The following is a 50,677-nucleotide window of genomic DNA, read 5'->3' as shown; positions in this document are numbered from 1 at the left end:
AAGATTTTCAACTTGCCTTCGCTTTACTAGATTATACACACACATACGCGCGCGTATACAAACACTCTTCTAATTTTAATATAAATCTAAGTGTTAAATTAATTTTTATCTTATATAAGATTTATTTATCATACTTATACATTATTTCTAAGTTAACCCCTATAGATTTCCCCTAACCATAATCAAGTAGGAATATAGAGAGAAGATATAAGGGAAAATGATTATGGTGTTTTAGAAAAAAACATATTATATTTAATTTATTAATTAATTAATTTATTTAATTTGTTTAAATCTAATCAAATTAGTTAAATATGTCTTATATTAAGATTTTTTTTTTTTATATTCCAGTTAAGCGTGAATTAGGTTGGGTATATTAATATACTCCCCTCAATTCTCTTGGAAGTATGTGGGTTTGGAATGGCTACGCATTATCAAAACATTTAATTATTATTCATATGGTACATGAATAACAAAGAACGATTGAAATTTTCGTAAGATGATACTTAAAATTTTTTTAGGAACAAAGTTTATGACGCAATATGATATTTTTGACCAGAACACAGTATGATATTAACCAGATTAATTTTTTAAAAAGATTTCATTTCAATTGAAGTAATTAAAAAATATTTATTTAATTTCAAATGCATGAATATTACTTTTTATAATTAAAAGCTTTTATTCGTTCGACAATAAAATTCAAAATTATCAATAATTAAATTATTCTAATTTATTTATTTCCAGTATTAAAAATCATTATTATACTATTTTCCCTGTGTACGAATGATTATAGGGAACCATTTTTTCACGAAAAAACTGAAGCATTTTTGTTAAAGTGTGTGGTGTTTTTTTTTTAAAAAAAACACCTTGCATGCATAAGAATATGTGAACAAATTCCTTCCTTTAAAAAGTGTGACCCAAAGGCTGTCTCAAAAGCTCATAAAATTTAAGGGTTGATACAATTTTTGTTCACTTTAGACCTGCCTTTATTTTAATTTGCACCTCCCAAAATTTAATCATATGTTTTTTTTTGGGTTTTTTAAGTTTCTTCTTGTTTAAAATATTGGTCATTATAATTCAATAATAATCTGGAATATTTACCCCTTTAAAGGATAAAAAGTTATGGTTTGAAATCTAAGAGACCAAAATCAAAATAAGAGCAAATTTGAAGGATAAAAATTATATTAACCCAAAATTCAATAACTATTATTGAAGGCACATTGCAAAATTCTGAGATCATCTAAAGAATCTTAAAGCCTGATTGCAGACATATTATACAAAAGTGTCAAGTCTGACTATTATCATACGACACGCAAACGCGCTTGAAGAAATTATAAAAGTACTATAGAAATCCCTCTTGAGATCTTTTCAGGGCAAGCTCAAAGATATTTCCTCCTTGATGACCCTCTTATTCAAAATCTTGCCCCATCGCATGAATCGGTGAAAAAGGCTTTAGATGGTGATTAGTTTTGCAAATTTTGTGTGTGTTAACTTACAGTCCTCAATGCACGTTTTGCTCGGTTACGGATTGAGGAGTTTTGTTAAAAAGAAAAAAAGAAAGGCCTTAATATAAGATCTAATCATCGAGTTGATCTTGATCTTACATATAAGACTTATTTCTTATATCAAACATTTTCTTAAGTTATCCATGTTGATGCTCCTTCAACCATAATCAAATAGAAAAGGAAAGAAAATATATTAATAAAGATAATTATAGTACTTTAGGGAAAAAAACATGTGATTTCTTATAATTAACTGAATTACCTAACTTACTTAATATAATCAAATTAGTTTAAATCGATCTTATATTAAGAGATATGGCTTCTCTTGCTTTAGGCATAGCAGGACCCCCAGCGGGAGGCTCACATGACGGGTTATTAGCTTAGTGGTAGGGCATGCCTCTGATAATCACGTCATTGCACCTAGACTATGAGGCCTCTCTCACTCCATAGACAGTTTAATGTGCTTATGATCCTGAGATGTGGATCATTCAAGGCACATTGGCATGAGTATTGTTTAACCCCTTATTTTTACAAATGATCCTAGTCCAAATCGTTTCTTCGTTTCTTCTTGTTTTTTTCTTCACCTCCTTCTGTAATATTAAAAACTAAAAAGCTAGTTCTATAATCCAAAGAATATGTTTTGCGGATAGTTCTCTGATAGATGCAGGCAAGCCTGATTTATTCTGTGAATTATTCAAGCCACTTTGGTTAACGTCATTGGAATAAAAACGTTAACTTAGCCTGAATGACCTTTCAAGCTTAACTAGGGGGAAAAAAATGTTCAGCTTACTTATTTCCACTCCCTTCATCTCTTATTATAAGATCCTTTTATTAAATTGTGCAGTTTAAGAAACAGTTAAAAGCAATTGATATGTAGCAAATGCAATTTTTTTTGGAATATACCTTATATATAAACGGGTAAAATAGTAGGATAAATAAAGAAAGAGAATGTATCAAATGTATTAACCCAACTAGATGGATAGCACAGCTAGATGGAGTACTTTTGAAGTTCGAATGCCTTCATTCTTTTAACTACTTTCAAATAATTCATTAACATTTAACTAGAAGAACAAGCAGCTTTATCCCATTAGGTCAACTGGATGGATACCACAACGCTAATAAACTTTAATATCTCATTCATCATAACATCTCATTCTATAATTTCTTTAAGTGCTCTTCTTAGTTTCCTTTTACGTCCTTTCACAGAGTTAAAAGACCATCAACTCAACTCTTCTCCACCCGCACTTCAAGTGCCCTTCTTTGCACGCGAACAAAGTGAGCAAGCTAGTCTTTCCTGAACAATGATCATACAAAGTTTCAGGTGTAAGACCTCTTGAAAGTTTTTACAGGCCCCCGCCACTAGCCTGCCCACATTATTCAATATTGATTCAGTATTGAACCAGAGTCACATCAGACACACTTCAAATCAATCTTTTGCAGATATAAATTGACTTCAAACTTCAACGCAAGGCATTATACTAATGAAATAAAAGAGGGAAATTAGAAATGCAAAGCCAGAGTTTTTTTTAATTCAAAAAACTTACATTATACAGCCTCTGAAAGATGATCATGGCAAAAACAGGACGGTTTCGGGGTACATCACTCAGGTTTGTCAATGCTGCTTGATCTGAAGCATCCAACGAGGATTCAGGGTCACCTGCACTGTGAACTTGACCTTGATTTCCTTGTAGCAATTAGGAGATAGATTACAACAGATAATGGTCATTGAAAGGTGAGAAGGGACCAATGCATATTAACTTCAAAAGGAATTATAAGTCGTTCTCTGTTGGGACTGAAGAGCCATTACGTGTTAACTACTGGTATGTTGGCCAAAAAAAAGAAAAAAGAAAAAAGAAAGAAAACTGGTATATAAACATTTCAACCCTCATACGGAAACAAGGAAGAAAGCTTCTTTGCATTTGACTTCTCTTAGAAGGTTATAATGATGAATATTAGTGTTAGACCTAAACTGACTTCAACGCATCAATCAATTTAAACATGTACACTAAGAAACGCAAGACCCTTGATTTGAACCTTTTTAGTCGCCTTGGGTTAAATCAAAAATAAAACCAAATTATGCAGTAAAGCACAACTCGGGTCGTGTCTCTTGAGGAGCCTTTTATTAATTCCTAAGTTAACTAAGTGACAAAGATAAAAAGGGGGGTTGAAAAAGGATTTTTCAATTAATAAAACTAATTATGAAAATAAGAAATAAATCTAAACTATTTTTTTTGGGTATTTTTAATAAAGAAAGAATGAAAAATGCAAATTTGAATTTTAGAAAATCAGTAATGAGAATGCTTCTTGAAAACAGAATGTAGCTATCCTTGCTTAATAAAGATATAGGAGTAAAATAATTCACCAAGTTAAGAAAAACAACCCCAAACACGGTTTGGGTCAAGTAAACTCAACACTTAACTACCCTAAACGCTAGATAGTAATCAAGTTATTAAGTTACTTTTAAAAACCACTTGACGTGCAATTTAAATTGAGTTAATAAAACTTGTTTCCCTCTCAAAGAATGCTCACGGAGACACTCAATTGCAATACATCTCAATCATAAAATCTAACAACGCGCCAGATAAGATAATTTTAATGAATGCAAAGGAAATATATATGAATTCAAATCCCAAGTAATACAACTCAAATTAAATTGCAAAAATCCAATTAACAGAAATTATAACGCATAATCTCAGTCTCCAAATCAAATGAAAACATTCCTAACACAGGAAAAATCTAATGAAGTCCAAGAGAAAATTAATTGGAAAACTAAATACTCCCCTAGTTGAAGCTCCAAGCTCAAGCTACTCCTCCATCTTCAAGAAGCACAAGGAATTAGCCTCTCATGACTCTAGCAGAATCCACAATATTTTTGAAGCAATGAGAATTCATGGAGGCTTGGTGAGAAAGTGGGTGTGAAGATTATTTGTAGAAGAATACAAATAATGGGGGCCGACGGTGATGATGATAGTTATGGAAGAGATGGATGATGATAATGAAGCCTGTGGAATAGGTGGACAACGCGCCACTATGGGTGAAGTGCGTCTTTGGCCGAAGGGGGAATATGAGAATTGAATGGGTGCGCCGCTTGTGATTGCGTGAGAACTGGTGTATATGTGTGGAGCGGGGACGAGGCGTGTGAATATGAGTGTGTGTACGGTGGTATATATAGGAATGGAATGGGGGGGCGGCTGTGATATCTGCGTGAAGGAGGAGATATAATATATATCCAAATCAAATCTCAAAGATAGGCATGTGGATAATTTCTGTGTCCTCTTTTTGAATCCATAAAAATATAGATAATATCATATCTGATGCCATCCAAGCTGTGTCTCCAATTTCCTTCTTTTTGCATTTTTTTATTTCCTTCCTTTCAGCTTTCTATGATCTTTATTTCCTTATTTTTAAGGCCTGCAAAAGATAAAATGAGATGCTATCATAAAATCCAAAATCAATTATTTAAAAAGAGATAAAAATATGATAAGATCTTCTATTAAATCTCTAATTTCATGCAATTAATATTTGATTCAAAATATCTACAATCAATGCAATTTATCCCACTTTAATTGATAAATATCTCTAAAAAGATATCAAACAATATATTAAAATCAGCATTTATCAACTCCCCCACACTTGAACTTTTGCACTCCTGAGCAAAATGATCAATCACATGAAAATCAAGACTAACACCAAGAGCAATTAAAGAGTTATACAAATTCATGAAAGAATATAATAATCCAATAAATGATATCTAACAAACTAGCAAAATTCATAGTTAAAACCAATGCAAAGGATTAGTCAAGTATGTAATCAACCTTGAAAGTGAATAAATGAGAGAAAGCTCTTAAAGATAATAGTGTTTCACTCATGTCACCTCATTGGGGTAATTTTCACTCAGATCTACTTAATTCATACTCTATCATAGGCTTGTAACAACTCTATTGTCTCAATTACTACCACAATTATACAATAAATCATGAGGACTTTAAAGGGTTGTAATGATGGAATTAGGCCACATGGAAAATGACAAGAACTATGCATGCACATATGAATGATAAGCATCTTAAATACCACTAGATATTCCATAAAATCATGTTTCACAGAGCTACTTTTGCTACTTCACAGAATCCAAAGGAATGCCTTATTTCCCATACTCCTTTTTTTTTTCTTTTTACTTTTCTGTTCTTTTTCTATTTTTTTTTTGTTTTTTTTTTCATATTCAACTTTTTTTTTCACTCCTCTCTTTTTTTTTCTTTTTTTTTCTTTTTTTTTTTTTGAAATTGGCATTCAAACACATTATGAAAGATAGTAGCAACATTCTATGATATGACAAGTCATGAGTATGTTAAGATGCTTTGAGAATGCAATTGAGATGTACATGCATTGTCGCTTGTCGAAAACGAGAATAAAAAGAAAGTGAAGGCTCAAAAGGTATGCAATGGATAAAAATGATAGAGGTTTGTGTTTGGGATAATAGGGTTATAAATATGAATGCCTCAATCACTTTTATCATATAATCACAATGTAATTAGACTAAGAGTTGAAACAAGTTCTGCAGAATGAAAAATTAAGTTGATAATCACACACAAAGAAAGGAAATTAGGCCCAAAAATCTTCCAACAAGGTTTATTCTCTCATGTTCACTTACATTGGCTAATTAGACACTAAACTAATCACAAAGCATTAATCAAACTACTTCAAATTATTAGCTGTAGGAGTATCATAAATCAAAGCATTATATTCAATCATGAACAAGCATAACTCAAAATTAAACTAGTGAAAGTCTCTCTGTTTTTTTTTTTTCAAAACAGAGTAGCAATAGTCAAAGTACGGGGCATAGTGAGCAACAGAATCACCAATACTAATGGTAGAATTAGTAGGGCTCAATCAATCAAAGAATTTCAATGTGAAATAGAAAGGCTCACAAATGTAGAAAATGGAGGTCCTCCCCCACACTTAGTCAATACATTGTCCTCAATGTATTTCAAAACACACTATCCTTACCAGACTCCCATGTAAAGACTAAGTGTTGAGTGGGTAAAGTAGAGAGCTTGGAGCATTTATTAACTAACAAGAAGGGAAAAGAAAAAAAAAAAAACTAATCCTAACTACTACTACTGGAATGGCCCTCCCCCCACACTTATCTCAAACATTCATGTTCAAAACATTTCACAGGTAGACATATGCATGATATGAGAGATAGAGAGAGGAAAGGGACAACCTGGCCTCATGGAGGTTTTGTACTATCGTGGTAGAGCTTGAGAAGGTGTCCATTGACTTTGAATTCTGATCCACTAGCCTCATCAAGTAGCTCTACCGTCCCGAAGTCATGCACTTTGGTGACTTTGTATGGCCCATCCCAACGGGTTTTAAACTTTCCTGGTTTGAGTGCAAATCGGGCCTTTGAAAAGTAGTACTTGGTCACCAACTTGAAAGTGCTTTCGCAGTATCTTTTGGTCATGAATCTGCTTGGTTTTCTCTTTATATATGCGGGAACTCTCATAAGCGTCCAACCGCATCTCTTCTAGTTCCTGTAACTGCAACTTCCTTTCCAGACCAGATTCCTCTAGGTCCATATTGCACATCTTCACTGCCCAGTAGGTCTTATGCTCCAGTTCAACCGGAATATGACATGCTTTCCCATAAACAAGCCGGTATGGGGACATTCCTATCGGTGTTTTGAAGGCAGTTCTATATGCCCAGAGTGCTTCTTCCAACCTCAAGCTCCAATCCTTTCTCGAAGGCTTCACTATCTTTTCTAAGATCTGCTTGATTTCTCTGTTAGAAACTTCTGCTTGCCCATTTGTCTGTGGATGATAAGCAGTGGATGTTTTGTGGGTAACCCCAAACTTTGCAAGCAAACCATTGATAATCCGGTTGCAAAAATGGGTACCTCTGTCACTTATTATAGCCCTTGGTACCCCAAATCTACAAAAGATAGACTTAAGAAACTTGGAGACCGTTTGGCCGTCATCTTTCCTAGTAGGGATGGCTTCTACCCACCTAGATAAGTAATCTACTGCTAACAAGATGTAATTAAAACCTGCAGACGGTGGAAAGGGACCCATAAAATCAATTCCCCAAACATCAAATACCTCACAGAATAACATATGGTGCTGCGGCATTTCATGCCTTTTACCTAGCCCCCCAAACCTCTGGCATTTATCACATGCCTTACAATACAAGTAAGCATCCTTAAACAAAGTTGGCCAGTAAAATCCAGCATCTAATACTTTCCTAGAGGTCTTTTTAGCGCTAAAGTGTCCCCCACAACTCAATGAATGGCTAGCAGAAAGGATGGATTGGAATTCTATCTCTGGTACACATTTTCTAATGATCTGGTCATTGCAAATTCTCCACAGGTGTGGTTCATCCCATACATAGTACTGGGCTTCTCTCTTGAGCTTCTTCACCTGAAATGGAGACAAATAATCAGGAATCAATCCTAATACCAAATAATTAACCAAGTCAGCAAACCAGGGTTCTTTCAAACCCACAGCACATAGAGCAACATCAGGAAAATCATCACAAACTAAATTAGAATCATCTACTCCCCTTGTATCACTAGGAAGTCGACTGAGATGATCTGCAACATGATTCTCTGCTCCGGCTCGATCCTTGATCTCAATATTGAATTCTTGCATAAGTAGAGCCCAACGGAGCAGTCGAGGCTTAGACTGTGGCTTTTTAAACAAATACCGAACAGCTGCATGATCTGTGAACACTACAACCTTAGAGTTGATCAAATATGGCCTAAATTTATCCAAAGCAAACACAATGGCAAACAACTCTTTCTCAGTGGTTGTATAATTACACTGAGCAGCATCCAAAGTTTTTGATGCATAAGCAATGACCTTAGAGACCTTACCATCTCTTTGGCCAAGCATTGCTCCAACAGCACCATTAGAAGCATCACAAGACAGTTCAAAGGCAAGTTCCCAGTTAGGGGCAGTCAGAATAGGAGGGGTAATCAGTCTATGTCTCAGTTCATCAAATGCATGCTTACAGTTATCATCAAAAACAAAGTCAACATCTTTTTGAAGAAGCTTTGACAAAGGCAGAGATATTTTGCTAAAATCTTTTATGAATCTGCGGTAAAAACCAACATGCCCCAGAAAGGATCTTAAGTCCTTAAGTGAAGAAGGGTAGGGCAAGGAAGAAATAACCTCAACTTTTGCCTTGTCAACCTGAATACCATTTTTAGAAATCACATGTCCTAGCACGATGCCTTGAGTTACCATGAAATGACATTTCTCATAGTTCAAAACGAGCTTCTTCTCAATACATCGAGCTAGGATTTGATCAAGACTAGATAAGCAAGCATCAAATGACTCACCATAAACTGTAAAATCATCCATGAAAACATCCATGCAATGCTCAAGAAAATCATAAAATATAGACATCATGCAGCGTTGAAAAGTACCAGGAGCATTACAAAGACCAAAAGGCATCCTCCTATAAGCAAAAGTACCAAACGGGCAGGTGAAAGTGGTCTTCTCTTGATCCTCAGGAGCTATAGGGATTTGAAAGTATCCAGAGAACCCATCTAAGAAGCAGTAATGACTCTTTCCCGCTAATCTCTCTAACATCTGATCAATAAAAGGCAATGGGAAATGGTCCTTCCTAGTGGCTTCATTAAGCCTCCTATAATCAATGCATACCCGCCACGAATTTTGAACCCTAGTGGGGATTAACTCATCATTGTCATTTTTAACTACAGTCAACCCACTCTTCTTAGGTACTACCTGAACCGGACTAACCCACTCACTATCAGAAATAGGATATATGATCCCTGCACTCAAAAGTTTGGTGACTTCTTTTCTCACAACATCTAGGATCAATGGGTTAAGACGCCTCTGGGGCTGTCTAACAGGTTTGGAGTCCTCAGTAAGTAGTATCCTATGGGTACAAACAGTTGGACTGATCCCAGGAATATCAGCTAATGTCCACCCAATCGCCTCTCTGTTTTTCCTAAGCACACAAAGCAACTTAGTCTCTTCATCAGCGGATAAAGCATTTGAAATAATCACAGGCAAGTGTTCATCATGCTCAAGAAATGCATATTTAAGATTAGAAGGTAGAGACTTCAGTTCAAGGGTCGGGGGTTGAACAATAGAAGGGATTAACTTAGGGAGTTTAAGAGAACAAAGAGAACTCCCTTTTGTAGCCTCAACTAGGTAGCTTAGATTCAGCTCCCTTGAATCTACCTTTTGCTCATTGGCCTTCCCAAGTGTTGAGTCAACTTCAAGTTGACCTATAGCACCAACAAACTTGGGATTTTCATCCTTCACACCTGCATCACAACTAGAAACAAGATCTTGCAAGTATTTCAAAGTATGAGGAGAAATAATAGAGTGATTAGAAAGTGCAAGTGAAGTGTTCTCATAATGCCCTTTATCCTTAGGTAAAGATTGCCTTGGTTGCTGATCAAAGACATGAGTAGGGGAACTAGATGGAATTGGCCTCTCTGTTGAGCCAACATTATCACTTTCAGCTACAATCTCAGATTCCATAAAAGTATCTGCACATTCAAGAAGCAAATCCTTTCCCAAACTAAGGTCACTTGCAAAAGCAGAGTCAGTATCACAGAGAGAAAAGGTATAAACCTGTGAAGTGGAGAGGGTACTGCTAATCTCAAAATCAGAATATATCATGTCGCTATCACAAGTATCAGAAAGAGAGTATATAGAAGGAAGAGAGGAAAAATACTCATCATAAGCAGACATGGCATCATCAAGCTCAGAAGAATCATGTTCAACAGGCATAGGCAAGTAGTTATCATCATGCAAATTCAATTCAAAATCATCCCTTGCCTCTTCAATGGCTAAATCAATAGCATTAACACCTAACAAAGAGTAATCCTCATATGGGTGTTTCATGGCTTCATACATGTTAAAGCATATCTTATGATTCCCAACCTCCATGGTTATGGCACCTTCTTTCATATCGATAATGGTATTTGCTGTTCTAAGGAAGGGCCTACCTAAGATGAGAGTGGACTCACTAGCTAACTCATTAGACACATCTAGGACATAAAAATCAGCTGGGAAAACAAGGTCTTTCACTTTAACCAATATGTCCTCTAAGATACCATCAGGGTGCCTAATGGACCTATCAGCTAACTGTAACACAACACTGGTGGGTTTGACTGCTTTGATTCCTAGGGCGATGTAAACAGATTTAGGCATTACATTAATTGCGGCCCCTAAATCTAGCAGTGCAGCGGCTATGTTCACTGGTCCAATGGTACAGGGAATGGTATAGGCACCTGGATCTTGGCACTTTATGGGAAGTTGAGGCTTAAAGATAGCTGACACATTAGAGCTCAGTTGAACTCTTTCATTAGGCCTAAACTAAACTTCTCTTGTGAGTGCACAAATCCTTTAGAAACTTACAATATGCAGGCATGCTTTTAATCATGTTCAGAAAAGGCATATTTACTTCTAGCTTACTAAAGAATTCAATCATTTCCTTTTGGGTTTGATCATCATGCATTTTCTTACCTCTAAAGTAAGCATTAGGAAAGGGAATGTCAGAAATCTTTACCTCTTTACCTTTTGGCGTTAAGGCCCCTTGCATAGTTGATTCGCTTTTCTCATGTGTGGTTGGAGCTTTTTCATTGATCTCTTCTAGAAGTGGTTGACTTGCCACTTGAGATCCTGGCCCATCAGTAGACCCTGCTCCATCTTGAGTAATTTCAGGATTTTTGTCGATCAGTTCTTTCTTCTTGGTGCTTTCAGAGTGCTTCAGCTTCATAGGAGTTAACGGAGAGCTATCACATTCAATTTCCTCATCAACTTCTTCGTCATCCTCATTAGAGAATTTGACCACCCTCCCACTTCTCAGATTGATGGCATTAAGGGATTTGGGATTGATCACAGTATTTGAGGGTAGTCCACCCCCATTCTTGGCTTGCAAATCGCTCACAGTATTGGAAACTTGAGTCAGGTGAGATGTCAAAGTGTTATTCTTCATTTCTAATGCCTCAAACCTTTTACAAAGGTTTGTCAATTGAGCACTATCATTTACCTTATCTCCCTGCATCTTTTGGAGAATCGAAGCAATAGAGGAGAATTGGCTATCATTTAGGGCCTTATCTTCCCTTAATCGGTTATCCATATTATTAAGCTGGCAGACATACTCTTCAGAAGTTGACTGGTCTCATCACTCTTTGGTTGAGAAGTGAATTATCCTGGAGTGGAATAACCATTCTTGAGGTGTCTTGAAACTGGTTAGAAGGAATACCATTGCCTTGTGAAAAATGATTCTGTCCTCTAGCCTCATTATTCCTCCAACTGAATCTAGGATTGTCTCTCCACCCCTCATTGTATGTGTTGGAATATGGGTCCCATTTCTGATTGTTAGTGCGACCTTGATACATTGCAGAAACTTCCTCAATTCTGGATGGGCAAACACTGCTAAGATGCATAGGGGAAGCACAGAATTCACAACTTGGGGCTACTAGGGCTTGAGAAGTACCCATGGCATTACATTGTTTTGGGCCCCTGTCATTTTCTAGCCGCTCCAGTCTTTATCAATTTTTTCCATAAATAATTTCAATTCATCAGTTGAAGAAGAAGAAGCTACCTCCCTCACATACTGCTTGTCTCTAGTGCCATACTGTTGATCATTTGTAGCAGTTTTCTCAAATAAGTCCCAGGCACCTTGTGGAGTGAGATCGAGTATCGAACCATTAGCAGCAGCATTAATAGTTCTCTGATGAAGTGGCAAAAGACCCTCATAGAAATACTGAACCAAATTAGATTTGGAAATCTGATGATTAGGGCAACGAGCCATCATGGTGAGAAACCTAGTCCAATATTCATAAAACGATTCTCCTTCATCTTGTTGTGCACCAAAAATAGCTTTCTTAAGCTTAGAAGATCGGGATGCAGGAAAGAACTTTTCAAGAAATGCTGTCTTGAGTTGCTCCCACGTAAGTGTAGTGTAGTGCTGAGGAAGTGTTCTTAACCATTCTTTAGCTTTTCCTTCCATGGTGAAATGAAAGGTTCTCCTCAAAACTTCCTCGACATTAGCACCTTGGGGCTTCATGGTGGAACACACCATCATCATGGTCTCAATGTGTCCGTAGGGGTCATCTCCTGAAAGGCCAAAAAATTTAGGCAAAGCATTAATCAAATTTCCTTTAATTTCAAAATTGGCATTAAAATTGTAAAAACCATGAGGATCAAAATTCACAGTAGAGTTGTTTATTTCTCTAAGACTCCTCTGATCTTCACCATTATTCCTAGGTCCGTTATTTTCCTCATGACCATTATTGTCCCTATTGCCCCTATTTCCATTTCCACTATTTTCACCATCACCCCTATTCTCAGTACGATCAGCCATGTCTAAAACTTGGTTAGCTGTACTAGGAATGTGTTGTTCTAAAAGAAGTTCCCTATCACTCTTTTGACCCTTTTTCTTATTTTTCCTTTTAAGTTGTTTCAAAGGTATGTCAAACTCAGGATCGTCAAGTAGGGTTTCTTTATCTCTGGTCATACACAAAGAAATTCAGAACAGCAATGTGCGAAAATGAATGAAGATCATGCAAAAATGCAAAATGTAATGCAAGATATGCAAATAAGACAAAAAAAATGAAATAATTAAAATAAAATGAGAATTTTTTTTTTAATTTTTTTTTGAATGATATGCAAATGCAACCTAAACTAGAAAAAAAATTCAAAGAAAATATAAAGAAAAGAAAAGAAAAAAAACTGACACTTAGTTTACTAAGGAACCAATTACTTGGCTCCCCGGCAACGGCGCCACTTGATTTGAACCTTTTTAGTCGCCTTGGGTTAAATCAAAAATAAAACCAAATTATGCAGTAAAGCACAACTCGGGTCGTGTCTCTTGAGGAGCCTTTTATTAATTCCTAAGTTAACTAAGTGACAAAGAATAAAAAGGGGGGTTGAAAAAGGATTTTTCAATTAATAAAACTAATTATGAAAATAAGAAATAAATCTAAACTATTTTTTTTGGGTATTTTTAATAAAGAAAGAATGAAAAATGCAAATTTGAATTTTAGAAAATCAGTAATGAGAATGCTTCTTGAAAACAGAATGTAGCTATCCTTGCTTAATAAAAGATATAGGAGTAAAATAATTCACCAAGTTAAGAGAAACAACCCCAAACACGGTTTGGGTCAAGTAAACTCAACACTTAACTACCCTAAACGCTAGATAGTAATCAAGTTATTAAGTTACTTTTAAAAACCACTTAACGTGCAATTTAAATTGAGTTAATAAAACTTGTTTCCCTCTCAAAGAATGCTCACGGAGACACTCAATTGCAATACATCTCAATCATAAAATCTAACAACGCGCCAGATAAGATAATTTTAATGAATGCAAAGGAAATATATATGAACTCAAATCCCAAGTAATACAACTCAAATTAAATTGCAAAAATCCAATTAACAGAAATTATAACGCATAATCTCAGTCTCCAAATCAAATGAAAACATTCCTAACACAGAAAAATCTAATGAAGTCCAAGAGAAAATTAATTGGAAAACTAAATACTCCCCTAGTTGAAGCTCCAAGCTCAAGCTACTCCTCCATCTTCAAGAAGCACAAGGAAATTAGCCTCTCATGACTCTAGCAGAATCCACAATATTTTTGAAGCAATGAGAATTCATGGAGGCTTTGGTGAGAAAGTGGGTGTGAAGATTATTTGTAGAAGAATACAAATAATGGGGGCCGACGGTGATGACGATAGTTATGGAAGAGATGGATGATGATAATGAAGCCTGTGGAATAGGTGGACAACGCGCCACTATGGGTGAAGTGCGTCTTTGGCCGAAGGGGGAATATGAGAATTGAATGGGTGCGCCGCTTGTGATTGCGTGAGAACTGGTGTATATCTGTGGAGCGGGGACGAGGCGTGTGAATATGAGTGTGTGTACGGTGGTATATATAGGAATGGAATGGGGGCGGCGGCTGTGATATCTGCGTGAAGGAGGAGATATAATATATATCCAAATCAAATCTCAAAGATAGGCATGTGGATAATTTCTGTGTCCTCTTTTTGAATCCATAAAAATATAGATAATATCATATCTGATGCCATCCAAGCTGTGTCTCCAATTTCCTTCTTTTTGCATTTTTTTATTTCCTTCCTTTCAGCTTTCTATGATCTTTATTTCCTTATTTTTAAGGCCTGCAAAAGATAAAATGAGATGCTATCATAAAATCCAGAATCAATTATTTAAAAAGAGATAAAAATATGATAAGATCTTCTATTAAATCTCTAATTTCATGCAATTAATATTTGATTCAAAATATCTACAATCAATGCAATTTATCCCACTTTAATTGATAAATATTTCTAAAAAGATATCAAACAATATATTAAAATCAGCATTTATCAACCCTGCTTCTAAACTTGCCGTAATTTAGCAGTCATAGTAAATATGAGAGTTACACTGATCTCCTTAATAGTGATACGCTTAAATCAACCAAGTTATAGTATTGGTTTTCCAAAGCACATAACATAAAGGCATCTTTTTAGGTATTTGTAATTAGGATTTTCAATAAATTTATGAAAGTGAGAGTCAAGGATGTAGCGTACAGTTAGAAAAACACGTCCATGATCTTTTTTTTTTTATTGAAAAACCTAAAACGCAAATTATCTAAAGCATTGCATGTAAGCTTTGTCTTCTTCTAAATATCAACATCATATGGCAGTAAAATCCAGTTCTTTGGGAAATACAATCAATCTAGCGTCTCTTGCCAAAACAAATAAAAGGATCAGCAGCCTCGGACTCCACTATTTTTAACAACATTAGAATAGAATGAATAGGAAACCATTCACTATTATGACAATTTTCAATCCAAATGTTAAATGAAGGGTAACTTACTACATATCATGCTCCATTCAGGTGGCGATGAATTTTCATCTTGAAAAGTCTGAAGCACAGGACGATTAATGGGCTGCTGCTATTGCATCATATCTGTGAAGCAGTGAGAATGAGTCCCTATTTTTGTGAAGATCCGCCTAAAAATTCTTGCCTTTGCATCCTCTTAGATATAAATGCATCTTCATCTGATCTTCCTTCAGCCTCTAGAGCAGATACTCGCTCATCTAGAAATGTCAATTCCAGATGTAAGCCTTTCTCCACCAATAAATAGCATGAACCAAAAGCTTCTGAAACGTTGCTCCTTTTACAAACGCCCAAAATAACAGCATTGTACAAATCAAGATCAACATTTTGATGATTTTCAATACAAAATGCCAACACTTTGCATGCCTCTGATAGCTTCCCTCTGTGTATAAGAAATTGAACTAGTTCATCTATTTTAAAACGGTATCCATGCTTATAAAGCAACTCTAATACCTCAAATGCTCTGTCCTGTAGTCCACGGCAAAAAAGTAGCTGTAAACTCATGGTTGAAAATTTATATTTTGTCTAATATTTTTACCTAGCATCATGACAATAAAACTGGCAGATTCATGGATACAACCTTTTTCCAAAAGCTTTGCCAGCATAGAGTGCCAAGTCAATGTTTTGGGAACTCCTTACCATTTTCTCTAATGCCTCTTTTGCAAGAAGGGGTTTCTCCTACTGATGAAAGCCATCAATCAAAGAATCATATATCTCAACATCTGGAAGAAAATTTTGTCTCAACATCCACTTCAAAAGCTCATATGCTTCTTCATAAGATCCTTCCTTACAGTGCCCCATAATCATTGTCTTGGAGGAGGGGGGCTCTTGTGTTCCCCTTTTCATTAGCTGTCTAAACACCCTCTATGCCTTCTTAGTCTTCCCATGTTTACAAAGATACTGAAACATAGGGCTATAAGCAGCAGCAAGAGGCTTAGAGCCAAAATTACTCAACAAAATTTCCTTCTCATACAACTCATCAGATAGCTTTTCTGCCACATCATAGTTCTCTCTTTGACCCAGGCTCCGCAACAGAACGCTGTATGTGGCTGAGTCTGCACCGACCTGCAAGTTTTTCATCCTCTCAAACACCTTTAATGCCTCGTCCAAGTTTCCTGCACTGCAATGTGCATGAATTAATGCGTTGAAGGTACATGTGTCTGGACTGAATTCCCCATTCCCCATGGTTTGTTCCAAAATATCTTTTATCTTATCTGAGTTCTGGGCTTTGCAAAGTCCTTTTATCAGAGTATTGTAAGTAATTTTATTTGGCTTGAGTCCTTGACCCGTCATATCCTTAATTATAAGCAAGGCCTCATCTAATTCTTGTTTCATATTAAAGTTGTATACTCCTCTGGTCCTATTTATAGGGCAGAGAGAGAAGGTTTTTTTTGGTCCTATTTATAAGTCACTTCATTAAATTTTCAATGTGAATGTACTACTTTGTCCTTCAATTATTACAGTGTAAGTAGTTATCTTTTTTGAAAGGAGTATATATTAAATAGGGGTAAAGTTGGAAAGTTGCTATATTTTAATGGAGAGTTAATGCAGTTTAAGGTTTTCCTTGGTCTGTGTGAAACATGTTGGAAGTGCCTTATAAATAGGACCAGAGGAGTAAGTCACAACATTAGGATTCAAATGTTGAATAATGCTTCACGTGCATGTAGCTGATTTGTTTTATTATTATTTTATCAGTTGAATAAGTCAAGTTAGTTTCCAATATTCCCGAGTGTAATCCGGTTTCATATCCCCCACTTTCCCACTTTCATTGTTTTAATTATTATATTCAGTTTTTGTCATGGAGTGGACTCCAAGTCATTGTAGGCCTATATATAGGCTTCTATATTCATCAATAAATTGTAGTATTTTCAGCGCCTCTTTCCTTCTTCCAACATCAAATCCTTACTTTTCTTACTCATACCCTTCACTAAATTATGTGCCATTTTGACCTTTCCTGTTTTACACAAGCCGTCAACGAGTGTATCATATGCAATAATATCAGCATCACAATTGAAGCGTGGCATTTCATTGAAAAATCGAAACCCTTCATCAACCATGGAATTCTTACAAAACCCTCTGATCAAAATATTATATGTACATGTGTCTGGTGCAACTCCATACGTTCTGAGCATTTCATCATAAATATCGTTTGTAATATTTGTCCGACCCCGTCTAGGACATATAGACAAAAGACTGTTGAATGTGATCACAGAGGGTCAGACACCCATTGTCTCCGTAGTCTGAAAAAGGTTCATCGACTCTTCAAACAACCCAGCTTGATCATAACTCCTAATTAAGCTATTAAAGAATCGATCATCAAGCTTAACAGAACCATTGGATCTTAGCTCAGTTGAAAACAAAAAATTCCGAGCTACATAAAGGTTTCTTCCACATCCCAAAATTTCAAGCACTGAGAAGTATGATTGGTCACTGTGAGGGAAACCATATCGTGTACCCACTTGGAGAATTGACAGGCTTTGGATCAATTTGTGAGGAGGCGAAGAATATGATGCACCGTGGCCTTCGACAGAGTGGGAGAAAGTGAAGATAAGGAGGATGCCAGCTCATTTGACCAAGGTTTGTTATTGATAAGTCTAGCCATGGCTTTGGCGGTTTTCGATTTGGTGGATGATTTGGGTTTATCATCCGTGTCTATTTCGTCATCCTCGCTGGTAGTTTCGCTTTGATTCGAGCAACATTGCCTGAATTTCAAAGGGGATTACGAGAACCCACTACACTTAGGCATACAAAATGCAGGAAGGGGGGAAAAGAAATAAAAGAGAGAAAAAGAAATAAAAGGAGGGAATTTTATCACAATGCTGTGAACAGTAAAAAATAATTATCCAAATGTTACACCGCATGAATTATTTACTCACATACTACACTTTTTTGAAACTCGTTCACCTTACAATAACTTCTACTCTGACAGTCTGTTTTCTAAAATAAAAAAGTAGAACTCCTACAGGCCCGGAACGAATTCAACTTTTTTTATTTTCATTTTTGGCAAACATTACAGTTGAGTACCCTGTTTCTCCAACTTCTATTACGTCTCCATATTTTTGACTTTTGGAAAAATCTATCTTCTATCTATATATCCTATAAATGCTGTGGCTATTCTGTAATTGGTCCACATGGCTCTTATCTATTAGCTCATGTCTTTTAATTGTCTGTTTTAGCTGCTCCGTCATTGGTCCACATGGCTCATGACTATGTTTTGTTGTTGGCAATTAATTGTTAGCATTTTATTTATTGGGAGGCAACAAGGCAACAAATGAACTTTCGCTTGCTTGTATCTCTGGGTTTGCCAAGTATTGCTCATCCATCTATTGGTGCATTAATGTTTCATTAGACCGAATCGTCTCTTCTCACAAAATCAAGAAAAAATGGTTTGACTTCTACACGGTTCTTCAACTTCTTCCTTTTCATATCACATATTTCCTTATTCTGATCTATAGATGATAAGTCCCCAAACGTCTCTTCTTCATGAATCACTAAAAGATGGATCGACTTCACACTTCTTCGACTTCTATCCTTCATTTTCATATGATATATTGGCTTATTTTGATCTTTGGGGGCTAAACACGATCATCTTCAAGTTTTCTCTCCCCATTTTGCTTTTCGAGTATTCTCTTCGCTTCTTCTTTGATTTCTTTTCTTTTATATTAGACTTTATGTCTTAGGTTCAATCCTTTGATACCAGAAGTATTTTATTCTTCTCCAAATGAACACGAGAGTTCCCACATGTTGGATGATGAAACAACCCCAGTTAAGACCCATGGGGATTTGGCCTACCATGTTAAGAACAATGGCAAGACAATATATTGTTCTTAGGTTTTTTTTTTACTATTGTTTTTGCTTTCCTGATTTCAGTGAAGCTGAATTTCAGTTCATGTTAAAGGAGCCAGAGGAATGTAGGGAGACCTCCTCTCTATTTCTTTTTTGGTAATAGGGAGACCTCCTTTCTAAAGTGACGTAGGATGCTCCGGTTCTGCCACAACGATGTACATGTTTCTCTACCCAATGAAGACATACCTTTAGCATATTTGAAACTGAACATCGGTGCTAAAATTTTTTCACGAGTGGCTTACACACTGACAGAACATTGAATGGTTCAACTCCTCTGCAAGAAGACTCTGAAAATCACTCGCTTTTTTTGTTTGAATGAGGCATAGTTACTAGATTGATGTTCTATGCAAAATATTTAAATGTTGTCCGAAATAAATTTAGTGATTAATTTTGTTGATTGGAAGAAAAATACTTTAACCGATGACTTGATGTGTTTTCTGCTTATTTCTGTTTAGAGATATATCTCAAGCATTTGGGATGAAGTTGTGCTATCATCAGAACAAGGTTCCTCCTTCAAAGACAACGTGTATGAGAATTTTGTGGCTAGGGGTATGATTATCAAGCAACTGATGATCCTGACAATCATGATCCGCTCACAAAAATGAGTTTAGGTGGGTTCCTCCAACTTTGCTGTCATGAAAAAAAAATGCAGAGATTTACAAATAACAGATTGAGATGGTAATTTAGTTAATATTGAATTATTCAGGGTCAGTTTGGCTGTTTGTGAAGAAGGTAATATTTAAATTTGATTCTCATCTAAGTAGTAAATGATTTTGTAGAAACAAATTGTTTTATAAAAGATAAGTGACTTATTAGTAGAAGAGATAATAAATGCATGGGCAAAAAACAAATTATCTTATATTTTCAGCCATAAAAAAATTATATTTTACAATAAATATATTATTTAGTATTTAACGCTTTTATTTTAATGCTGTGACTTTTGGATTTAAAATTTTGATATGTTTCTTTTCATTCTATTGATCCACATCATTCCATTATTAGTGCATGAACAGTTTGTTTCGATTTTCTGTTAGTGGTTTGTGTTTTGGTTTTTGGTGTTTGGGATTGACTGCTGGTTTTTTTTCTTTGTTTTACTTTGTTGCAAAGAATTGAATGGGAGAATGCGTTGCTATGGAATTTCCTTGGCGGAATTTCCTTGGCGGCAGTAAGGTCAGGCTGCCGTGATAGGCATCTCCGCGTGTCTGTTTGAAGCCTTTCAGCACTTTTGTTTTTGATTTAGTTTCTTTGCTGATTTACTTTCAATCTTCGTTGACATTATAACGAGATTAAACGACAAAGCGAGTTCAGTTTCTTTGCTGGTTTCATGCTGACTTCAAAGCCACGTAATTGATGCCACGCAACCTGTGACGGCTTCTATACGATGCTCTGCATTCTCAGTATCTTCATTTTTACAGCTAGATTTTATATATGTTGCACATCAGCTTTGAGATCTTACATTTTGCTTCTTAGGAGGGGGGAAAAAAAACTGACACTTGGTCTGGAAGTATTCCAATGCTGGGCTGTTCTAGGCTTAGTTATTAAAAAAAAAACGGACACTTGCTCTGGCTTTGCATGGATAAGATCTTTGGTGTGCTTAACCTTATCCATTAAAAATCGTTTTGTGCTTTTATTAGATATTAAGTCTAGAAAATTTGTGGATCTTGCAATAATGGTCATTGGCTTTAAATAAGCTAAATTCTAAGGTTATTGGCTTTATTATTTTTACTGGTGGCTTTCTGTGAGAATTTATTTTCTAATACTGTCATTTTCTGCTTAAATCTTACTTGCTGTCTTGTATTCTTTGTTGCTCATTTTAGTAAGAATCTGTCTTTTGTTTTGGTTCTTTGAATACCAATACCAAATATTTTCTATATGAGGAGAATTCAGTCACATTTTATATCATTGAATGCCCATTAGATCTTGGAAGTTTTCTATGCTTGAGTCAATATTGTTTTTCTGCATTTTTGTTTCTTTCATCCCAACAAAGAAAAATTGCCCAACCTTTTTTCAGTTTACCGATATCTCAGTCTCAGATCACAGTAAGTAAACAAAAAAGTAGCACTTCAGAGTGTCGACACAATTTTACAGTAACTATCCTGCCCTTTCCAATCTAATTGGAAGCTTCTGACAGTATATGACTACGAAGCTGTGAAGGCAATGATTTGATGTCTCTGTTTTGCCAGACTTTCTTATTTGTTCCTTTAATGTATTTGGAGAAAGCCCATCTGGATTTGGACGCCTCTTAGTGAAAAAATCTGCCATTTCCGTTCTTCAAGCCTCTTATTGTGGAGGAATTTTCAATCTTTTATCAGAAAGGAGGCTATTTCCGCTGCCAGAGGATTCTTCTAGTGCTGCATTAGTTTATAAGAGATTTGTACTGTCTTTGAAGGGTAAGAGCATTGGGGCGGCTCTTCTAAGTCTTCCTATCATTGTGGAAAAATCAGCTTTTTTTCTCCCATTTTTTGGCAAATATTGTACCTTTTTGACCAAGAAACCCAAATATTGTACTTACCTACTCCTCCGGGCCTAATTATAAGACCCAATTGACTTATTTGAGAAGATTAAGGAAGTAAGTTAAGTTGGTTATTTATAATAAATAAGTGTTGTCATTTCCAAAATATCCTTGCTAATTAAGTATATTAACTAAAACTATCATTATTAGAAGGATTATCTTGGAAAAAAAATGCATAAATATAAAAGACAAAATGGATTAGGGTCTTATAATTAGAACCAAATAAAAAGTCAAATGGGATCTTATAATAAGGACAGGATGAGTATATACATATACTGCTTAATAAAAGCCCAGGACAATTGGTGAGAAGATTTGCTTTTCTAGCAAAAATGTTAACAATGGCCGAAGTGTTATGCTAGATGCAATGGGGGAAGAAACTGGAATTTTTGGTATTTGTCACGTGATAATACAACAAATGAGACAAAACAAAAACGAATGATCGTGTCAAAACTACTGCTCTGCTAGAACAAATTGGATTCTTCGATTGCCATGAATTTTTTTGGGTAGGGCCTTACATTCATTCCTGTGACTAGCATGGTAGAAAGTGGAAACCCTTGACTGTGTGGACGTGAATAACAAAAATTGCTGCCATGAATTAAACTAAAATAAAAAGAGAAAAGGGTAAATAAACGATGAGTTAGAACCATAAACATGGAGATCTACAATAATGGAAAAATCACCCCAAAAAAATACTTGCTAAAATTTAAGATGACAAATGATTCTTTGATCTTTATTAGACAATTCTAATGTGTTTTACACAAATCAATGAAAATACTAATGGTAAGACTAAGATTATGATTTTGATAGATTTTTACATGTTCAAATCATTATAAGAGTAGTAAAAACTATTAAAGGAATAGTCAGCATAATTTATTTGTCATGTTAAAATTTAATAAGTATTTTTTGTCATTATTTTCTGTATTAATTACTATGTTGCATTAACTATACAAGTTAAGAAAGATAGATGACCCATGTCCCATGGAAGAGGTTTCATACAAGAGAAATGCATTTATAGCATGATTGAAAAGGGTGCAAGTTATTCCCTGTCACTTCATTTTCAATACATTGAAAATGGTGCAAGTCTGTATAATTATACAATTTTCTGAATTATTTCACAAAGTAATTTAAAGGTCTTTTCGTTTTCATCGTTTCAAAAAGTGATTTATGGTCTTTTCATTTTTCAATGGTACAAATTTGTGTAATTATGTATAGTTCTCTAAATTATTCCACAAAGTGATTCAAGGTCTCTTTGTTTTCGTTGTTATTTGGAATCTCTTTATTTTCCCAGATATTAAAAAGGTGCGAGTCTTTGTATTTATATAGTTCTTTGAATTATTCTACAAAGTTATTTAGGGTCTTTTCATTTTTCCAGATAGATTTTTTTTCTTTTTAAGGTGAGTTTTTGTTTTTAAGAATAAATATGAAATGATGATGAAAAGTAAACAAACTATAAAAATTGAGGCCAGGTGGCACATGTTGATGGAGGATTATTTAGACGAAGTTGATTACGAATGTTTGCATTGATTATTTATATCCTATTTTCATTCATTTTACATTTTGTTTCATAATTATTCTTCAAATTTTCATCATAAATTAGACACTATAAATTTTGAGTAATGGAACAAGGCAGTGAATTACCTTGAAAGGCACTTCATCAAAACAATCACATTAAACGGGGACAAGTAATGATGAAGAAGTGCTAATTCACAAAATAGACATAAACTCATCTAAATCCATGCTTCTATTTTTAATAACTAGAAGACAATTTTTAGTAATGGTGTCGTTTACAATAACAATTAACAAAAAGTGGGGACAATTAGTGAAAAGAGTAAGTCTTTATCTACCGATCGACCCGGTGTGCTCACATAGACAATTGTATGTAGCACTATGAAAGGTAAAAGGTATTAATGACTTCAAAGTATTGGTATTAGATGCCAAAAAAAAGAAGCCAACAAACCAAATAATAAATTTTGTTACAATGAGATTTTTCAAAATGTCATTTTGACCTGATATACAAACACTAACAGTGCTCTTCTAATGTTAAAAGCCTTATATAGTTAGTTCTTCTAATGAAAAAAGTTTGATTCAATTACCCGTGCAACGCATGAGGTACGGTGTCGAGTTACGATTGATATTCCGTCCCTTCATATCTTCTAATACTTTTTTTTCTTACTCTACACCTTTTTCTAAAAAGTATAAATATAAGTATATTTTTATAGAAAAATGACGTTTTATCTTAACACTTAAATTTAGGAGAAAATATGTATATAAATTAAATAAATGTAAAATATCAACAAATCTTCTATAATATATCCAAATCTAGCATATTTAATTATAAAATATACACTTATCAATTTTTATCTTTATTATCCCAAAGATATTAATTTTCTAATTTTTCTTCAATACCCATTCTTATCTATTTCATTTTTGTTTTTTTTTCTTGAATTGTTTAAGGTAACATAAACTCTCCCTAATGAAGAAGGCTCTATCTTTTATAATAACTTTTATTTTTATGTGATTAAAATAATAATTAAGAAATATCACTTAATAAATTGATTAATTTTCAGTATTTGTTTATTAAATTAATTTAAGTGATTTTGTTTACTTAAATTTTTTAATATTTTTATTTAAAAGCTATTTCATAAAATTATGAAGCTATTAAACTTTTTTCCTCAACAATACTCTTATTTAAATATCGCTGAATAATTGGGATAAAGATAGAAATTAATAAGTATATATTTTATAATTAATATGTGTAGATTTGGATATATTAAAAAAATATAAATATTTTATATTATTTAATTTATTTTTAATTTTCTTCTAAATTTAAGTATCAAGATAAAAAGTTATTTTTCTACAGAAATCTACGTATATTTATACTGAAAATGTAGAATAAAAGAAGATGAAGTGGTAAAAGATATGAAGGGACGGGAGATCAATTATAATTTTTTCGAAATTCAAAAGTCATGGACACGCGGCAGAAGATGATGAAATAGGATATTTAGCAGTAATTTTTGCCAAAAATAAAAATGAAAAGAGTTTGAACTCGTTCGCATTTTCCACTTTTTTATTTAAAAAACAGATATCAGAGTGAAAGTTCATCATGGAGTGAACAAGTAATAGTTCACAAAGTGTAGTATTTGGTTAATTATTTTTACCGTTTACAGCATTGAGAAGAATCGAAGACGGGGACGAGGTAATGCTTTGCAAATACTACTGATCAACGACTACGAGAATGCAAAACGAAGGCCATCAAACTTGCTGCTTCAGTCCCTTTCGGCAAATTACTTCAAAATTTTCACCCACTTCACTTCGTCCAAAATATAATTTTAAAGTCTCAATCCCAGTTTCAATCTCCTTCCCAATCCATCAGAATTCAGGCTTAGGTACCGCTATGTTATATGCAATAAGCACGCATAACATTTAATTAATGTAATATATAATATATTCTGAAAATTGGGATTGTTCAAGAGTTAACCGGTTTGATCGATGGTTTGATGGATTATGATTAAAATAATACAATTCAATTAAAAATATCCAAAACTACCCAAGACCAAATTAATGTAATATATTATATAGCAGCTAATGTAAAACACATAATAAACCAAAGTTGAACATTATTTTTACCCCAGCTACGTACGACCAGTTCCTTTTACTTTTGGCTATATGCAGTTGAAGAATACTCCATCAAATAGCAGAGGTTCACTCAGATCTTATATTTAAAGTTTATATATCGAAATTATTAAGAAGGGAGAGCCTACCTGGAAGAAGCCACACGAAGAGGGAAATTGAAGATTGAACTCTGAAGTAGCCGAGCCACACGATAGGTAGCGGACTGGGAAGCACGAGGATCAAAAAACAGCGGTGAACGAAGGCGACGGGATAAGGAGCACGAGGACCACGATTAGTGACAGGGTGGATTTGGGGGTTCAGGGAGACGAGAATGGGGCGAGGGTGAGGACAGAAGTAAGGGTCTGTTTGGTACGAGGTAGATGGAGAGAAAGGGATGAGAGGAAAAATTTTAATGAGCTCATTTTAATAACTTGAAGAAGTGGGGTTAAAATTTTTTGATTAATTTTAATTACTCTTTTATTTCAGATTTTTTCCTTTTCAAAATTTGATAACCCCACTTCTTCAATTTTTTAAAATAAGCTCATTAAAATTTTCCTTCTCCTCCTTTTCTCCTCATTTTCCTCATACCAAACATATCCTAAAGCAGTCAAGGAATTGAATGAGAGGATACAAGGGAGGACGTGTGAGAAGATTCATAATGTTATTTAAATTTGTTAATATGATATTTTTTTAAATATTTTATTATTATTTTTTAGTTTCTTCCCTCACTCTATTATTGTTGAGAAAATATTAATAAAGTTAATTTTAAAAAAAATTAATAAACATGTGAAATAGATCTTATATATAATATGAATATCAATTTTTGAATTAGGTCTTACATAAGAGTAGTAATAAAGGCAAACCCACGTTGTTTTCTTGTTTGACAGATTGAAAAATATAATTGAAGGAGCATGGCAAACAAAGGACATGAAAATTACAAAATCTCATGTCAGGAATTCTTACAAAAATATATTTATAAGTCAAATATTGTCAAAATCTATTAATGTGTAATAACCAGTTCTGATTTGAAATTTCATAATTTTTAAGATCTTTATTTATTATTTTTCCTAGAGTTGTCAATAAGCCAATCCTAAAAAGCTAGCCTTTGAAGGGCCAAGACTTAGAGGGTGTTTGGATGGAATCAAAACCATAGTTTTAAAAGTGCTTTTACTGTGTACGAAATAAATATATGGAGTAGTTTGCCTCATTTTACAGAAAAGTGCTTCTAAGAAACACTTTTGGGTGCTTCCAAACACCCTAAAGAGATTGGCGATTTAAAGCCTACATGCCTTAAAATTATCTAATTATTAAAGATTGGTTCTTGAACATGTAGGCTCAAGGTCTAAAAGAGTTGGCCCTTTTATTTTTTTTAAAATTTAAATTCTTTTCAATTATTTTGAAATAAAACATAAAACAATAAAACTTCTAAAAAAATTTTATTCAAATTATAAATATTAATAAATTAAACTAATGGCTTAACAAAAACACATCAAACACTAATAAATTATTGTTCCAACTAAAAAAAAAAATCAAAACAGGAAAAGCAGAAAGATAAAAACCAAGCAGTTAAAAATTAACAATATCAACATGATTATTATCCTCATCTTTATATTCATCACTATCATCAATATCAACAATATTTCATTATTCTTTACTATAAGTGGACTCTTCAATAATAAAAATATTAAGGTTTTTGTTGTTATCACTCTTATCTAAAGTAAAAACTATGATGCAGTTATGAGTACAAATGAGAGTCTGAGCATTTGTTAGAATAAAAAAATTTTATACTTTGTTAAGATATGTGAACCGATAATAAAAGAAGATTTACTAGCTATTATAATGATTGGAATGCTAAGAATATTAGCTGCCATTCTTAAAAGAATTGCAAATTGATCTTAATTATTCTTCTACTAGTTCAAGACGTCTAATTCTTTTCAGTTCTAACTTAAGTATTGGTTCTTCTAAATAATTTTGTAGTTCACACTTATTCATAAAAGACTGATCCATAGTTGTATAAATATATCGATAATAGTAAAAAAGAAATAGGCAGGCTTAAAACGGCTAGCCCTCAATCCTACCAAACTGGCCTTTTTATTTTTGAGCCTCATAAGACTATTCTTTTTAAGTTCAATTTTCTTTTGAATCCCCTAAAATATAAGCCCGACTCTTTATTTAAAAGGGTTTGAATGGCTGGCCCCATAGGTTTGGCTTGTTTTGATGATTCTAATTTTTCTTCAAATAATCCATCTAACCCAGCAAATTATTTGCAAGACGTGCGTCAATCTTTTTCGGGTTAAGTGTAAATTTATTCAAAAAAATGTTACTTGGGGGCGTTGAGCATTTGAAAATTTTTTTAGGTGAAAATTTGTTCCAAAAATTTAAAATGATAACAATTTTTCCTGTTATTATTAAAAAACTAACACTAACAATTAAAATAGTGATATTAACAGTTAAGTGCTTGTTTGGCATCACTTATATAAGTACTTATAAGCACGTTTCATGAAAATTGAAATAAAGTTTTTCTTACATATTTATCTTATATTTTGTACTTCACGATTGAAAAGCTGCTTATATTTCATTTCAAAATGCACTTGACTTTTAACAGTAGAAGACAAGAATGAAATTGAGATTAAGATTGAAGTCTTCATGATATTACTTCATATGTATTAACCACTCAAGTCCGCATACCAAACTGGGCCTAGATTACAATAATATTGACTATACAATTCTTTTCTATTCATAAATTATAGAATATTTTCTTAAATGAATTAGAATATTATCCCGATTGCTTCTCTATATCACCCTACTAACTGGCAGATCAATCACTAATTCAATGAAAAATGTTGTAGATAGCTGGATATGTATATCAAGTTAGTTAGTTAGTTCAAAGCAATAACCTCATGAACTATGTGACATTTGCGGGAAAAGTTTCCAAGAGAACATAATTTAAATAACATATGAGACAACAAATCCCTTCCACGCGTTAATTATAAGATAAAAGGCCAATAAACTTTACAAATGTATCAAAATCACCTTGTATGATGAATATTTTGATAAAAAATAATAGTTGAGATTATATATGCAGCCCATGATTTTTTTTCATGATAAATATGTTTATACATATTCTATTAAATCAATCTATTTCTTTTGACTTTCGAACAAATTTTAGGATATAAAATCATTTTTATTTTTTATAATTCTCTTATGTTTCTTGTAATGTTTATGTTTTTTTTTATAAATCATCAATTTGGGCTGTAGATTAGTGAATTTAAGTTGTAAATTACTGAATTTTACTTGTTCATTGATACCTAAATACTAATAATTTAGGTTGTGAATTTTCTTATGTCTCTTATAAATTGCTGAATTTTGGTTATAAATCGCTGATTTGTTGTTGTAAATCACCAAATTGTGCTTGTTTATTTACATCTAAATACTTGCATTTGGAGTTGTGGATTCCCTTTTGCTTTTTGTAAATTGCTGAATTTTTGTTGTAAATTGCTAAATTTTTCTTTTAAATTGCTGACCTCCAGTGCAATTGTTTGCAAGAAGGAGGGATTTACACTTGAAGGTGGAAGAATGAAGAGCTAACTTAGCGTTTGTGTCACCTTATTTGGTCAAAAGTTTGAGTTAGACAATCAAGTTTGATAAATTAAATGACTATAGCATTTTAGCAATTTACAATTCAAATTCAGTGATTTACAAGAAACATAAACACTTGTATTTGGGGTTATAAATTCTCTTATGTTTCTTGTAATGTTTATGTTTTTTTATAAATCATCAATTTGGGTTGTAGATTAGTGAATTTTAGTTGTAAATTATTAAATTTTACTTGTTCATTGATACCTAAATACTAATAATTTAGGTTGTGAATTTTCTTATGTCTCTTATAAAATTGCTGAATTTTGGTTATAAATCGCTGATTTGTTGTTGTAAATCACCAAATTTTGATTGTTTATTTACATCTAAATACTTGCATTTGGAGTTGTGGATTCCCTTTTTCTTTTTGTAAATTGCTAAATTTTTCTTTTAAATTGCTGACCTCCAGTGCAATGTTTGCAAGAAGGAGGGATTTACACTTGAAGGTGGAAGAATGAAGAGCTAACTTAGCTTTTGTGTCACCTTATTTGATCAAAAGTTTGAGTTAGACAATCAAGTTTGATGAATTAAATGACTATAGCATTTTAAAGTTATTTTAGAATAATCAAAGGTACTTTTGTAGCCAATGTTTGTTTATGGTGTCAGGTGCACACTTGGAGAAAGTTCATAGGTATATTTGCATAGTCATTCTTTTTCATCATACCCTCTAAACCATATCAGCATCTATGCCAGTGTCTTTGGTTAAACAAATAGTCGATATTGGTATAGTTAACGATCATGACATTTTTACAACTTTTTGAAATCTTCATATAAATTTTTGTATCCAAGTTTTTTATAGTGTTAGCCACCCATCTAGTACAAGTTCATAGGTATATTTATACTTTAACCCTATTTTAATTTAATGACTAAAACAAATTAAATTACCTAATTATATCTGTCTCCTCAGATGTCTCATTTTAAAAGTTGAAACATATGAGTTTCAAATTTTTCATATGAATTAATGTCGAATTTCAAAAGGTCGGTAATAATTACAATTATATGCAGTGTTAAATTCTTACACTTGTATGCATTGGTTAAATAAGATTTATTTTAATATTTTGTAATAAAAATTAAGATATCAATTGCAAAATTTTCACACTTTTTGTGAAGTTTTGAAATGTCATTTGTAAAATTACTGCACAAGGCATGCTGATCGGTAACTCAATGTGAAAATTGGCAGTTCATTTATGTTGACTTGCGTTGGCCTGTTGTTGTTGTGTTAGCTCACTCTTCTTCTTGACTCTTTAAATTATGAGTGTTCAATTTATCTTGTCTCAGTCTTAATCACTTTGGGACAAGACCAGAAAAAAAAATTTCCAAGACAAGACAATTTCGGGATGAGACAAGTCACTGTATAGGACAGGATGGGATGCGGGACAGGGTCGTCCTGTCCCCAAAAAAAAAAACAGAAGCCCTATTTCTTATACCGATTACTGTCTCCCTCAGTACCTCTCCAGCATCCAGTCCTCCACACTCCACACAATACACAATTTATCTCCTTCTAGCCTTTGCTTTGAAATTGCCTCTCCCCGTGCTGTCACGTAGCCGTGCTATATTCCTTCTTGCGTTTGCTCTGAACTATCTCTGAAGCCTCTAATGCGTTGCCATGGACTTCTCCCCTTCGCTTTGAAGTCTCTCCCCGCGCCGTTGCCCTGAGAGTCATTCCTTCTTGCCTTCCCTCTGAACTTTGAAGTCTCATTGCGTCACCATTAATCCTTCTCTCCAGATCGCTCTGTCTCTCCCCGTGTCGCTGTGAATTGCCTTCGCTCTGAACTCTCCTTGTGCCGTCATCGTGAGACTCATTCTTTCTTGCCTTCGCTCTGAACTTTGAAGTCTGAAGTCTCATTGCATTGCCGTGAATCCTTCTCACCTTCGCTATGTCTCTCCCCACAGCACTGTGAGTCATTCCTTCTTGCCTTCACAGAACTCTCCCTCCAAATCCAAAGAAAAAGACAAAAAGTCAATCAAGGTTAGATGAAATTACCATTGTAAGCATGCCTTTGGTTTGATTGAACACCAGAATCTTACTTTTCATTTAAAAAAAAAAATGTCAAAATAACGTTAAGGTTGCCAAAAATCCACACAAGTGTCAAAGAAGTTTCAAAGTCCATATTTTTTTCCTTGGCCACAATGACGGTGTTAGGCCCAAAAAAAAGAAGAAGAAGAAATGTTTTGCGACACTTCAGGCCCCAACAAAAAGATTGAATTGACTTAGGCCCAAAACTAAATTTGAAAAAAAAAAAAAGGAATAGGACGTCCTGGTTTTGTCCTGGTCCCTTTCGGGACGAGACAGGACAAGGACCAAAATCCTGTCCTATCTCTATTCACTAAGATAGGATTGGGACGGTCCTGTTCCGATCCCGTCCCGTCCCATGAGCATTCCTACTTTAAACAGCCAAATTTCACATTTTAGCATATAAGGCTCCCCCCCCAAAAAAAACAGTTGAACAATTTGGGACTTCTCTTAATACGCATTAAAATTTCAACATATTTTGTTCGAAGCATCGTTTTGCCGAAAGGGTAAAGATATTGATGGTATGCTAATGTTGTTGGGATGTCAAGTTTGAATATACATATTTGGTTTAGTTTGAGGAAATGTCTTATATCGGATGTAATTTGGCTAATCATAAAAAAGAGCCATAAATTCAACAACTTAGGTTCTTGGGTTAAAATATGATATTATGACTATTGGTATATGCATTCTCTATTTCTCTTGATGTGACTTCAACTTGATTCTCCGTCCAATTATATACGACTTTTCTTCATTGTCTTTGCAATTTTTGCATCACTTTTGTTTCCTTAATGGTCGTAAAAAAGAAAAAATTATATATTTGAAGGGTCCGTCCTGTGGGAAATATATTTGAAAAACCCATAATCGCAACCAAATGAAGTCATAATTCCATTTCAAGCATCAAGAAAAAGCCATCAATTTGCGATGGCTCAATGGCATAAATACAATGAAGTGTGTGTGTAGGTTAGTTCAAGCAGTCAAAAAATAATAGACTCGATAATTTTATATATGTTAGTTTGTTATATTTCAAGACAATAGTAATTATTACTACCTTAAATGCCACATACAGAAAGGGAGGGAGAGAAGGGGATGAATTGATTTATTTGAAAAGAAAGACATGGCTATTTATAAAGACTGCCAAAAGATGATGTTACTTCATAGTAATTCTCCCTTCAAGTAATAACAAAGACTCGGTAAAAGGTAAAACTTAATCCCATCGAATTTTGCTACTATTACTATAAAATAAGTGAGAATTTTAACGTTTATTGTTTTACAACACAACAGTACAGGTTAGTATGTAGGGTCAAGTCTGAAAAGTAAGTGAGAATTTTAACGTACTAATTGCTTTTCTTAGTTTTTGAGCAAAAACCTTAAATGCCAAATAACACAAAGGGAGGGAGTGAGGTGAATTGATTTTTTTTTAAATAAAAAAGATCAATTATATAAAAGGAAGAAGACTATACCACTAAGGTTCGTATTGTAGATTTAAAGGAATATGGAATTAATAAAACGTCTATTTTGAAAAAGGAGTGAGTAGAAAAGGATTTAAGCAATATATTAACGCCATTTTCTTCTAAGGGACCACTGGATAAAACCTGGGATTAAGCAGTTAGAATCGCATGAAAGGCCTTGCCAATTGCATATTTTCATGATATGTATTGGAAAGAGCCTGGAAAATGTTGACCCTTTTTTTGTTCGGGGTTGCTGATAAGACCTTCGCAAAATGTCACTTCGCTTTGTTCATATGAAATTTATTAAAGATGATATATATAATCCTTTTTAGCATAGTAAAAAAAGGATGCTACTTACAAACCACTAGAATAAATGATTCTATCAACTTATAATAGCCATCGATATTCGACAATATCGCAATCTCACTTCCCAAGCACAGCAGAGACCTCTGCTTTCTCGGTGCCGTGGAATTTTAGATATTAACAAATTATTCTCAAATATTGATTAGGGTTTAAAAACTGAAAAACAGTTTTTATCAAATTAAAAGATTATGAATCACAAGAAATGTAATGTAAGAGAATAATTGTCACAGAGTATTTGTATGTTATGGGGGACATTATGGAATGAAATTTATATTTTATCCAGAAAAAATAAAAATATCAGTTGTTCCTTTTGCGCGAAATTATTATTATTTGTGCAATTGATTTATTTCATAACAACCCAATTTATATCAAGGTCAAAAAAAAAAACAACCCAATTATAATGTTTGATTATTAATATTCTATTCATTAAATCGGCTAAGACAGTAAGGATCAAGAGTCAACGGGTCAGATTAAAGTCAACCTAAGGATAAAACCTCTGAGAAATAAAAAAAATAAAAAAATTTAAATTTTTATTAAGAACTAAATATCAATTTAATATTTTGAATCACTAATAAAATAATAATATATCTACATTTTTTCCAACTTTTTTACAACTCCTTTGGCAAATTAAAATCATAATATCATATTACTAAAATCACTAAATATTTATCCCAATAAAATATCAAAATAGATATATGGTAACAAAATATTTCCTCCTACAGTCATTCAATCACTAAGTTCTAATTATTAATAGCTTAAAAAAATCATCAAAACTAGTTTTTTTCCTAAAAATAATAAAGGCAATTGGGTTAATCGACCAAACTGATCCGCTAGGTTACTCAGGTTATTACCAAGTTACTTGAGTTGATCCAGGTCACATCAAGCCAACTCAACCCCTATTTCAATGCTCAATTGAACCGATTATCAAGCCAGTCTGTCGGTTTTCCAATTGAGCTAGCCAATTCGATCTAGCTTTCAATACGATGATTCTATTTCAATCATGCTCCCGCCTCCATTGAGAATATGAGTTGTTCTTTAATACAAATCAAATTCAACTCTGTCAGTATTTTTCTTATATAATGCATTTGATTGATGTTGGTTGGTCTCTATCATGCCTTGTCATTTGCCACAATATAATATTGAGTGAGGATAAAATGAGAAATTTAATGTAATGGAATAATTGTTACAGAGTATTTGTATGTTATGTGTCACGTCATTCCTTTTACCTCTTAAAGTACAAGTTTGTAAACGTGATAGTTCAAGCGGATCACGAAATAAGCCCGTGGATTTAAAATTTCAACATAATTATTCGGGTTACTATTCACTGTTTAAATTTCAGATTACAGGTCTAATTTCAAAAATTCATAACTAATTTTATAAAAATTGTGTTGAGGTGCTCCAAAATTCTGCTCAAAGCTCTTTTAGTTCTCTACAGGAGAAAAATATGGAACTGGACTTATCCTTGTCCAATTCGTACAGTTTATTTATTAAACTTTACTGTTTATTTGGTAAATCTGGAACTTTCAGATTTCTTGCCTTAACATAGAAAATTCATATATCCTTGTGTATATATCCAATTGAGGCAATCTACCTCTCATTTTGAAACTTGGGATGTGTGATCAGCTTCCACCATTTACTAGGTAAAACTGGAGCTACAAACTCACTACCCTAGAACTTACGTTTTATCTTTCATTAACTTCTTACTTTTAATTCTCTCTTAATTCAAGCATGCAACAACTAGCCTTATGATTTCCCATTTATTCTCATACTTTGAGTTACATGCCGTTAACATCATATATCATAATATTACATCACAAATCATGCTTAACATATCCACAATTCATTACATTACTAGCAACTTCAATCATTACATTAAAGCTCATGTAAATTCTCCCCTTTCTTTGCTTCCATCTTTTTGCCTTTCTTCATGCATGCTTTCTTCTTATCATTTGACCTACTATGATTGGTTAAGGGAGGGGTAAGATTTGGGAGAATCTCAGTAACAAACATTACCACATACATGTACAAGATAGATGCTAATATATGGTATGTAATTTTCCATAAACTTAGGTTAACTAGTAACATGTCATCATGCTTTATGCTTGGTATAAAAATGCATGACCATGAAAACATATTAAAACAGAATTTCTAGCAACAATCATCATGTCACAACATCATATAGTTAACAAATACAAACCAACATATAAGCATATCACATCAAGCACATAAAGGGGTAAGTTCACTACCTTGTACTTCAAGCTTTCCTCTTACTTTTCCTTTGACTCCCTTCACTTCCCAACCATAAGGGCTTTCAGTCAACATCATCAGATATCCTCTTGGATGTTTCAAGGTCTTAAACATAACCATATTGATCACACAATCTATTAGGACTAAGAGATTACACAATATTCAAGACTAACTCTCTTGAACTTAATCTTTCTCTTAATTTTTGGATTACTATTCTAGCTTTGTAAAAATTATTCTCTTAGGACAATCCTACACAATTTTGTCCATGGAATCCAAATATCAGCTTGGATTTATGAAAATCTAACTCCTTCCCTTCCAAACTATTTTGGGCAAAAGGCATGGATTAAAAATCCTAACTTTCCAACTTTGATTCTAATGCTTCCAAAGCTTGTGCTTTAGGTTTACCCTACACAATTTTCCATTTCAAATCCATTGAAAGCCTCAGAATCATCAAAATCACATCCTAGGGTACCAAACCTAAACTAGCCAAACAGCACACACAACATCCCAATCAAGCAATCTTTCAAATTTCAACACAATACCACTTGAATCAAGCTCTAACCAATGACTTTAGATTATGTTTGTCAAAATCATCCTCCCCTATCTCTTATACATTTTGGCCAGCACCTCGGCTTAGGGGATTCCACATTTTTCAACCATCAAACTCAAGAATACAAATCAAAATACAAGGTAGAACATAAAACTAACATTGTATCCAAGCTTATATGATCAAAGTAGATGGTTTCCTCTTGATTGATCTTCAAGAATCAAATTGGCAAGAGTTTTCCCAAGGTGGCCAAAACATAGGTCTTGCAAGAGGGGGAGATGGCTATTTATAAGCCAAGTCTTAAACATTTGTCATCCAAGTTCACTTGAATTACAATACTTAGGTGTCATAATCTTATAGCTTCTTGAACTATTTTCCACCCTTAAATTAAATCCAAATAAAATTGATTTTAAAAGTCAAAATCCTTTTCATAGGTAGCTTGACAAGTGGCATCTTTATCCCTTCCATTCATAGCTTGACAAGTGGCACATTTCAAGCTATATAAAAGAAAAAAAAAAGTGTACTGTACCAGTCTCTTTTCTCACTCCAATCCCTTGGAAGATTGAATATTTGTCATATCACTTTTGTCGTATTCTACTACTTATTTCCTCCTCTTTAATACCTTCATATGTGTCATGATTACCCTACATGATGCATTAACAAGTCATCATTATTTTTGCCTTTTCCTTAGATATTTTTTTTATTTACTTGGTTCTCATTTTTTGGGGTTCCTTTCTGGCTTTTTGGAGCTCTAAAAATTATTCTGTCTATTCTAAAAATTCTTTTTATGATTCAAGAAAATTTGTGAATTTTCTCAAGCCATGATTCATCCTGTAGGCCTCACTTAAAAATCATTTTTTAAAATACCCTTTTATCAGCATAATCAACTTTCTATCTTTCTATTTTATTAAAACCATTCCACTAGCCTTCTAGGAACGGGAATAATTTTATAAATTAGTACAACTTTTTAACAATTTAACCTTATTTTTGCGTACATTTTTGAGATCTCTTGCTATTTTAAATAATTATCTCAACCAGTATACTTATTGCTGGCCATAATCTTATAAATTCTATTTAAACTACCTCAACGGTAATTTCATCATTTCTCTTCACAAAAGAGTCTTAAGATATTATTTCCTATTTTCTGAGATTTTTTTGAAATTTTTTGTATACTTTTCATTTTTACCCCTATTGGTCTGTACCTTTCTGAATTTACGGTTTTACCCCTTACTTGGGCTCAACCTCACAAAACTATCTCCTTGAGGCTTCTAGCTTAATTTTTGGCCTGTATCTAGCTTTTTTTCTCTTTCTGGGCTTTTGAGACCTTACTAGAGCCTCTAACTTTGATTGCACTTTAGCTCCTGAAAACTTTCATTTTGCAGTTTAGTCCCTGAAATTCCTTTGACTTCCTTTTTCATCTTTGGAATCTCTACTAAAAAGGGTCTAATAGCCTATCCAATTCAGGCTACTTCTGAAACTTTTGGACCTAAAAGTCGGGATGTTACATTATGGGGACATTACAGAATGAAATTTATTTTTTATCTAGTGAAATAAAAATATGAGTTGATCCTTTTGCATGAAATTATAATTATTTGTGCAATTGATTTATTTCATAACAACCCGATTTACACCAAGGTCAAAAAAAAAATAACAACCCAATTATAATGTTTGATTAATATTTTATTCAAGGTATTGAAAATTGAACCGGTCATTAAATGAGTCAAGACAGTGTGGATTAACGGTTAGTGGGTTAGAATGAAGTCAACTTAAGGATCAAACCTCTAAGAAATAAAAACAATAAAAAAAAATTTAAATTTTTATTCAGAACTAAATATCAATTTAATATCTTGAATCACTAATAAAATAATTATATACCTATAACTTTTTTCAACTTTTTCACAATTCCTCTGACAAATTAAAATCATAATATCATATTACTAAAATCACTAAATATTTATCTAAACAAAATATCAAAATAGATATATGATAACAAAATGTTTTTAACTGCAGCCATTCAATCACTAAGTTCTTATTATCAACACCTTTTAAAAAAAATCATCAAACGAGTTTTTTTTGGGGCAAAAAAAAAAACGAAAGGCAATTGGATTAACCTACCAAACCGATCGGCCGGGTTACTTGGTTATTACCAAGTTACCCTAAGTTGATCAGGTCACATCGAGTTAACTCCACTCCGATTTTGATGCTCAATCAAACCAATTATGAAGCCGGTTCGGTCCGGAAAACTATACTGAATTGGCCAGTTCATTCCAGCCTTCAATACCATGATTCTATTTAAATCAATTTCCCGCGTCCATTGAGAATTTGAGTTCTTTTTCAATACAAGTCAAATTCAGCTTTGACAGTATTTTTCTTATATAATGCATTTGACTGACGTTGGTTGGTCTCTATCATCATGCCTTGTCATTTGCCACAGATATAATATTGAGTGATGATGATAAAACAAGACGAGACTGATTTATTATATAATGCATTTGACTGACGTTTGTTGTTTGGTCTCTATCATGGCTTGTCATTTGCCCCACATATAATATTGAATGAGGATATAGTGATAAAAAAATAAAGTGATTTACGTACGTAAATAATTTTTTAATTTACATCAATAATTAAAAGCTTGTATTATAAAGGATTAACTTATATTTTTAACTATGGTTGCGGATTGAAATTGAGGGTGCCATGTTGGGTTAGGGGTTGAGAGTCTTCCCACTTGCACGTGTTTGAGCCTGACAAGAAGAGGCGTGAAGAGATTAATTTTGAGCAAATTAAACTACTGGATTAAATTATGAATTTTTTTTATACATATTGATATTGATATTATAAATTTCGTTATAGATAAAATTTCGTAAAATTCGTGAGTCAAAATGTAAAGGAAAAATAAAAAAAAATACTTATTGAATTTTAAAAACATAAATAAGTCATGCTAACTATTTTTATAATGGTTTCGACTATTATTATAATCAGGTCTATATGTCATTTTGAAATTCCACAATTATTTTTTTTTCATTTTTCCAAACATAAATACTAGTAAACTAAAATTACACAAATGCCTTATCTTTTCTTTTTCTTATAATGATTATTTCTAGCCATAATGGTTATTGTTTGACTATTGCCCCCTTTTTGTAGTTGCGAGAAAGAGCATGCTCAACTACTCAAGTGCCAGAAATTTAATCAGATAATAAATCTTATAAACTTCGACAAATTGCTTGTGGGTATTCTTTACTTATTTTGTCTAAGTTCTTTGAAAAATTTAAATTTGGCTTGTGGCAAAAATTTTATCTCTCGCCTGAGTTCCTTCACCGTTTCAACTTCAAGACAAGTGAAATACTCCGAAATTGTTTCCTTATCAAATTGGCGCACACTTCATAGAAATCACAACCCCTTGTTCAGAACTCTTTTCAAGGCAAGCTCCCAAAAATTTGCACCTTAATTACCCTGTCTTCTACCTATTTTAAGGTTCTTATTTATTGGTTTTTCCAACTCACAGGAATAAAACAAGCATTGGATAACCTATCTGGTTAGGATTTACCATCCGAATGGGTGGTTGGTGAACAAAATGTGCAGTTATGTTGCATCAATAATGTTGCAAAATTTGTACTACATTCATGTTTTGATCTGACTTTGCTTATCTAAGAATACATATTTCACATAATATATCTTACCCTTTTGAGGCCAGGGTGTTATAGGAAAATCAAACATAATTGAAAAAAAGACAAGTATATTATATTATTCCCAAATTTACCAAACACACTTGTACAAACAACTTCAACCTCAGGATTCATGACTTGAGCTTTATGCTTATTTGACCTCACAAATACACATAAAGTAAATAAGACAATAGCAAACAAAATCCGGCCTGATAACTTTGTGTCCTGGTAAAACAAACAAAAGAAAGTACAGCAATCTTTCTAAGTGTGGACTACACCAAAACCCAAGCAGCTTCACTTCTACCAAGCTCTTCAAAGGAGAAAACTTCAAGCAGTACGCAAGTTTAGAGCAGCCAGCCGGATTGAGGACTTGCAACGAGTTCAGAGAAAACAAGGAATTAAGGATACTGACAAGGTTGGTGCAGCCTCTCAAATTCAAGAAGTTGAGCTTTAAAAGTTCAGCAATAGATGGATGGAATTGCAACAATCCAGTGCATCGTTCAAGCTCTAGCATCTCAAGATTCGGAACCCCACCAAAATCCGGCGTCTTTGTCAAGGTTTTAGAGCCACAGATTCATTTTTCTCAAATTAGGGAGCATCTGTGAATGGAGAATATATAGTACTTTTGTATTAAAACAAGACACTTCGGGGGACATTTAACAACAGATAAAAGGTATCTATATTTGTTTAGGAGTCTGCCGATTGAATAATTTCTAGTAACTTAAATATTTAAGAACTAAGAGAACATTAACATACCATTATGCCCCTCCATACTTCTGTCATGTTGCTTTCAGGCATAATCAGTTGAACAAGTGGGTCAGATTGAAAATTCCAGGGTAAAGAAGTGTAAGGATATTAATAAAACGTCTATTTTGAAAAAGGAGTGAGTAGAAAAGGATTTAAGCAATATATTAACGCCATTTTCTTCTAAGGGACCACTGGATAAAACCTGGGATTAAGAAATTAAAATCGCATGAAAGGCCTCGCCAACTGCATATTTTCATGATATGTATCGAAAAGAGCCTCGAAAATGTTGAATTTTTTTGTTCAGCGTTATTGATAGGACCTTCGTAAAAAGTCACTTCGCTTTGTTCATATGAAATTTATTAAAGATCATATATAATCCTTTTTAATTAGCATAGTAAAAAAAGGATGCTACTTACAAACCACTAGAATAAATGATTCTATCAACTTACGGATAGCCATCAATATTGCGTATTTATTACATGAGTGCGGTTCAACATGGAATAGATGAATCTATATATATACAGTGAAAATACCAGCAAGTTATAGAGCCTCTTCTAGAATCGCTGAGGTAAGCTTGCAACGCATTATTTCTACAGAAGCTCACTAAGATTGCTCATTGGGTCCTCGAGGCCCTTGGAAGTTCAAACGTTGTGCGAGTTTTAAACAACCAGGAAGGTTCAGAGTTTCCAGAGAAGTTGAAAGAAATATGGTGTTTGGGATACTGATTAGACGATCACAGCTTTTCAAATTCAGGAATGTTAGCTTTGTGAGATCTCCAATAGATGCATCAACCTCCAATAATCCACTACATCCTTCAAGATTTAGCTTCTCAAGATTTTTCACTCCTTTAAGGTTTGGCGTCTTTATTAGATTTTTAGAGCCGCGCAGGTCAACGGTCTTCAACTCTGGCAAAGCCTACGAAGGAGCCAAAAAGACAATCTTAAAATAATGTAATTAATACCCCATTTGGTGGCACTCAATTCTTCTAGTAGAACAGGATTACACCTTTACACCTTCCCATAGAAGTCTTATATTGCTATCAATCAGGACCAATTCAACAAGTTTAGCTGGTTCAAAACTTGGTGGTAAAGTACTGAAAGGAAATTTCTGCCAGGAAAGAAACCTCAAGTCATTGGAAAGATTATTCAGCTTTCCTGAAAATTTCATAGAAGGGAATATGATTAGCCTTAGGCAATTCATTTGGGATAAAACTTCAGCCCTCAATGGCAGCATCTCATTCACATCTACATCTTCTCCTTCAAGACGATGGCTTTAACTTCATCTGTTCCCTACGACCAATAATGAACACAAACACAAAGTAAAAGGAATATGTTGGGTTCTTCGAATAATATAGGACTGCTAGGATAATGAAATAAATAAAAAGAAAGCGAAAAAAAAGTCAGTGATGAATGATCAAAACATTACTCACTGTCCTAACAGCTTGAAGATCTCTGTACAACCAGAGTCTGCTCCACTTTGCTGGCTCTTGAGGGAAATCTCCTTTCGCAATTTTCCAGCCCACTTCTTGCAGCAAATCATGCATCCGGAGTGTTCCATTGACGATGACTAAGAGTGATCTTTCACACAGAATGTTGATTCCAAGCTCGGGATTAAATCCACAATGATCTAGAATTTTTTTGGCATATTTCTCATCTTCACCCTTGAAGAAACAAGCAACATCTACAAATATATCCTCGTCCCTTTGGTCTAGTGAATGTACACTCGTTTCCAGCACTTTCATAATCTCTCTGTCGGGAATTTCTTTCAATCTATCTAATAGTGCTTTCCACTCTGATTGTTTCCGGGTACGCAAAGAGGAACCTAACACTTGGATTGCCAGTGGAAGGGCTTTAGCATATTGTAGAAAACTATGGGTCAACTCTTCAAATCCATCATCAGGAACATCACTTTTGAAGGCTCTAACACAAAAAAGTTGAAGAGCTTCTTCATCATTCAGAAGTTCAACCTTGTAAACTTTATCTTTACCCACTCCACGCCTCTCAAGGATTTTATCATCTCTAGTTGTTATGATGATTCTACTCCCAGGACCAAACCACTCGTGCTTCCCAACCAATTTCTTCAACTGATCGAAATGGTCAACACCATCAACAACAATAAGAGTTTTAGTTTCGCGAAGCCTAGTGCTTATTAAATTGGTTCCTGTGTGTTCCTCCCAAACCTCTTGATCTTTCCCCACTGTTTCACAAAGAAGTTGTTGTTGTAAGCGGACAAGACCAGAACGCTTGCGATCTTTACTGACATCAAGAAGAAGACAGGAAGCATCGAAGTTGTGGGAGATTCTATCATATACAACTGCAGCAAGAGTGGTCTTCCCTGCTCCGGGCATTCCCCAAATCCCCACAAATAGAATATCATCGGATGAATCTAGATTTAGAAGCTTTTCAAAAGCTTCTGCACGAGATTGCATCCCCACTAGATCATCAGCCAGACTTGAGAATTTATGCTTCAGTTTATGGATCACATCCATAACGATTTCATCAATAATACCCGACTCTGATCTGAAGAGAGAGGGAAAAATGAGCATGCCAATACAGATTCATAATCAAACGAGAACGAGACGAGATTACTTACTTATTCCTTACATCATAACCGGCGAGCTGGCCTACTTGTTCCAAAGCTGACTTCCATCCTGGGACCTTATCACTTGAGCCTCGCTCATGTTTATCAAACGCTTGTTTGAAATCGCCCCTCTGCTTTCGTACGTCAGATGGATCAACATGGTAGAAAATTGGTAGCACAGTGTATCCCGGTTGACCAATTGCCTCGCAAATCTTGGCCAGTTCGTCCAAGCACCATGTGGAATCTGCGAAACTTTTGGATAAGACGACGAGTGAAATCCGGGATTGTTCAATCGCTTTCAGTAGCTCTGGCCGAATACTTTCTCCTCTCTGCAGCCTTTTATCATCCTTGAAAGTGTATATACCTTTTCGTTGAAGAGCAGCATGAAGATGATCGGTGAAACTGTTGCGAGTATCCTCACCTCTGAAACTCAGAAACACTTCGTATTTCCAGGTCCTCCGAGAAGACGAGCTGCTTGGTAGGCTAAGGTAATTCATTTCAACAATATCACAATCTCACTTCCTAAACACAGCAGAGACCTTTGCTTTCTCGCCGCCGTGGCTAACGACAGTGGAAAGTAAAGCCATCGTTGATTGGATATTAAAAAAAGAGTGCATGTACTGTTTCAATTCCACACAATACTTTACTGTCGTCTCTTAATTTTATAAATTTATAAAGCGAAGTCCTCCAACTCCAATATAAGCTTCATTAACCAAAAAAAAAAAAATGCTGACACCGAAATTTTAGATATTAACAAATTATTCTCAAATACTGATTAGGGTTTAAAAACTGAAAAAGAGTTCAATCAACTTAAAAGACTACGAATAGTGAGAAATTTAATGTAATAGAAATTGTTGCAGGGTATTTGTATGTTATGGGGACATTAAAGAATGAAATTTATTTTTTATCTAGTGAAATAAAAATATGAGTTGATCCTTTTGCATGAAATTATAAGTATTTGTGCGATTGATTTATTTCATAACAACCCGATTTACATCAAGCTCAAAAAAAAAAAAATAACGACCCAATTAAAATGTTTGATTAACATTCTATTTAAGGTACTAAAAACCAAACCAGTTATTAAACAAGTCAAGACAGTATGGATCGAAGGTTAGTGGGCTCGACTGGAGTCAACTCAGGGATCAAACCTTTAAGATATAAAAACAATAAAAAATAATTTAAATTTTTATTAAGAAGTAAATATCAATTTAATATTTTAAATCACTAATAAAATGATCATATACCTACAATTTTTTTCAACTTTTTCGTAATTCCTTTGACAAATTAAAATCATAATATCATATTACTAAAATCACTAAATATTTATCCTAACAAAATATCAAAATAGGTATATGATTACAAAAGTTTTTTTCCTAGGCTTATTCAATCATTAAGTTATAATCATCAAACTAGTTTTTTTTTTAAAAAAAAATGAAAGGCAATTGTGTTAATCCCCCAAACCAATTGGCCGGATTACCCTACCAAGTTACCCCGAATTGATCCAGGTCACATTGAGTCAACTCAACCCTGATTTCGATGCTAAATCAAACCAATTATGAAACCGGTTCAGTCTGGAAAACCGGACTAAATCAGCCACTTCATTCCAGCCTTCAATACCATGATTCTATCTCAATCATTTTCCCGCGTCTATTGAGAATACGAGTTGTTCTTTAATACAAGTCAAATTCAGCTCTTGCAGTTTTTTTCCTTATATAATGTATTTGATTGACGTTGGTTGTTCTCTATCATCGTGCCTGGTCATTTGCCACAAATATAATATTGAGTGAGGATAGAGTGATAAAACAAGACGAGACTGGTTTATTATATAATGCATTTGACCGACGTTGGTTGGTTGGTCTCTATCATGCCTTGTCATTTGCCCCACATATAATATTAAGGATATAGTGATAAAACAAAATAAAGTGATTTACGTACGTAACTAATTTTTTAATTTACATCAATAATTAAAAACTTGTATTATAAAGGATTAACTTATATTTTTAACTATAGTTGCAGATTGAAATTGAGGGTGGTATGTTGGTTTAGGGGTTGAGAGTCTTCCCACTTGCTATGAGTTTGAATCTGACAAGAAGAGGCGTGAAGAGATTAATTTTGAACAAATTAAACTACTGGATTAAATTATGAATTTTTTATACATATTGATATTGATATTATAAATTTCGTTATAGATAAAATTTCGTAAAATTTGTGATTCAAAACGTAAAAGGAAAATGATAAAAAATATCTATTAAATTTCAAAAAGGTAAACAAGTCATGTTAACTATTTTTATAATAGTTTTGACTATTATTATAATTGTCTATGTGTCATTTTAAAATTCAACAATTATTTTTTTATTTTTTTAAACATAAATACTAGCAAACTAAAATTACACAAATGCTTTATCTTTTTCTTTTTCTTATAATGATTATTGCTAGCCATAATGGTTATTGTTTGACTATTGCCTCTTTTTGTGGTTGTGAGAAAGATCATACTCAACTACTCAAGTACCACAAACTTAATGAGATAATAAATCTTATAAACTTCGAGAAATTGCATGGGGGTATTCTTTACTTACTTATTTTGTTTAAGTTCTTTGAAAAGTTTAAATTTGGCTTGTGGCAAAAATTTTATCTCTCGCCTGAGTTCCTTCGCCGTTTCAAGACAAGTGAAACTACTCCGAAATTGTTTCCTTATCAAATTTGCGCACACTTCGTAGAGATTACAACCCTTTGTTCATAACTCTTTTCAAGGGAAGCTCCCAAAAATCTGCACCTTAATTACCCTTTCTTCTACCTATTTTAAGGTTCTTATTTAATTTATTGGTTTTTCCAACTCACAGGAATAAAGTAAGTGCTGGATAATCTCTCTGGTTAGGATTTACCATTCAAGTGAGTGGTTGATGAACAAAATGTGCAGTTATGTTGCATCAATAATGTTGCAAAATTTGTACTACATTCATGTTTTGATCTGACTTTGCTTATCTAAGAATATATACTCCACACAATATATCTTACCCTTTTGAGGCCAGGGTGATATAGGAAAATCAAACATAATTGATAAAAAGACAAGTATATTATATTATTCCCAAATTTACCAAATACATTTGTACAAACACCTTCAACCTCAGGATTCATGTTTACTGACCTCACAAACACGCATAAAGTAAATAATACAGCAACAAACAAAATCCTGATAACCTTTTGGGTTCTGGTAAAACAAACAGAAGAAAGTACAGTAATTTTTCTAAGTATGGACTATACCAAATGCCAAGCAGCTCCACTTCTACCGAGCTCTTCAAAGGAGAAAACTTCAAGCAGTATGCAAGTTCAGAGCAGCCAGCAAGATTTAGGACTTGCAACGAATTCAGAGAAAACAAGGAATTAGGGATACTGACAAGATTGGTGCAACCTCTCAAATTCAAGGATTTGAGCTTTGAAAGTTCAGCAATAGATGGATGGAGTTGCAACAATCCAGTGCATCCCTCAAGCTCCAGCCTCTCAAGATTCGGAACCCCCCCAAAATCTGGCGTCTTTATCAAGTTTTTGGAGCCACATAGATTCATTTTCCTCAACATAGGGAGCATCTGTGAATAGGAAAATATATAGATATGTAAATATTAAATAGTTATAGCGCTTGAGTGATAAAACACGACACTTGGGATATTTAACAAGAAGTAAAAAGGTATCTATGTTATTAGTTTAGGGATTTGGTTGAATAATTCCTAATATTTTAAATATTTGTTATGCCAAAAATAATAAAAACATTGGCATATACCATTTTGCCCTCCCATCCTTGTGTCATGTTGCTATCAGGCATAATCAATTGAACCAGTGTATCTGACTGAAAACTTGATGGCAAACAAGTGAAAGGATATTGATGCCAGGAAACATATCGCAGATTGCTCGAAAGATTGTCGAGGTTCCCATAAAATTCCACATTACGAAATATGAGCAGTCTAAGATTGATCATATTTGCTAAAGCATCGCTCCTCAATGCAACCCCTTTCGGCTCTTCCAAATCCAAGGCTATAGCTTCCACATTTTCCATCACCTAGAATTATAAATGCATGTATATAGAAATGATGAAATGTTAGATTATTACTTTAACTTTTCATACTGTAATGTTGTGCTAAAAAGGGATATCAAAACTTACCTCGTATATTCCATCCTCCATAACATATTCGATGTCACCATAAAGATATAACCGACGTCGTTTAGCTGGCTGATTTGGACATTGTTTTCGAACAATTTCTCGTCCCATTGCTTGCAACATACCGTGCATTTGTATCTTCTGATTTACAATTGTGATAAGTGATTTTTGAATAAGAAGTTCTATATCCACAGAGCAGCTGATGCAATCATGTAAAATTTCCTTCACATAATTAACGTCCCTCCCTACAAAGAAACATGCTATGTCCAAAAACATTTCCTTACTCATATCATCGAGTTCATCAAAACTTTCTCTAAGCATCATTATGACATCATAAGGGGGAATGATTTCCTCTCTATCCAGGACACTTCTCCATTCTGCAACGCCTTTCCCAAAAAGGGTTGAACCCAATATTTTAATTGCTAGCGGAAGGCCTTTAGCGTATTCCAATGCCTTATTTATCATCTCTTGGAAATCACTAACAGGATATTCCATTGGAAAAGCTTCAGAACAAAATAGTTCGAAAGCCTCATCATCAGACAAAGGCTTAAGTCTATAAACTGTATCAACCTCATACTTTTGAAGGACTTGTTTATCTCTAGTTGTTATAATGATCCTACTTCCCCCGCCAAAGCAATTGGATTTTTCAACCAAGTTCAGCTCTTGGAGATCTTTTACAAGCTCGACACCGTCAAGAACTATAAGAAACTTGTGGTTTCTTAATCTTTTGCAAGCTAAGAACTCTTTGTCTAGACAATCCCTCACCTCTGAATTTTCTGTCCCCAAATGTCTCTGAAGAAGTTCTTGTAGAGTTATGTCACCTTGCTTTAGACGTCGACTTACAGAGGGAAGAAAACAAAAGGCATCAAAATGATGAAATATCTTAAGATATAACACCATAGCAATAGAAAACTTGCCCAGTCCTCCCGTGCCACAAATGCCGACTACTCCAACTACATCATCTGAACTCAAATCCAAAAGCTTTTCCACTTCTTCCGCTTGCGATTGTATCCCAACAAATCCGAATATGCCATAAAATAGTTTATCTATTTCTGACTTGACTTGTTTAACAATTTTTTGAATGACTCGTGACCCTGAACTGAAAAGGTAACAAATGAAACACCAAATCAATCAAATTTATTTCCTCTTTAGGCATGAGGGTAAAAGATCATGTGCTTTTATCAGGACAACGTAGAATTTACATCTAAATTCTCGAACAAATTTTTTTAATCATAAAAAAGTATGATACAAAATAAAAATAAAATTCTGATTGTAGATATATTAGCATTTGTTGTGTAAAAATAAAAATAAAAGATAACGGACTTAATGATTAAAAGTAAAGAGATAAAAGTATGTGTGTGTATTATGATCAAAACAATTTTGGTATGCAGCTATTTTACAGCCTAGATACATTTACGCGTCAGTTTTGCTAAAATTGCACAAGCTTCCTGTCTAGACTCAACATTAATATTCCCTCCCATCCTTAAGATCTAGATCTACTTTGTCTCCTATATTTATCTTCTTTTTTTTTCAAAATAATTTGCCTAACCTATAAATTGATATATAATATATACTATTGCACAAGAGTATTTTAGCAAGATCAAGTCATATTTTTTATAACTAACTAATTTATCTAATTTCTTTAATATATCTAATAAATTAGTTAAGTAGCTTCTATATTACCCCCTACTTGGATTGAGGGAAAATTAGGAAGGAAAGAAAAGAAGAGAAGAGAACATGAGGAAAAACAATTTTTCTCTTATTTGGGTAGGAGAGAAAATGTGGAAGGAAGGAAAAGTGGGGAGAAAATAAGATGGGCCCCATGTCTCATTTTCTCTCCAAATTTTCTCTCCATATATGGAGAGATTTGGGAAGGAAAACAAGATTTTCATAACTACCCTTACCATCTCTTACTTTCCATATTTATTTTCTTTTATTATATTTAAAAATTTATTCATTTTTTATTTTTTTTAATCTTAAAACAATATTTTTATTAAATAATTTGGCTTTAAAATATAATAATCTGAAAATATATATCAACCAAATAACTTGATTTTAATCATTTGATGATGCCAATGTTAATATAATCTTTCTACCACAATATTTAATTTAATTTAATTTAATTTTAAATATGATATATTTAATAAAGACATTTTAGTCATTTGGATATTTATTAATTTTCTTTTCTCTCTATTTTCTCTCATCTATCCAAGCAAGAGGGATGATAATATTTTCCTCTAGTTTTTCCTTCTTTCTATTTTCTCTCCTCCTATTTTCTTTCCTCTTAATTTTTCTTCCCATCCAAGCAGAGCATTAAAGATTTTGAAAGAAGTACAAATTTTTTTAGGCTGACGGGTTTCATACCTAAATTCTGATCGAGATTCAGGATTCAAGAGAACATATCAAGATTCAAAAGAAGAGGAGAAAGCTGAGAGTTATCATATAAATAACCTACTTCTCATTTCCCCGACACAACGTGGTATGGGTAGAGTTATGTACGTAACTCCCTTCTTGGAAGCTCGATTGGAACGATTGGAATTCAATTACGTCTCGGAATCCTCCAGAGGCCCTTAGGCACTATTATTGTACTCTTCTTGTCCTCAATAAAAGACCTACTTTATAGTGCAAATATATTACAAAATAGGCCTTATATTAAATACTAGACAGAGTACTAATTAACCAAAACCTATAGCTTTTTGGGACCCATGCATATGGCTGAAAAAAGAAAAAGATGAAGAGTAAGATTACATACTCATTCCGTAAGTCCCAGCCACAGGGAGTGGACATCACATTTTCGATAGCCTCCATCAAGTAGGGTGCCTCGAATTGCTCGTATGCTTGTTCAATATGTTGAGCGAAGGATTTTGGATCTACATCATAGAACACTGCTATAATCCTATCCAGTACATTCTGGGGACCGAACCCTTTTTTCAGAGCTCTGCTTCGTTCGTTCACCCGGTCTATTTCTGCTTCGAACCTTTGTTCACGTTCAACAATCACTGGATCTACATAGCGATATTGTACTAAGGTAAACCGCGCAAACTCAGCTAGTTCGTTCAAACACCAAGATGAAGAAGCATAGTTTTTGGAGAAGACAACAATCCAAATCCAGGACTCATCAATTGCTTGAAGAAGGTGAGGTGGAAGATTGGAGTCTGGCTTTTCATGCTTCTTATCGTCTCCGAAGATTCTGAAGCCTTCTGCTTTGAGAGCAGCCGAAAGGCTATGGATGAATTTACGATTGCCTTCATCGCCTCGAAAGCTGATATATACATGACTCGGCTTCAACGATGATGGGCTGCTCTCGAAATACTCCATATGGGATTCTAAGCTCCAAGGAATTCAAATCCAACGGAGAATCACAAATATTGCTTGTTGACGCTTAATTAGGCTCCCCAAGCATTGATCCTCTTAAATAATTAATGATGTGCCACAAGTCATTTCGATTACTACTCTGGTGGGACAGTCTAGTTTTCCATAATATAAGTTATCCTGTTAAATGTATTATATCAACAGTTGTTGGTAGAATGTTATTTTCATTCATATATATATATTGGCAATATATATATTAAATAAAAATAAAGTTAAAAATTTATTAATTTTTAAGACAAAGTTAATGAAAAAAAGTTAATATAATTTTTTATCCTTGAAATTTGAACATATTTTGGTTTTAGTCCCTCCAATTTTAAACATTTCGATTTGATCCCTAAAATTTCGTGGTCTTAAAATGTTAGTCCATTGAGATGTAATAGTGTTAAAATTTACTGAAATCTCATAAATAGAGTTAAAATGGTGATAGAGACTCACTAATGACACATCTAAGAGCCTATTTGGTTAAGAGGTAAGATCTCAAATAAGTCCGTTTAAATTCAAATAAGTGATTATGAATCATGTTTGTCTTGTTTGGGTAACTTTTATAAAATTCC

At 33.7% G+C, this 50,677-nt stretch overlaps 3 protein-coding genes and 1 pseudogene across 3 annotated transcripts; all 4 read right to left on the bottom strand.

Moving 5' to 3' along the window:
• Window positions 1-15,480: 15,480 nt before the first annotated feature.
• LOC114757532 (pentatricopeptide repeat-containing protein At1g02060, chloroplastic-like) lies at window positions 15,481-30,899 on the bottom strand (annotated as a pseudogene).
• A 9,574-nt stretch (window positions 30,900-40,473) lies between these two features.
• LOC114757531 (TMV resistance protein N-like) lies at window positions 40,474-43,175 on the bottom strand. The gene is made up of 4 exons (XM_028946611.1): window positions 42,614-43,175; window positions 41,426-42,540; window positions 41,027-41,277; window positions 40,474-40,936 (listed from the first exon to the last, which is right to left on the bottom strand). Exons 1-4 carry the CDS (start codon window positions 43,096-43,098, stop codon window positions 40,625-40,627), a joined length of 2,163 nt encoding a protein of 720 aa, XP_028802444.1. The 5' UTR covers window positions 43,099-43,175; the 3' UTR covers window positions 40,474-40,624.
• Window positions 43,176-46,514: 3,339 nt separating this feature from the next.
• LOC114757530 (disease resistance protein RPP2B-like) lies at window positions 46,515-47,651 on the bottom strand (the record flags this gene model as incomplete). The annotated part of the gene is made up of 2 exons (XM_028946610.1): window positions 46,755-47,651; window positions 46,515-46,652 (listed from the first exon to the last, which is right to left on the bottom strand). Coding segments are annotated over exons 1-2 (1,035 nt in total), but the record flags the coding sequence as incomplete, so codon positions are not given.
• Window positions 47,652-49,558: 1,907 nt separating this feature from the next.
• Window positions 49,559-50,069, bottom strand: LOC114757529 (toll/interleukin-1 receptor-like protein). Its single transcript, XM_028946609.1, has 2 exons — window positions 49,707-50,069; window positions 49,559-49,621 (listed from the first exon to the last, which is right to left on the bottom strand). The coding sequence occupies exons 1-2, from the start codon at window positions 50,067-50,069 to the stop codon at window positions 49,559-49,561; spliced, it is 426 nt and encodes a 141-aa protein (XP_028802442.1).
• Window positions 50,070-50,677: the final 608 nt, after the last annotated feature.

The sequence above is a fragment of the Neltuma alba genome, unplaced genomic scaffold (assembly GCF_004799145.2).
Source record: "Neltuma alba isolate B1F8T4 unplaced genomic scaffold, ASM479914v2 tig00010608_pilon, whole genome shotgun sequence".
Lineage (NCBI taxonomy): Eukaryota > Viridiplantae > Streptophyta > Magnoliopsida > Fabales > Fabaceae > Neltuma > Neltuma alba.
Note: the sequence above shows the minus strand (reverse complement) of the source record. Positions and strands in the feature narration are given on the sequence as shown.

Coding starts and splice junctions, on each gene's coding strand:
- LOC114757531 (XM_028946611.1), bottom strand. CDS start 43,098: ATGAATTACCTTAGCCTACCAAGCAGCTCGTCTTCTCGGAGGACCTGG. Junction 42,541..42,613: donor GGTTATGATGTAAGGAATAA/GTAAGTAATCTC, acceptor CTCTCTCTTCAG/ATCAGAGTCGGGTATTATTG. Junction 40,937..41,026: donor TTCTATGGGAAGGTGTAAAG/GTGTAATCCTGT, acceptor GCTCCTTCGTAG/GCTTTGCCAGAGTTGAAGAC.
- LOC114757529 (XM_028946609.1), bottom strand. CDS start 50,069: ATGGAGTATTTCGAGAGCAGCCCATCATCGTTGAAGCCGAGTCATGTA. Junction 49,622..49,706: donor TCGAAGCAGAAATAGACCGG/GTGAACGAACGA, acceptor TCTATGATGTAG/ATCCAAAATCCTTCGCTCAA.